This window comes from Coffea arabica, chromosome 3e (genome assembly GCF_036785885.1).
Source record: "Coffea arabica cultivar ET-39 chromosome 3e, Coffea Arabica ET-39 HiFi, whole genome shotgun sequence".
NCBI lineage: Eukaryota > Viridiplantae > Streptophyta > Magnoliopsida > Gentianales > Rubiaceae > Coffea > Coffea arabica.
Window position 1 is genome coordinate 3341076 of NC_092315.1, and position 57788 is coordinate 3398863.

At 35.3% G+C, this 57788-nt stretch overlaps 6 protein-coding genes across 10 annotated transcripts; 2 read left to right on the forward strand and 4 right to left on the reverse strand.

Moving 5' to 3' along the window:
* The first annotated feature begins 9232 nt into the window (after window positions 1-9232).
* Window positions 9233-17003, forward strand: LOC113738272 (DExH-box ATP-dependent RNA helicase DExH16, mitochondrial). 2 transcript variants are annotated; one of them, XM_027265522.2, is made up of 17 exons: window positions 9423-9565; window positions 9997-10152; window positions 10954-11077; window positions 11264-11385; window positions 11475-11665; window positions 12236-12376; window positions 12890-13012; window positions 13528-13605; window positions 14044-14212; window positions 14783-14895; window positions 15010-15090; window positions 15300-15365; window positions 15498-15562; window positions 15817-15862; window positions 15944-16060; window positions 16238-16329; window positions 16408-17003. In XM_027265522.2, exons 2-17 carry the CDS (start codon window positions 10101-10103, stop codon window positions 16520-16522), a joined length of 1695 nt encoding a protein of 564 aa, XP_027121323.1. In that variant the 5' UTR covers window positions 9423-9565; window positions 9997-10100; the 3' UTR covers window positions 16523-17003. The 2 variants fall into 2 exon arrangements, with proteins under 2 accessions (XP_027121322.1, XP_027121323.1); XM_027265521.2 differs by lacking the exon at window positions 9997-10152 and having other exon boundaries at window positions 9233-9565.
* Window positions 17004-17706: 703 nt separating this feature from the next.
* LOC113738271 (uncharacterized) lies at window positions 17707-20373 on the reverse strand. Its single transcript, XM_027265520.2, has 2 exons — window positions 20257-20373; window positions 17707-19835 (listed from the first exon to the last, which is right to left on the reverse strand). The coding sequence occupies exon 2, from the start codon at window positions 19822-19824 to the stop codon at window positions 18100-18102; it is 1725 nt and encodes a 574-aa protein (XP_027121321.1). The 5' UTR covers window positions 19825-19835; window positions 20257-20373; the 3' UTR covers window positions 17707-18099.
* Window positions 20374-21316: 943 nt separating this feature from the next.
* LOC113738274 (homocysteine S-methyltransferase 2) lies at window positions 21317-24181 on the reverse strand. 2 transcript variants are annotated; one of them, XM_027265524.2, is made up of 7 exons: window positions 23878-24181; window positions 23209-23265; window positions 22857-23083; window positions 22595-22724; window positions 22284-22487; window positions 21897-21968; window positions 21317-21583 (listed from the first exon to the last, which is right to left on the reverse strand). In XM_027265524.2, the coding sequence occupies exons 1-7, from the start codon at window positions 24040-24042 to the stop codon at window positions 21416-21418; spliced, it is 1023 nt and encodes a 340-aa protein (XP_027121325.1). In that variant the 5' UTR covers window positions 24043-24181; the 3' UTR covers window positions 21317-21415. The 2 variants fall into 2 exon arrangements, with proteins under 2 accessions (XP_027121325.1, XP_027121326.1); XM_027265525.2 differs by lacking the exon at window positions 23209-23265 and having other exon boundaries at window positions 23878-24175.
* A 2279-nt stretch (window positions 24182-26460) lies between these two features.
* LOC113737917 (serine/threonine-protein kinase 52-like) lies at window positions 26461-29942 on the reverse strand. The gene is made up of 6 exons (XM_027265054.2): window positions 29428-29942; window positions 28690-28811; window positions 28341-28546; window positions 28094-28268; window positions 27159-27293; window positions 26461-26823 (listed from the first exon to the last, which is right to left on the reverse strand). The coding sequence occupies exons 1-6, from the start codon at window positions 29795-29797 to the stop codon at window positions 26617-26619; spliced, it is 1215 nt and encodes a 404-aa protein (XP_027120855.2). The 5' UTR covers window positions 29798-29942; the 3' UTR covers window positions 26461-26616.
* Window positions 29943-33632: 3690 nt separating this feature from the next.
* Window positions 33633-37124, reverse strand: LOC113736848 (protein XRI1). 2 transcript variants are annotated; one of them, XM_027264020.2, is made up of 9 exons: window positions 36817-37124; window positions 35910-35965; window positions 35706-35825; window positions 35269-35408; window positions 35009-35072; window positions 34822-34924; window positions 34679-34719; window positions 34415-34498; window positions 33633-34262 (listed from the first exon to the last, which is right to left on the reverse strand). In XM_027264020.2, exons 1-9 carry the CDS (start codon window positions 36834-36836, stop codon window positions 33988-33990), a joined length of 903 nt encoding a protein of 300 aa, XP_027119821.1. In that variant the 5' UTR covers window positions 36837-37124; the 3' UTR covers window positions 33633-33987. The 2 variants fall into 2 exon arrangements, with proteins under 2 accessions (XP_027119821.1, XP_071940458.1); XM_072084357.1 differs by lacking the exon at window positions 34415-34498 and having other exon boundaries at window positions 33742-34262; window positions 36817-37078.
* Window positions 37125-44100: 6976 nt separating this feature from the next.
* LOC113734161 (protein tesmin/TSO1-like CXC 2) lies at window positions 44101-49999 on the forward strand. 2 transcript variants are annotated; one of them, XM_027260528.2, is made up of 11 exons: window positions 44101-44614; window positions 46297-46457; window positions 46566-46828; window positions 46961-47277; window positions 47698-48182; window positions 48272-48346; window positions 48490-48664; window positions 48758-48853; window positions 48927-48993; window positions 49182-49344; window positions 49428-49999. In XM_027260528.2, the coding sequence occupies exons 1-11, from the start codon at window positions 44558-44560 to the stop codon at window positions 49774-49776; spliced, it is 2208 nt and encodes a 735-aa protein (XP_027116329.2). In that variant the 5' UTR covers window positions 44101-44557; the 3' UTR covers window positions 49777-49999. The 2 variants fall into 2 exon arrangements, with proteins under 2 accessions (XP_027116329.2, XP_027116328.2); XM_027260527.2 differs by having other exon boundaries at window positions 44460-44614; window positions 46566-47277.
* Window positions 50000-57788: the final 7789 nt, after the last annotated feature.

Here is a 57788-nt window from a genome sequence, read left to right on the forward strand (position 1 = left end):
TATTCTGCTTACTCTCATTAGGAATCCTCAGGAAAAATAGAAAACTCACTTAAGAATCCTTAGGAGAAATAGAAAACTCTTACTTTCTATATCATTGCCCTAATGACAGGTTAAACATGCATTAGAAATAGATTTAGATTTAACAACAAAAAAAAAAAAAAACACAATATTCTGCTTACTCTCATTAGGAATCCTCAGGAAAAATAGAAAACTCACTTAAGAATCCTTAGGAGAAATAGAAAACTCTTACTTAGAAAATTTAGAAGAAACTTTATTAGAAAAAATAAATAAAATGAAACGAGATTCATGGGAGGGAGACCATGGTGTGATCCCCCTTCCCAAGGGAATACCTTTAAAAAGATGAGAAGAAATAGAAAGAAATTGGAGAAGAGAAGAGGTAGAGAAAAGACTCGCTCTTTTCAATCACCACAGTATATTGGTCCGTACTTTGTAGATTAAAAAAAAAAGTTACTAAAAATTGAAACTTAAGATAGAGCCAGATATAGTAAAAGGTAATTCGTTCAAAATAGATGATGTAGTTTTTTTTTTTTTTTTTTTGAGTGGGGTGGGGAAATGTTATTGTCAATAATCACTTCCACGTATTTGGAGGGGATAAAGAACACCACTGTGATGTCAAATTTTTAACAATTAGAATGAGTGGACTTCCATTTGATCAAATCAAGGTTATCTAATCAGCATGAAATCAATAATGACTCCATGAAGTGGTTGGTAGTATGCGTTGCTTTTCTGTAGAAACTCTAATACATAAAAACTCTGCTGGATTTCTAATTCTTTGGATGTGTGTCTTTGAATCATATGAGAGATCGAAAGGGCACATTGAATAATGCAAAGAAACCCATAAAGTTAAAAATTGTCAAAAACTAAGAGCAATGGGCCATAATTAGTAAATGAATGTCTGAGGGACCCAAGATGTGACCCTACATAAATTTTGGCAACTTTGATGCCACATTTTGTATGAAATGGAATGGTATCTAAGAGACATCAAATATTATATTCAACGCGACATGATTAAAAGATGATGCTGAAGTGCATATTCTTTTTAGCCTCATTGTAAGGAGGAAAAAGAATCTAAACAAAAGAAGAAAAAGAGAAAAGAATTACAGCGTTTTGGGACATTACTCGGTTGATTGCATCCAACCACGGATGCAAGATGGAAAACTCCATGCTCTAAAAGCAATTTTAATAGCAGCAGGTCCTAAATTGCATTATTGATTTTCAAACCGAAACAGAAGAATAAGAAATTTTTTTCACCGCATTTTCTCTCATAATACATCAACCTTTGGGATAAAATTATTTTTCCGTGGTTAAATTTGAATGAGAATTTCAGTTTACATGATATATTAGACATGGGTGCTAATTATTTATTTTTAAGTGGGACTATCTCCATTTCGCACCTCTAAATTTATATCACCTTTTCACTTTGGACCCTAAACTTCAATTTCGTTGTCAAGTTTATCTCATTTAAATCTAATGAATGAATACGTTAGCAAACTTTACGAGCTAAAGGGCCGTGAAAATTAATGATAATGTACTGTTTTGTTTCTAACTGTGATCCCTTAACTTTTTGGATCACTTTTAGTACATTATCATTAATTTATACGGTATCAATCACTGATATTATTAGCAAAATTAACAAAATAAAAATGATGCAAATTAATGATACTGTATTATTTTGTTTTTGCTATGATACTTTGGAATCTTTTGACTACTTTTGGCACATTATCATTGATCTGTTGAGTTCTTATGCCGTTAATTTTGCTAAAGTTATCATTGACTGACGAGAGAGTTTAGGATGATAAATGTCCAAAATCCCTAAATTAAAATTTAGGGTATAAAGTGGGAAAGTGATACAAGTTTAGGAGTGCAAAGTGGAGTTTTTTTTTGTTAATATCTAGATTTAGTTGACCACAAGTCAAGTGATATTATTTCATTGTCCTGCATTAGTTTCAATTTCTAAGCCTAGACGTGCTTGGCATATTCTTTTGATATTCACATTCCAATAGTAATGCATTCAAACTTAGAATCATTATTGACAAACGGCAATTTCAAATAATCAAGATTGGAATCATGCATGCATACTTAATGCATACCATTTCAGCATCTAGAATTTCAAATGAAAATTATGTTGTTGACCGGAATATGATACTCCTCCCTCTTGCGCATATAAACGTCTCATCTTCTTCAATCTTTGAGCTTAGTGGAAAGATTTATTCACGTGTTGAATTCATTTCCATGAAATTTGAAATGTTCCATGATATCGACTAGCCACCAAAAAAGAAAAAAATTTGTCAAATGCATCCACCATTTCAAGGAGGATTTAACAAATAAAAAGAAAACCGAAAAAGTGGTTTTGGGAATTTTCTTTTCATTGAAGAAATTCCCATACATATACTAGACTTTTTACAAGTGATCATGTTCATTCGCTTAATAAATTAAATGATTTTTCTGTAGTATAAATAAAAAAATCACCATCTTTTAAGTCACTTTTTCCAATTAATTAAGTCGCTATATGTTTATATTACCACAAAAACCGAAAATAAAATTAGTGGATTCTTTGGAATATTTGTGTTTGTTCAAATATGTGGACGTTGGAGTTCAAATTCTAGCAGTATGACCTGAATTTAAAACTGGGCAACAGACATTCAAGATTTTCAGTTTCTGCTCCTTAGAGAAGAGGTTCTTGTAAAGCAAATAAATGTCTTTACCTGGACACCAGGCTACATATCACCCTCTTAAATGATTCCCAGGAGGAAATCAAATTCAAATGAAACGAACCAAAAGGTTCAAAACATTCTCTTTAGTTTGGCCGTGTCGTTTCTTGGTAACAACTAACTAGGCCAAGATCTATAATAAAGTTGACGTTGTCTTAAATTCATAGGACAACTTATGAATACTACTCCCTCCGTCCCACTTTGATAGTTCTGTTTCTTTTTTCGTCTGTCCCAAATTGTAGTCCAGTTTCCAATCGAATAATGTAGTTGTATTTTAATTTTTTTAAAATACCCTTATTCAATGTCAGTTGTTGTTACTATAAACCTACCCCATTTAATGAGAATTAATTCTTTTTTTACCATCAATTCAAGTTCCCATAAAGTTGTACTCTAATTAATTATTAATGTGAGGGTATTTTAGAAAAATAGCTACATAAATTGATTGTTCCAACAAAGTTAACTACTTTTTCTTAAACTGTGTGAAAAAAAAAAATCAGGACTATCAAAGTGGGACGGAGGGAGTACAATTCTTTTCCAATCATTATCAGTTTATGATTATTACTAATTTTGAGGTTTTCTTGCCACAATCTATCTAAAACAGAATTTTCCTACTTGCAACTATAATCCGCTAATACGTAAGAAAGCAAAAAATAAGCAAGTATAATACTCCAGCATGTGATCATTTGTCTAAATAATACTACTTTTAACATTTTTCGAAACCAGTGTCGACCCAAGAAAAAGTGCGACATTTTCCCCTTTCCGACAAAGATAATACAAACAAACGTTGCAATTATCTTAAAGGCACCATAATCGCCTTGCATTTTCCAATGTTACTTTAACAGAATACGATTATACATAGGCAATTATAACTTTTTAACAGAGGATACGTTTATTTACATTATCTAAATTACTTTCCATTCGCCCACAATTTATCTTTGTTCCAAAGATTCACAGCCCTTTTCTTAAATCAAAAGATGTTTAGAAAATTTATCAATTTATTGTCATAAAAATGTTTGTGTTCTGATATCCGGCCATGATTAGTATCTTTCGGTAATTTCCTAATATTATTTGTGATATATGAGTTTCAAGAGACAGACTAGGGTTTCAGACGATGCAACCTTTTTAGTGCATCAAACATTTATTCCATTTTCTTTAACGTCCTAACTAAGAAAAACCAGAATTCCATTTCGCCATCAACTTTGTTGGCAATGTTAATATTTTTTGATGCATTTTTAATTTCCCACATGTATAATTTATCATATCACAATGAATAAAAGGCATATTATCACCAAATCCAGCAGAGGTAAAAACGGATGATGAAGAATATTTTCTTTTGTAGTAAGATAAAGAACGAGTTAAGATAATGTTATTAGGTAATAAAGTGGAGAGATTAGCTCAGCTGTCGCGGAGATAAACAGTTAGCAAATCTCCCGCGCAAGCAATCAGAATGTTCAGTCAAAGAAAAACGTACAACTAAAAAGCAGTAATTAAAGAAGGTCTCCCTAACTCACAACCTCACCTTTTTTTTTTTTTTTTTTTCTGCTCTTGTTTTCTTTTAGTTTCCGAAACTACCCTTTAATGGTGAATGTAAAGACGAAATTACAATTACGAGGTAGTCAAAGTAGGAAAACATTTGATCTTCACTTTAGATTCGCTTGATTGCTTTATTATGATGAATAGTATTTGTTTTTTTTCATGCCTGACGGCCCCATGGAATACTTCATCTTCCTTTTGCTTTTTTATTGTTTTTATCCGTTAAGGGTGGTTGTTGCAGTCCTTTAACTTTTTTATTCATATGTCATTATCTGTAGTATCTTATGGCTGCTGGCTACAATCTTCTTTGCATGAAGAAAATTCTCAGATAAAGCAAAGAATAGGATTATCGATCCATCTCCTCCGACATTAGACAGGAATCTGCATACGCTAGTTGGGCAAGCAAGTAATTATGTAACTGAAAATTGAAGTAGCTTTCATGTTTAATATTGTTGCATCTTGCTTTATCCTATTCCTTCCTGCATGCATAGAGGAGTTATCTATTTTCAAGTAATTTCATCCTAAATTACCTGTGTATTACCAGCCCATGTTAGAATTACTCCATGTCTAGCCCCTATTTTGTCTCAGTATCTCAAGGTTTTTTTTTTTTTTAATAAGAGGATCAATAGTGATTCTCCACTAATCTTGATGATTACTTAAATCCACGACCTCTCGATCATTATCTTAAGACTGACATCTTCTATGTCTGCAATCCCTAATTTTAATATTTTCTTTTAAGCCTTACAGCTACGAGAGAAACAATTTCTTGGTTAATAGTTTTATAAATCACTGGAAGAGTTCATGCAGTTGGAGTACTTACAAAAGATCATCCCAATTTTTAACCAAAAGTTACTAACTAAGGTGATTAAGCAAAGGGCAATTACTTGTTTGTCGTAATTAACTAGATAAACACTAGGAGCATTGAGAGTTATACACTGAAGTAACTAGTCATTTTTCTTGCAATTATGGTTACTTAAAAATGAGGCCTTAATTCACGGGTCAAATGTTGAGGTTCAATTAGTTTTGTTTAGCTTTACATTTTATTCATCATACTGTTTTGTGGGATTTGGTAGCTTTAATGTTTTTCGATTGTAATCCGCTTGTATTGATGTGACCATTTCGTTACTCATAATCTTACTAAGGCCCTGCTTGATAATCCAGTTCAGCACTTAAACTTAATAAAATCAAATTTTAACATATTCAGATTGTTTGATAATAAAAAATTGAACATCTGAATTAATTAAGTGGCACTGAATTTTCTAGACAAAACTTATTTCCAAAATTAAGTGATAAGTTATTCACTTATCATTGAATGTGATAGACACTCAAATGTATTATATTCAATATTTAACAATGTAATAATTTAATAGATTCAAACTTCAAATTTCATATTTCAAACTTCAGTTTTCAGAGTTCAGTTTTATCAAATACACCCTAAAATAAAATGATTTCATCAGGCAAGTTTATTTAAAGAAGTCCATTCTTTCACAAATTTCATTATATTCGTGAGAGTACAGTAAGGAGAACCCTTTTTTTTTTGGCTTACCCGCATAAGACAAAGATGATGAGAGGGGAGTTAGCACAAGACAACGATATCTCCCCCAAACAACCCCTTTTTTTGTTTCATATCGCATCCACTCTCTCAGCATTTATCCAGCTATGTAACTTTATTATGTTCCAACTTTCCATGTTCATCAGTTATTGCACATTGTACGCTGCTTGAGCGTCCGTACGTGTTATTCAGAACTTCTTATCCTATCGGCCCTGTGCATGGCATTCAGTAAAGAATCGGTCCATAACACTTTCAAAAATTTAGCTTCATTTAAGATGGCTTGTCCTTTCAATTATGTGCCTCTTCCAAATTGAATGAATCTGTTTGTCCTTGCAAGGATCTTGACAGTTCTAGACTCCCCCTGTAATAATTAAGATCTGTCTAGGATCTTATGTGAAACCAATGTTTTCTACAGTTTGATAATTGTACTCGTCATTATTTGATTCCATGCAGACTACATGAGAAAGTTAAAAGAGTGTTTTCTTTGTTTGAACGGTCAAAACAGAAGGATAAATTACTGTATGACTAGATGCATGCACGTTTCCACCATTGAAAGTAGGAAGCTATTGCAGCTTCAATTCGCGCTTGTACAACATGTTTTCTAAAATGTTTCTTGATCTTGTGTTCTTGGGCTAATTAACAAAGGTTTTCCATATAGAACCTCAAAAAATCCTGGTAAGAAAAATGTGTAGAAAACAGGGATCTAAGGTATATCTACATACCTTAATTAAATTGTACAGATATTGATGGAAGCTTTAAATGGAGACATAAATGTGACAAGGTGATGTAGGTTCAAAGTAGCAGCGACAGAGCAGGAAACCTTCACCACCCAAACTGGCCTGAGCTAACTTGACCCTTGCCTGTGGATGTTGTATGATATCCGCTCTCCCTAGCTAGCTTTCTCTAAGCACTTGTTGTTAGGCCATATCCATGATCACCTCCCTCCTTGCCTGTCAAAATCAAAAGAGGGGAAGAGGCCTGGGACCTTATATCGCTTGTGCTTTGTGCTTGTGCTGCCTGTTTCAACATCTTTATCTCTATCACTCTCAGTCGTAGGCACTAGGCAGTCGTAGGCTTGCTCTCTACCTATCCAGCTTGGCCTATGCATCCAACTATCCATGCATTTACTCCACATGCACTCTCAGCCGTGCATGATTGGTTACCTGTTGCAACAACCACCCATTATTTCTCCTCAACTTCCTCTTTTTGGTACCTTTATCTGTTTCTTCTTCTACGGTAGTTAAACACAAAAAGAGCTTTAAAACTTTATTGGGTATAGGTCGAAGAATCAAATTTTTTAATTTACATTCTAATATTTAGACTTTTCTGAAAATATTTCGCCATCCATGCGCACTCGTCTAGACTGATAGTGGTTCACTGGATTTCTCTTAACCTCTTTAGGTCCCCCTCCTCCTAATGTAGAGTATAGAATAGGAATAGTTGTAGCCAAATTGTTGATAGCTAAATTCACTCACGTAATTGTTGATCAGTAATTTCCTGAGGATCGGTGGGGCCCGCTCTCCTCGGAGTTGGGGGATTAGTCGGGTGTAGGCCCGGACACCCCCAACTGACCAAAAAAAAAAAAAAATCATTCACGTCCACCAAAATAATCACAGTTGTTAGGCTAGTATGAGTGCATCCTACTAGCCGAAAAGAATTAATATGGTAGTGCATCTTTGCCATGAATCTTGCCAGACAATTCACGGACCATGCAAGTCTTGGGCCCTAAACTATGGAACCTTACTCGTACATTTTCAACGGAGTGATATCATATATATTTATGCTATTTTAAACTGACATATTCTGATGGGATGCTCCATTCTAATTCACTCTATAACAGTTCTTTAGTGAATAAAGAGCAAAATTTACCTCATGAATTTTTACTATTGATTTTTTTTTTTTTAAAAAAGACTCTTGACTGTTAATTGGAACTTCTAAGAAAGAAACTGGTGCCACAAAGAACATTAGAAATCACAAGAAACTGGTCACATATGCATCGAATAATTCATTGGCGGCTTTCCAAAAGGGAATCATCAAGAAGTACGACGGAGCACTGGCCTCTCATCAGTGAACCTTGAGGTCACAAGTTCGAGCCTCCGCTCCGCTGGATTCCTCCGCGCACTTAACGTGTTCGGGCCGGGTTGGGGCGCCGGGCCCGGGCCGCAGGGGATTAGTCGAAACCGTAAGGATTGACCCGGACACCCCTGTGTCGAAAAAAAAAAAAAAAAAAGAAATACGACGGAGCAGATAGTTGCATATGTGTTTGGAAATATTGTTTGAAATAATTATTGTATCATTTTTTTAATACAATATAATATATATATATATATAAGATAAAAAAATGGTTAAAATATATTTAAAAAATAAGTTAAAAAATGTGTTTATCCGAGCGAATTAAAAAAATTTAGCTATCCAAAGTTCCAAACACCCCATCGATTCCTGAGCAGCGTTGAGGTGTGATCGCAATTTTGCTATACTTCACACTTCCTACGGCTTTTTCTCATACGTCGGTCTGGAACACTTTTAAGTCTAGGCCTGTAAAACCAAGTAGGCCGCGGTGTAGCCCAATAATATAACCCAAGAGGGTCCACCTCTTTGAACCAAATCTTGCTGTGAACAACAGTGAGAGTTTTTATTTTATTTTATGATTATTAGAGTTATTATTACTTCTTTTTTTTTCCATTTTTGCAATGTTTTATCACAAATTACAAACACAGAAATATATAATTTGCCATTTCTTATATGCAATACTACACCAGCTCGAAACCAAAATGGAATGGTACGAGTACTGACGGAGATTTGATGACTTTTTATCTTTTTTTTTTTTTTTTTGGGTCTCAACGATAAGATTCCTATAACCTAATCTAACCTAATCTACGGGAAGGGAGAACAGACTCGATATGAGTAGAAACTCTATCAAAGATGGTCAACGAAGACCGTCACATATAGTGACAATTTTTGGTGGGAGGTCAACGAAGGCTGGGTAGTGACCTGATGACTTTTTATCATTCTAAAGAGATTTTTGCTCCTCTCTTTTTCATTTTAGATTATGTGTTTTAATTGTCTACGTTGGACCATTCATTTAACCAAAACATTAGATCTTAGGTCCTTTCCTTTTGTTTTTATATTATTTAAAATCCACCAAGAATTTCTTGTTTTTGTTGTTAATGATGTTTTTGAGCTTATGAGTTCTAATCATGGTTTTTGTTGGACAATTTAATCTTACCATAAATGGATCATATAAAATGGTTAACATTTTGACTTGTAACTTCTATATTGCCCTTGATTTGATGGAGATTTTTGTGGCAACAAAAAAAAAATAATTGTTGTTGTTGCCGTAAAATTATAAAATTAGACAGTACAATATTCAAAGAGTAAGAACTAAGTTCAAAATTGAGAGACAAAATTGACATGCGCACAAAAAGTTGAAGGACTAAACTGGCGATTTCTTCATAGTAATATAATACTCAATCCCCGCCGTCAAGTCACCCTCTGCTCCGTGTCGCACCGCATCTCCGCCGAGAAAGCGGGAGCCACGCCACCACCTTCTGCCACAAGTTAACGGAGAAAATGATTCTCGCACACCACAAGCTCTCCGCTTTCCACTGCATTTTTCAATTATCATCGACTTAAACTATCTTCAAAAGCCAAACTTTCCCCTAAGAGTCATAATCAGACCAAACGATGGCGTCTTTGCTCTTCCGGCGACGACTCCGAGCTTCCATTTCTCCTTCTACCCTGCTACGAGGTACTTTAGTTATCTATTCTGTACTGTTCTCAATTTCAATTTTTGGTTTTTTCCTGTTTTGCTGGTAAGTTTTTTCTTCTTTTTTTTTAAAAAAAAAAAAAAAAAAATTCTTTTGGGCTTATAGCATAGATTAACTGGAAATGATTGACAATTTATTTAAGAAAGAATAACTTTATACAATTTACGTTCGTATAATGATCAGAGAATGAAAGAGAGCTGTTATATTAGTTCTTTTCTTGGGACTGTTTTAGGATCTATTGGTTCATAAATGGCTGATAAAACTCTAGAATTGGATAAAAGTTAAAGCTTTTACATGTTAGTAATACCCATGGTTCTGAAGACTCTAACTTTTTAGCTCATTTTTTCTTGTCTAGTTTTGGTTTTCAATGAATTAGGGAGCAAATGATGTGTTTTGTTTCTTTTCCATTCAGCGATGCACTTGCAAAAATGGCACCATTTTGGGCTATTTTCCTGTCACCTACATTGTACATAAGCAGTGGAAAGCACTTGACCAGTGTCACCGGTAAACACACCAATGAAAGAGAGAAAAAGAGAAGAAGTGAAACTGATTTTGTCACGTAAATGGTGTATGTATATGCACTTAATAGCCCATTTGAGCTTTGTACGTGCGCTTGAATGGCGTAAATGCTAGATAAGTAACATTGTGGTGTTGGTGATGTATTTGTAATGTTATATTGTCTTGAATTCTTTCCAAAGGGTAGAATATGTGGTTTATTACCAAGTTTTGAGCTGAACAAATTTTGGACATGATGAAGCTTGTATACACCTTACAATGATCTAGTATTGGGATACAAAAGAAGTGGTTGAAAGGTTGAAATAGAAGGCAAAAAAATTTGGGAAACTTTGTTATCTCCTTAATCATTCCAGGAGTTGATAGAAGAACGAAAGAATTCATCCTCACTTTTAAGTTTTTAAAATTGCAATAATCTTGATTAACCTTTCACTAACTTGAAATCTGGTATTACTAGGTTATGTAATATAAGCCTGAACTAGCAAGACTTGCTATCTTACTTGACTTACATTTAGCAGGCTTATTCTGCTGGGAATATTTTGGAAAATACTTCAAGCTAAGAGTTGATACCGGCTTGGTTGTTTGTGATTGCATCAATGTTCATATTCTTACAGTAAGGTGATCTTTGGATCGATGCTGTAGCATTTGTACTGTGATTGGGAAGATCATTCAATATTTGCTTCTGAGCATTTTATATTCCTGATACACTTATCGTTAGCAGTCTGGTTTATCTTAGCAGATTATATACCTACCCTGAGATATGAGGAAAAGTTGCATTGAAGTGTCATTGTTAAATTTGATTGTCACGATTCATGATATTCTTTCACCCTCATATATATTTATATTTTCTATTCAGATAAAGTTGAACTCTACGGGCTTCCTTTCAAATCAAACATCGTGGTGTCGTTTGGTATTTGTAATTGCTTTAGGCAGCTCAGTAGTTCTGGTGATGCAAAGAAATTTGACTTCACAGACCTCACGTAAGCATCATTTGCCATGGTGTCACTGCTATGCTGTTTAATTTTATAGCAAACTTTCATTTTTTAGGGACTTTATATGTATTTCTTGAATTGTAATGTACTTTTCCCATATGCTGTTTGAGTTTGCTATTGTCCCCATATTGTTGGGTGCACTTTTTTTACATCATTTCCTCTCTTGAACTTTAGCCGTCCTCATACTTGGTACCCAAATGCTCGAAGGAAAAAGCGGAAGATCTTTTTACATGTTGGTCCAACAAATAGTGGTAAAACACATCAGGCTTTGAAACAATTGGAGACGAGTTCTTCTGGTATTGAAATTCAGCAGTATCTTCATATTTACTGTCTTAAATTAGGAGTTGCCAGCTGAATTAGGAATTTGATGCAAAATATGCTTCAGGTATTTATTGTGGGCCATTGAGACTTTTGGCATGGGAGGTGGCGAAAAGATTGAACAAGGCAAATGTTCCTTGCAATCTGATTACTGGACAAGAAAGGGAGGAGGTAGATGGTGCGAAACATAAAGCTGTTACAGTGGAGATGGCTGATGTTACATACAACTATGATTGTGCTGTTATTGATGAAATTCAGGTCAGCTAACAGCTTGGACTGATATCATTATGGCTAAATTTAGATGGACATTATGATCATTGTGATCATTATGATCAATTTAGATGGACTGATATCATTATGATCATTATGGCTAAACAACACCAAATATTGTTTTTCATTGGAAATTTTACAAGATGGACAACATGGGAAGTTTTTTTTAATTTCTTTGACCTTTTAAACAATGACAAATATTTTGGGACACATATAATTGGTAATCATGAACATCTAACTGACATTACAATGCAGATTTCGATGGCAGGACTCTTTATATCTTTATGCATTTTGAGAAACTCTTTATATGTTTCATTTTGTTATTAGCATCAATCTGAAGAAAAGTATGCTGTAAGAATACTTCATGTTATCGTCTATGTTATCCAAGACAAACATCATGATCATGGTGCCTCCTAAACTCTGACATATATTTTGGTGCAAAACTTTACCCTTTTTTTGGGTATTCAGCTACAAAATTAAGTTTCCCTCTTCTCTTTCTATATTGATATCATAATAGTTGCCAGCTTGTCATTCTCATGAACTCCATCCTTGCTGCAGATGTTAGGGTGCAAGACAAGGGGATTCTCATTTACTCGTGCTTTACTAGGAATTTCTGCAAATGAGCTACACCTTTGTGGAGATCCTGCTGCTGTTCCTTTAATTGAAGAAATACTTAAAGTTACTGATGATGATGTCAAGGTATTACAAGTGCATATCTATTTGATGACTAAGGCATGTCTCTTTCATATGAGTTTGGTATAGCCGCTTGAGGATTGATCTTTTAAATATGAATATCACTTCTTGCTGTTCAAGTAATGTTGATCCCAAAGTTATAAAACAAAGTATATCTGTTTTTCTATATCTTGGAAAATATTATTATGTAATAGGAGAAGTTAGTTTAAAATGGGGTATCGTGTGATTGTGATGGAAAACTATGACATTGAGAATGCAGTACCTTTCCAAGATTGTTGTTATGTATCTTGCAGTCAGGCTCATTTCCTGCATACATAGTTTTTGGCATTTTAAAGATATGTTTGGTTTTTCTCCATGCTGGAATCTGCTTTGTTCAACATTTTGCTTTCTCAATCTCTTAATAGGGATAAGTGCCGTTGAATATATTTTCATCTGATCCATATATTACATGATTTGTCATCTAAATGCCAGTTCCTATACTTTTGCTTAGTTCTTTTCTTTATTTTCTTTCTTCTTTAGGTTCAACACTATGACAGGCTTTCACCTCTCATTCCTCTGAAGGTCCCTCTTGGATCTTTCTCCAATATTCGCACAGGTGACTGCATTGTGACGTTTTCAAGGCAGGAGATATACAGATTAAAGGTTGGTAATAAGTTTTTAACATGCTTTGTGCTAGCCCAAAGATTCCCTTTCAATTCCATAACTATATGCCCACAATATGGGATTTATGAGCTTGATTTGAACAACAATAAAATTTGTGTTTCGTATAACCTATTTTTTAAGCTAGCAGAAAGTTGCTTAAGTGCAATGATCTATGCATGTAATGAGCCTCTTACTGGCTTAGTAGCCTAGTGTATGAGTTTTTAGTAAGTACTAATATTACAAGTTGATTTTGGTGGATGTTTTGTGATACACGAAAAAGGTTTTGTTGCTTGTTTGCATCTTTTTTTTTTTTTTGGTGTGATCTGGCAGGTTTAAATGATGCAATAATCATTTTAGAACCACCTTGGTTTGGCTAGTTGTGGGTATTGTACTTTTGTATAGCCATCTATACCTGTTAAGTTGCATGTGGTGGCAAAACTGTATCATCTTGAATTACATCTTTTGCTTCTGCTTATACTATCTCGATCATACTTTTTCTTCTTCAATGGTAACAGAAACAAATCGAAGCTGGGAAAAAGCATCTTTGTTCTGTAGTTTATGGTTCATTGCCGCCTGAGACTCGAACAAGACAGGTTTAAGTTTCTCTCTTCTGAGTGTCTAACTAGAATAGGATTTCTGATCCTCTTGCTACAAGCCTAACTTGATCACTAGCAATTGCAATTGTTGTCATCTGCACAACTTTATTTATTTCTTTTTCTGTTTAATTATTAGCTGAAAGGGATTTTCTGTCACCTAGTTATTGTCCTATCTGGAGTCCTTTGCAATAGAAATATTTACTTTTTTTTTATTTCTCCTATACTGGACACAATTTACTATACTTCAAAGTTTGAAGTTTATGGTTTATCAAACGAGCATATCAGTGTAACAATCTATGATATGGACTGCAATATTTTATTTGATAGCATCTTTTCTTGCCAAAATCAATATGCTTCTTTAGATGATGATCATTCTTTTTTCTGCTACTAATAAATTAGCAATCAGCTGAGCTAATATATTTATCAGAATTGCAGGCAACCAGGTTCAACGATGCTGAAAGTGACTTTGATGTTCTTGTAGCTAGTGATGCTATTGGGATGGGTCTTAATCTTAACATCTCTAGAATCATATTTTCAAAGTTGGAAAAATTTGATGGTATGGAGACACGGGAACTTACTGTTCCAGAGATCAAACAAATTGCAGGTATGTGACACACACTGCCTGATTTATGTTCTATTTTACCATCAATGTCAATCTTAATATATGCGCAGGATTTTAGTAATAGTTTTAGTCTTGCATCTTTCTGAGGGTGGCGTATTAAAACAAACCGAAATTGGAGGAAGATTGTTCATGTGCTGGTTATTGTTCTTTCTGTTCATGTTTTAATAATCAGCAATAATCATTTGCTTTTGCTTTATGATTAAATGGAGAAATAACCATGCACATTATCACCCCTGTGTGTCTGTCATGTGCAAGTCGTGAGGCTAGGGAAATTTGTACTGTTGCTGTCAAATACTTCAGATATATGGATTCATATTTATCTGCAAGCATGCGTGCATACATTCATACATAGCCAATATCCATAGTGCATGAGTACATAGAGAGAGGGAAAGAGCAGAAGAACGAGAGAGAGAGAGAGCAATAAGAACCTAGAGTTCAGAATTTTTTTGTTGTAACCAGTTGATTGCTTCAACAGTAATAAGATTAGGATAGGTCCATGGGGATAGTTATTGCAACTTGTACTTATCTATTGCTTGTTGCTGTTTCTTGCAGGAAGAGCTGGTAGGTATGGATCCAAATTTCCAGTTGGTGAAGTAACTTGTCTAGATGCAGAAGATCTGCCCCTCCTTCATTCATCCCTAAATTCTCCGTCTCCAATTTTGGAGGTGTTGGAATTTTTCTGAACTATGCATCAGTCTTTGTTTATCTTTGGCTATTGTTAAGCACTCTACATTTAAATATGGTATAGATGACTAAGTTAATTGTGCTTTGTGATCCAGAGAGCAGGATTATTTCCAAGCTTTGACCTTTTGTTGATGTATTCTCGTCTTCATCCTAAGCACAGTCTATACCAGATTTTGGTAGGCACCTCCTCTCTCTCTCTCTCGCTCTCTCTGTCTTATGTAGGTTATGAATGTCTTGAAAAGTTTTTTGCTTGTGAATTATTACTTAAAAAAGTGTACTTTTATCTAAATTGTTGATAGTAATGTAAAAAAAGGTTATTCACTTTAGATGATTGATCACCTTATTTCCTTCTGCCTCATTTTTTTGGTTTTCTCTTTCCTTGCAGGAACATTTTGCAGAGAATGCCAAGTTATCTGCAAACTACTTCATCGCAAATTGTGAAGAAATGTTGGTAAGTAATTTCTCTCTCGTTTTCTTTCTCTTTCCTTTTGTAGTTGTTCAAGGTCCATTTTGACTTTTTTGTTGTGTTTTGGATTGGTTTTCTTCAAACTTTGATTTGCTGAAAATATCTTTCTTGAAACAGAAAGTTGCTGCTGTTATTGATGAGCTACCCCTTGAACTGGATGATAAGTATCTCTTTTGTATGAGGTAATGCCTTTCTTTCCTTAGCCAGAAATTTTATTCCATTTTACTTCTGAAAACTTTTTTAACCTTTTGTTTCTTGTTGCTACTTTTACAGAGTTCCACTCTACTTCTAGTTTGTATACATTTTGCCCAAATTCGAAACTGAAACCTTATCTTGAACAAGCTAGATTTTGATTAAGAAAAGTAAAGTAGTTGCATGTAATTTGGTTTAGTTTCATGAAATCATGCAGTAAAAATAATGAGTTGTGCTTTTGTAGCCCAGTTGACGTGGATGATTACATCTCATCTCAGGGCCTTACACAGGTAACTTTCTTTTTAGTTATTGAATAGCTAAACTTGCTTGTTTTGATGGAAAAACTTATTCAACCCTTTTGTGGTTGACAGTTTGCTCACAATTATTCTCAACATGGCATTGTCCGGCTTAAGGAGATATTTACCCCAGGAACATTGAAGGTGCCAAAAACCCACACTGCTCTTAAGGAGTTGGAATCTATTCACAAGGTTAGGGTGTATGGTTTTCTAAAGTTTGAGAGATAAACATGAACAGATTAAACTTTTAGAGCTGTAGAAGATCCTATAGTGCCTGCAATACCGCACAAAAGTACTCAGCCTCTTTGCCATCATTTCAATGTTGTAGCAACTGCATATGCTAAGTTTAGTTTCCATGGATGTCTGAAGGTTTTAGACCTCTATGTTTGGTTGAGTTTTCGGCTCGAAGATAGCTTCCCAGATCGTGAACTGGCGTCTTCACAGAAGAGCATTTGCAGCTTGTGAGTATTGTTAACTAATTTTGTAGCTACTTGCCTTCCATGTAGTTCATTAGCATATCACTTTTCGCTGCATTTTAGGTTGATCGAGGAATTTTTGGAAAGACTTGGGTGGCAGAAGCCAAAGTCCAGAAAGTTATCTCGATATAGTGCCTTCAATTCTTTATTATCTGCGGAAATGAGACAGCATCTTTGAGTTTCCTTGCCCCTGGAGTTAATGATCCGGCTCAGGCTTTCTTAGAATTCCTGGAAAGGCTGATCTCGGGTCATTAGAATTGACACTTCTCCCTCTCCAGTCTCCTCCCGGCGTGCAATATTCTGTATCTTCATGTTGCTCTTATTCATACTGTTGGTTTTCCGTTTCTAACCTTTTTGACTACATTGGATTGGATTAGAGTTCTACCCGTGGTTCTTCAAAAAGGGCAAAGCGAGGAATTTGGACGCAGTCACAGTTGTATAATAATTAGTTATAATGTGCTGTTAATACTTTTATCCTATTCATTGTACATGTGTATCATCAGTATTCTTGCACGCAAAATAGCTATAGAATAGTTTGGAAAGGTAGTCCTGCAAAAGCATTTGAAGCAAAGTTTGAATGATGTATCACCAACTGCTCGTCAGATGTAACATGGGATCATCCTGGAATATAACTCATTGCAGCCCACGATTCATTGCCATTTTCGTTGTTAAATTGAGTTTTCATTTTCGCCTGCAGCAAACTGTTTGTAAGTGTGACATTTTTAGCCGAAGTTCAGTAGTATTAGAGCCTTTTTGTGTGTCTTTTAAATGACAGAAGTTGACTTCAGCACCAGACTGCATCTTCTGCTCGTCTTTAAAGTCCATTCCCTCCTCTTCTAAAGCACTGAACATTCATGACATCATAGTACTCGTTGCTTTTTCTTGTATTTATTTTGTTTTATTTCGGTTAAAGTAGTTCCCGTAGGATATAAAGCATAGACATTTATCATGCTACTGATATGTAACAGTAACAGATTTATCAGTGCACTCATCTTTGGTTGAAGAATCAAAACAGAATACAGTCCAAAAGATAGGCCTTGTACGGTGTCAAGCTGGGGAAGTTTTTTGTTTCTTGAAAAAACACTTTAATAAGCTAAGAAACAGAGGCCCCTCGCTTCCGTCTTCAACACAGAAGAAGATGCTCACGGTTGAAACTTTTCATCATTTTACTGATTTTACACCTACGATCTCAAGGAAAACATATGTCCACAACAGAGACTTCTGTTCCTTTTGAGCGAAAAACAGACAAGAAGATAGTCATCGCAATTCATTTTCCTTATGGGGTTATTCATAGTGTGAGGTCCCGGCCAGCAAAATGGAGGAGGCTTCCATAAACAATATATTATGTGACAGACAAGAAGATATTCAAGCTATTTCATTCTGACAAATGACATTGCAACATTGCATTTAAATTCTACATAATTAGTAACTACTTTCAGTAGCAGGACATATCAGGTTGCAAAATCGATACTTTTTGGCTCTAAAGTTTTTGCCGATAGAGTTCTCTCGCTTTTCTAATTTTCACAATTGTCTTTTTCAAAGGAAGATGGATCAGAAGCTGAATTCTCCTTGATCTAAAAGAGTTGAGCACGGGAGGAATTACATCACATGTTGGCTTTTCCAGTTCTGATTGGCAATACTTGCTGCTAAGTTTGTAGCTCGTGACACTTTGCATCTCAGGTAAATGAAGAAAAGAAAGACTGCCATTCAGGTTTTTTTTTTTTTTTTTCAAATCACTTACAGATGCCAAAGCATTCATTCCTGAACCTGAATAAAGCTCTTAGAAGAATCAATAGATCCTTGTACTTTAGCCTGTAGCATCAGTTCTTCAATCCTTTCTTTTTCTTTCTCCATACCCTTCTCCTGAAGTCCCTTCACAAGCTTTGTGTACATGGCATCTGTAGGAACAAAACCTCTCTTCACTGATTCCTCAAAAAATGAACAAGCACGATTTAGGTTCCCATGTGCACAGAGCCCACTCACCAGAAGTGTATATGTTCCCAGATCAAAGCTGATATTATTCTTAAACATGTGCCTCAACAGAAAGGAAAGCACCTTCATTCTTCTCAATCTACAGCACATCTTTAACAATGGCGCATAAGTTTGAAGATCAGGCTTGCATTGCCTCTCCTCCATTTGTTTAAGCAGCATTAAGGCATCCAATTCTTCAGAGTGCCGTGCAGAAGCAGCAATCATTGTGTTATATGTCAATGTATCCGGATCAACTCCTTGCTTAGCCATATCCTCAAATAGTTCACGAGCATCCTTCAGTCTCCCGGATTTACTTAAATTTTCAATCAAAGTGCTATAAAATGAACTATCAGGAACACAACCATTCTGCTTCATCATCTCATAAAATTCTAAGGCTCTATTCATTTCCTTTGCCTTCCCAAGTGCAGTCATTATAATGGTGTATGTCACCACAGAAGGCATAAGTCCTAGCTCCTGCATAGCCTTTAACTTACGGTCAACTTTCCGAAAATCTTTATCACGACAATATAATTCAATAAAGCAAGTGTATGTGACCACATCAGGATTAAAACCATGTCTTTTCATCTTGCCCACGGTCTTCCTAGCTTCTTCTAGTTTCCTAGCTCTGCACCAGCCATGGACTAACATGTTAAAAGTAGAAGCATTTGGAGATACAATATCCTTATATTCTAAGATGACTTCTTCAGCATGCTCAACTCCTCGATCCTTAATCAAAGCATCTACCAAAATATTCAATGCATAAATATCCTTGGGCACTCCATATTGGTCCAAATTTCTAAACACATCTATAGCATCAACGAGCCTCCCGGCCTTTGCAAGTCTTCTTATGACTTTACTTATCGTAACCAATGTAATGCAACCTTCCAACTGCCGCATTTCTTCCACCAAATCAAACATGAGATCAAATTTCCTCAATTTCCCCAAATTATCAACCATCAAACTATACAACTCAGGTGACAACTTAAAACCTCCCTGTAATTTGGCCCACCTAAAAAACCCCAAACACGGAATCCAATCAAAACTGAATCTTTCCAAAATTTGCTTAACCAAATCCTCTGTTACATCAACTCTACAACCATTTAATGCTTCTAGAACAGCATCCGGTGATTTAAACTCACTTTTCAGAATCTTACTAATCTTATCAGCTTCACTATCTGACAAATCACCTACTTTGCTTTCAGTATCAACTCCTGGGCGATGAAGCTCGTGACTGTCAATCCAATCTGAGACTGAGGGGAGCACAAATTCCTCATCTTCTACATTATTCACCTCGTTGTTTGAAGATTTAACCCAATGTGGAAGTCCAGGAGACTCAACAGTCACAACAACCGAATCTTCAACTTGAACTGACTCAGCCACAGTGCAAAAGGGATTCCACAAGAAATGATTCCCATCAGATACATATCTAACGTCTGTAGTAAACCTAGAAGAACTTATTCGAGCTCTAAAGTGCCAAAAAGAGTGGAAAAGCCTCAATCTTGATGGCATTTTCCAGTAACCTACAAACAGCCAAACAAAACAATGACCAAGCAATTCAACCAATTCAGCAAAAGGGTACTTCTTTATAGCATCCTGAAGTTTATCTATTGATCATATTATCAGAGAAGAGCAAATGTTCTTCTTACATAATCCGGCAGCAAAAACAAATAGAAATGCGGAAAGGACATAGGTGAAAAACGACTCTATTTTGGGTTCCCTGCCGCCAAAACACCCATATATATCTATGCATACAAACGCTAAAAACTAAAAGGGAATTTAGCAATTCGAGTTGCTTGATGATTATTTATGCGTTTGCATCACATGGGTTTGTACAGAGAGTCAAAAACTGGCCACAGCACATAGCAAAAACAATCTCCATAATGAAATAACAGTAGTGTGAGAATTGAGAAAGAGGTAAAAAGTGAGACAGTGGAGCTTAACCTTGCTTGTAATCACCCCGAAGAAGACAAAAAGAGGCAGGACACCCAAGGCAAAAAAGGAGCAAGGGGAAAACTGAAAATGAACCGATGTGGGTAAAATAAAATACGTTTTGGGGTTTGGCCCTTTGGTCCTCAGTTTTGGCAGGGTTTAGCGTTTACTAGTAATGTTGAAGTGTGAATAATTATTTCTTTTTATTTTTAGTTTATTATTATTATTAATATGTTAATTATCATCAGTATTTTTTTTTTGGTTGTGTGATATTTGATGGAAAACGGTTTAATACTAATGATTATTTCTTGTGACGTTTGATAATAACTAATTCTAATTCCATTACTTGAACAGGAAATAGTCAAATTATACTCTTTTTTTAAAATTGAAAAAATATATAGTAATAAAGTACGTAAGATTTATTTGTTGTTTAATTTCCATGTAACTAATTTGTCAAAAAGCCCTTTTCTGTATCGTACAAAAAATACAGAACATGTTAAGCTAATAAAGTGATGCAATACTACCCAATTAAGACGAGCACCGGTTGAATTAATTGTCTTTGCACTTGCTAGATTCAACCAGCCATCAGAACAGGAGTCGGCGGTAGTCCGGTTAATTAAGTTGGGCCCGAGGCCAGACTTCTATTCTCAGACGTGCTGTTCATGTAAGAATTTACATGAATAATTTTGCACTGAAATTTTAATCATACTTAAGGAAAAGCTTTTATTATTTCAAAACTCATGTATCATACGTCTCCTCACAGGCCAAAAAGTTTGGATCATAAGCGTCCGAACTGCATAATATATCCTTTCCATTCTTTACAATGTAAGTATCGCTATGTATGCAACCATGGAACCAAAACAACAAAAAAAGGTCGCAAGTTCAACTCCTCTGCATGTGACACCTTGAAAAGTTTTGGGCGTAACTCTTAACTTTCGAGTAAGAGATTTGAGCTGATCCTTCACCCTCGAATAAGAATCAAATTCTACGGACGCTCTCCGGACCGAATTCAGATTAGTCTTACTGAAGGTAGGAATACCAGGAGGTCAAAGTAAGAAAAAAAACAACAACCTGAGAGTTAATTAACATTTATTTAGGCGTGAAGCATACACATGGAGATAGGACTAGGCCTTGCCTAGTCTTGCTGGTTATGAAAATAAGACTTGGAATTTCAGGGTGCTACAAAATCTAAGGAGTCTTGTTGGCTAGATAGAGATTTAGAGATTGCTCTGATGGTGTTCGGAGTGGTCCTGCAACAACCTCCGATGAGAGAGGCCCCCGAGTCGTGCCATTTCCCAACGTAGGATACAAAATCTCCATCTGCAACCCCTGTTGTAGGCTACAGGAAGAAGAAACAATGAATTTTAGCTTCCAGTTGCAGCTATAAGATTCAGTAATTTGACAAATTCGGATGTCTCAGAGGTGTTATGAAGAAATTATATGACATACAGTCGAACTATCCCCATAAACTTCACACATTCAGTAACCAGGTTTGATGTGTAGAACAGACACAGATAAAACAATGCCCATGAAACTGAAAAATTGATTTAGAGATATGAAAGCCTGTTGTGCTAATTGCTTGCAGTCACATGACCAAAGTTTCACCTATCGAGAAAACATGAAAGAGCTCTTCTACAGACCAAGCTACTCACCACCCATTCCTTTCTGTCAGGATCATAAGTTTCACCACTGTTCGGATATATCAGGATCGGTTTAGTAGTGACCTGCAGCAATATTAGCAAGTAAAGCAATAAGTTCCCAATACATAAATGGACATCCAAGATTTTTTGATTTCTAATTTATTGATGCAATGGAGATACGATATGTCTAATAATCATGATCCAGAATTGGTTTCTCTAATGAGAATTCTTAGAAACCTGAAAAAAAAGATGTTGTGATTAAAAGACTGCAATTAGAACTAAGACAAGACAACAAAGCTACCTGGATTTCCCAAGAGAATTAAAGCCAATGTTCCTAATTAAATTTTATTATCAAATTCAATTTCATTCATTTCAAATGCATCCTAGAATTGGTTATACCTTCTTGATTGATCGGACAAGTCCATCAATATATCTAGGAGCAGTGCAGTTGATTCCAACAGCAACAACTCGATCACATGAATCAGCAATTGCAGCACAATCTGAAATAGGATCCCCACTAACTACATTGATCCCATCCTTAGAATTGAAAGAAAACCAGGCCGGAATTTTTATGTTCTCTTCCTCGAGAATCTCAGCATAGGCCTATATAAAGAAGCAATCAGACAAAATAGACAGCAAAACATCTAAATTGCTCCAGCAAAAGAAATGTTTGAGGTACACCGAGATAGTCACAACTCAAAAAACAATACCATAGCTTCCAATTTGTTTGGAATTGTCTCAAATGCAATCAGGTCAGCACCAGAGTCAGCAAGAACCTGAACTCTTCTTCTATGGAAATCTTTCAAAGTCTCCAGAGTCACCGCATCCCCATATATGCCACTGCAATGCATGAGAAGGTCACAAGTGTTCAAGAGGAAAAGTTTCTAGCACAAGTTCAAACATTTCAATTCAGTATTTGGGCACTGAAATACGACTCTGCTTCCAATGTAAGAAGAGAATTAAAAGATTCACCTATATTCAGAGCCATCAGCAAGATAAGCTCCATAGCTTCCAACAGAAGCAGCAACAAGGAGTGGACGTTTTAAAGCTTTTGGATCACCAATAACATCCCAAGAACCTTTGCTGGCTCTATCACAATATATATCCCGTGCCTCGCGTGCTATTTCAACACTTTTCCTCAGTAAAGCTTCACCTTCTTCTCTTGATATCCCCTTAGCTACAAATCCCTGAAGAGTAGCCTGTCTCCCAAACAAGACAATTCAAAAGTCCCAAACTTCATGATAACTTCTTTCAATAACAATCAAACGATATCTTTAGGAACGCCCGAAAAAAGGGAAAAATCAAAAAAAGACAGCCATATAACCTGATATGAAGCAGATATTATGATATTAGCACCAGCTTCAAGGTAATCAAGGTGTACCTGTCACGTGAAGCAAACAATAAAGAATAAAACAAGAAAACCTCATGGCCAAGTTGCTGATATTTAATCGCAGTTGAAAGAATATGGCCGAATTCATGCAACTTTTAAGCTGGCTACTTATGGCCATCATTAAAATTAGCAGACTTGGTGAATAGTTTCTTTGTCTCATCACTGGTAGCAATTCAGTTCCGCTCTGTAACTAAGAGCCAGTAGAGTCTTATCTCTTGTAGAAATGATAATTCTTGATAAAACAGAATACGAGTTCCAAGTGCAGAAGCAGCTGGGACCTGTGGACCTACTTTGAATCCTAAACTTGCCAACCTTAACAAATAACAAGGTCAAGCATTAAAGCATCCTAAACGAGTTATCCCACTACGCTCACGACACATATAAATGTGAATATATTGGCAATAGAGTTCAGTGAAAACAAGTTGTTCCTACCAATTCAACCAGAAATCAAATGACCTGTACACTGTAATTGAGTACATTTCACTTCCCATTGATCAATTTTTCTGAAAAGTATTGCCTATTTAACAGAGAAGGGAAAAAAAAAAGCACCCCAAAAACAACACATACACCCACAGGCAGTTAACAGGGAGGCAGAGAGAGTACTCTTCTGATGAGGTGAGGGGAAGTCATGAGACATTTGGCACTCCATAGAGGATCATTGAGGTCAGCACCATGACGTTCAAGTTCTGTAGCAAGACCACCATCTATGACTGCATAACCACCACACTGGCGGAGCAAATCAGTTATTGCTGCTGATGATTCAACCATTCTCCTCTACCCCTATCAAGGATTTAGTCAACTAAATATGGTACTACTGCTATGTAAATTTGGTTTGCTTCCTTTTCTTTTCTGCTCTTCTTGGAATTTCGTCCGAATTTGGAAGTGGTTCAGCAAGCAAAGCTGGCAGAATTTTCAGTGCAACTGATGAATTTTATATAAGCATTAAAGAGAGAGAGAGCAATTGAATGAAACGACATGAGAAGTAGCGTGTCCTGTCTGCTTCACAGCATTCTATTTGCCACATTTGTAGGAACACCAAAACGTGAAGTCACCCGATTGTTCCTATATTAAAATCACAATACTGGATTTTTTTATTTTACATTTTCTGTAGAAGTTAATATTTACTAGATGAGTATTTAACATTTACAGGAGCCTATCGTTGTCAAATAACGAGTATTAAATTTTGACCCAAAAAAAATAAGGAGTATTAAATTTATATCATATGTCATCGTATGGCTTAATTATTCATGTACCCTCATTTCTTGATATTTAAATAAATGAATAGATCTTATATATACTGACAGTATATATATATATATATATATATATATATTGATCTAGTTATAGAAATAGTATATCGTATAGCCTTCTTATTCATTTTCCCACCATTTTTTTGGTGCTTAGATAGATTCGTAATTTGTTGATTACCGTAGTTTAAAGGATATTCCGGTCTTGATGGTTTAAAAAGAAAAAAACATTGGCTAGTGCTATTTCTACACCTAGGTCAATTTTACTCCAAAACCAAAACAGCTGATTTAAAGGGTTATTTTGACAATTATAATTAAAAAAACTAGTGTCATAAAAAATTTGACCGTGAAATTGCAAAAAAAAAAAAAAAAAGCAAAGAAAAAGTTTTCCACAAGAAAACCAACCAATTGGTGGAATTCCAAACAAGCTACTTGGAAGGGGCATTTTCATGATGATTTGACTAAGAGCCCACTTGAGTAGAAAACACCAGTTCGTTTGTTCTTATCTGGGAAAAAATGAAGAAGATAGCCAGCTTCTCATGGCCAAGTTCTTTTGTATTCTCGCCTTCTTTGATTAAATATGTTGGTAAGGATCCTTTGATTAGGATATATATCTAAGAAATATATAAAGTGTGCAAATCAATCAAGAAATCATCGAAAAAAATATGGTGCATAACATTTTATTAATTATCACCCACAAACTCGAATGACAAACTGCCAAAAAATGTCATCAATTCCGGTCTGCCACAAACTGATTATTGAGTGCACAGGTAGGAAAAAACATTCAAGATTAGGATTCATTTGATTGTTACTCTTTTTAATAACTTATCACATCATGTCCGCGTCCGTGTTATGCTGTCTTCTTCGTGCGCAATTATGCACACACACGGCAGCCCCAAAGCCTGCTTGTTACATCTGATCGTTCGTTTTCAAATTTCAATCACAAGAAATCCTTTTTTTTTCTTTTTTTTTTTCGACCGGAAGGTATCCTGACCTGGCCAGAGTCACATGAGCTGACCAGACTACTCCTCCCAAGCTGTGAGAGCCCGCCCCAAGAATCGTAGCACGGCAGCTTCCGAGGGTCGAACCTGAGACCTACTCCTAAAGAAGAGACTACAAAAACCGTCTGAATTACCCAGGGAAGGGGGAATCACAAGAAATCCGTTTGGATTACTATTTTCTGAAATTTTTATCTATAAAAATATGTAGCGCAGTTATTTGATTTATGTAAAGTAAAATGATATTTAAAAAATATATTTACGAAAATATAATTTTTTTTTTTTGAAAAAAAAAATAGCAGTCAAAACTAGGCCGAGAAAGCGATAAGTACGACCAATTAATGATGGTTTGAGTGCAAGACGAAGATGATGAATTGGTTTTTTAATAGTTCAGAGATAGTGGGTTGGACATTATATAATCAACCTTATCTTGATCCATCCAGCAATTATCTGGGAGGAGAATTTTGATTTCTGATTATAAAAACCGTTTAGATTCAAATTCGTTATAGGGGTATTTATTTGTCCTACGATTGCTTGTTTTGTGGCGTCCAAGTTTCTGTCCCAATTTTTATGGCTGGCTGTGCCTCAATTCAAATGAAGGGGGGTGTAAGCATCCGTGGGTCAGAAGAACTTGATTGAAAATGTTAAATTTATAATAGCACAAAAAATTGCAATCTCTAGATATTTGAGAACAGATTATAGTGTACTGAGAACCTGATCGAGAATGCTAAGACCAAATTTTTACTTTTCTTTTCTTTTTGGGTTCTGTTCTCGTTAATTAGCTGCCATTTGTATTACTACTTCAATTCACAAGCATCTTGATTGCCTTTTTTGTTCTCAGTTTGATGAATCCAATCCAGTATGTTACACGTTCGATAATTCCCTAGAATAAGATTCTAAGGTAACAATCAATCTTGCTACGGATCAAATTTACAGTCAAATCACCATCAACTTTTAAGCAGTTTTTCATTTATGAACAACAGAATTGAATTTGAAACACCCAATGGAACCAAAACTTCCCGAGCAGCCCAATTAAAATGGAACCATAAAATTGTCGTCCAATTCTACAGAGACTCCTATGAAAAAAGTGCGAAATTTTATGGTCCCCGAGCTGGAGCAAAGCAGAAACAGCCACCCGCCTGGTCTTCTGGTATCATTCCTCCTCCTCTACTTGTGTCAATAGCTTCTAACATCCTCACCACTTCATCCATGTCAGGTCGTTTTTCCGGATTCGCATCCCAGCATCTTTTCATGATGTTTGCCAGAGAACTCGGACAACATCTTGGGATTTCAGGCCTCAGGTTCTGGATATGCCACAACATAAAGGTACGAGTCACTTTGTGTTGAAGTCAACAAAACATGAAGGAAGAAAACGATTGAGATGAACGCTTAAAGCATTTGTCACCACAGACGCCAAATATTTCATGAATATTCATTCATGTTCAAGCATCAGGTGACATGAAACATACAGTCAAACTCCAATAGATGGCAGATGCTCATTTTCAAAAACTTCCATGTTCAACTGGAAGACTGTACAATGTAGCTAATCGGGATTTCTTTTAGCAGCTCAAGCGACAACAAGGGAAAACAGGCACAACGAGATCATTAATGACACAAGGAAGGTCTCAGTCAAACATACCTGTCTAACAACTGCAGAAGAAACCTCGGCAAAGCTAAGATCAGTATAGGGCAAATCACAGCAATAAATTTCCCACAAGCAAATGCCGAAGCTATAGACATCACATTTTCTGTTATAAGGCTTGCCATCAAGAACCTACACAAAAGCCCATTTTGAAGGAACTGGAAAATAAAGTTGTATAATCCAAATTGGTTTCTAGTTTTATAATTTAAGCATAAAAACAATATTTACATTATCCAGATTACTTGCTCTGTGGTACGGGTGTGTGAGTCTGAGAGGATATGTGTTTGTTGTGAGTGCATGGACATGCAACCATGTGTCTTTGTAAGAAAAAGAGAGAGAGAGTGAGAGAGAGAGATTCAAATAAATCAGCTCCTGCATACATGAAGAATAAAATGCAATGAAATGAATGCAGTAGACAAACTAAGCCTACATCCAACTTCTTTAGCACATTGGACTAACCATTCCATTCAATATTACCAGGGACAAGAGTAGGCTGCACTCCTACCAGCCCATACAAGGTTTTACCGCCACTAAGTAATACCTGCAAGTACTATACATTCTGATGTGCCCTCTGGAGCTCAAAAAGAAACCAACAGGCTCATATTGCTAGTAAGAATACCTTGGTCTGAGCAGAATATCATGGGTGGAGTGGAAGGGGCAAGGTGGGAAAAGGAAAAGAGACAATATCTTGGGCTGGTAAACTAGCTTGTGCTTTCCTTAAACAAGCAAAGTACAGAAGTAAAGAGAGGAAAACGTTATGTAAGCTTGTTCCCAGTAACAAGTGCAGTGGGTTTACTAATGAATAGAGAATGGGGAGCAAAAATGAAAGTGTCTGATGCTTAAATTTGAAGGATTTTGTATCTGTATTTTTAAGATTGTTGCCTTTGATGTTGTTGTTCAAAACAGAACTTCTTAACAGGGAGAACGAGTACCTCTGGGGCCATGTATCCAAGGGTTCCAGTTTCACCAGTCATGTCCTGGGGATTCTGCGCTTCCACACGAGCAACACCAAAATCCGCAATCTTTAATGTTCGATATGTATCAAGAAGCATATTTTCAGCTTTGACATCACGGTGTACAATCTTCTTAGAGTGCAGATAGCTCAATCTGGAAAAGTTGAACAAAGTTAAGTTAGACCTGTCTATAGTTCATTGGCATATCCCTCAAACAGGAACTCACCCTCTAGATAGATCCAATGCAAGTTGAATCACGACTCTAAAGGCAAGTTTCTTTTTCCTATTTTTGAATAAGAAATTCTTTAATGTTCCTCCAGCGAGAAATTCCACCAGAACACAACATGCCCTCGATGGAAGGTTTGTATAACCTTCAGAAGGGTTTTTTGAAGGTATCTTCAAATTGGAAGTCCCCATTGATGCACCAACAAACTGCATATAAGTGAGTATGAACATCAAAATTTGAAGCACAAAATCAACTTGTTTTACTAGATTGGTCAATCACAAATCCTTATTAAAGCTCAGGACGTTGATCTTAAATAACAAAGTATAATATGAAGGAAGCAAGTTTGTACTTTTGTCACATTTGGATGGTCAAGTTTGTGCCAGACAGCAACCTCCTGCCGAAATGATGCCCTCAAAGCAGCAGTTTCAGCGACAGTGGCCATGCCGTCCTCTCCCCAGTCCAATAGCTTGACTATGTAACAAATAATTATAGATTGCTTGATATGAGAAACATGTCCAAGAAATAGAATCATTCTCAACTGGACTCAAATGATACTAGAAGCACCTCTAATTCACAGTATGAGTTCAAAGTCCATGGCAAACAAGATTTAATACTAACTGCAAAGCACAGAATGCAGATTTTTTGCTTTAAATCTTTCCATCCCTATCAGAATTCAGAAAGACCCGATCATCATCAGAAGATGCGACAATTAGTCCAACATTGTCAGAAACCAAACTCAGCACTTCAAATTACCTCACAAATGATAAAATTAAAAAATCTGTCCTCAGAATGTATTAAACCAAAGTTTTCAATGACTTCAGAGAAGTATCAGCAGCAATCAGATGAATAATCATCACATTTCCCAGTGATCAGCATCTAAGACACTCGCGTGCTCAACAAAGAACTTGTCGGGTGTACATTGAAAAGGATCAAATAACAGAACTATAACATACTCCTCACACCCATTAAGAAGAGTCCTAAATGACTCAGAAAAAGAAAAAAAAAACTATAGCTTTATATAATCGACAACGAGACAATTATAAAAATTAAATTATAAACCATAATCATGCATAGAGTAAATGTTTACCTGCAACATCTCGATTATCATAGGTACCACGATAAACGGTCCCATAAGTGCCCTGAGCTACAAGATATCTTATTTCCAGCTTAGATGGATCAATTTCCCATGCCTCTTTAGGCTTTTGATTGTTCTCTACATTTCTTGACCAAACACGGCTCAGATGCTTCTCCAATTGAACATCCAAACTTTTCAGATCAACTTTATCTGCACGAAAGATCATATCTTTGCTACTAATGCTTCCAATCCCGGTGGCTGATATATTTTTCTCACTAACACCTCCTGTTCCCTTCAATTTGGAATCCAAATTTCCATTTTGATTCTCTAAATTCTCAGTTTCTGGGACCTCCACACCACCAGAGCTTGTTTTCAGATCCATTTTTAAAGATCAAAATCAGTAACTCTCAACACCAAATATAATCTAGCCTTGATTGATCACTCAAAAACCACACAACTATCAATGAATTCAACCAACAAAAATAATGAAAGTTGAGATTTTTATGCCAATATTCTAAAAGAATGATAAAAATATATCTAAAATCTTTTCGCCATCATCAATTGAGCCTAAATAAATAGAAGAAACTCAAGAAGAAGAGCAAGATATTGCAGTAAACCAAAAAAAAAAAAGGCAAGCCCTCCTTCAAATTTAGACTACAATTGCCAAAACATTCTTATACCATCAAAAGAACAATTCTTTTTTCAATAAATATAATAATTTCTCCAAAATTGACCTGAAATGTAATACTTTACACAAATTCAACGCTACCTAATAAAAAGAAATTTGACTTTCAGCTATTCAAAACCCTAAGGTTGCCGGCACCATTCATCATTTCTTTTTCATACATGATGACAACAATAAAATACAATTAAATAGAAAAGGTAAACCACCAAAGAAAACGACCCAGTTCACAACTTGCAAAGACAAACGAAAAATGACCCACCAAATACACAAATAAATAAATATTCACATCCAAATTTTAAAAAAGAAAAAAAAAAACCCAAAACAAAATCTTAAACAAGAGAATGTAGACAACCCAGAAACCAAAAAATAAAACCCATCAAGAAAAATCAAATCTTTTCAACAAAAAAGCCCCATCTGCTAGAGAGACACGAAAAACTTGCCCAAGTTCTGATTATTCCTTTGGAAACTAAAAGAAAATTCAGAAATCAGTTTGTATGGCATATATTAAGGGAGATTATGAATCAGTGAATATGTGTGGAGTTGAAGAAAGCAGGGAATAGAGGATTCTACGAGAGAAAGAGAGAGAAGCGCGGGGGCTCCTTTTGAAAAAGGTACTCCGTTCTTTTTCTTTTTTCTTCTTTTTTGGGTTTTAGGTGTTTTCTGTTGGAATGAGAATTTTATTTTTTTTTCTGATGTGTGACCGACGGCTTTCTGAACAGTATGCGAAAAAAAGAGGAAAAGAACAAATGTACTATTCCGTGCATGTCCTTACAACCAATTTACCTGTAACTAGGTACAACTGGATGGACTATTTTGTCCTCGGTTGGTGGGTTGGTCACTTGGCTTCATAGGAAGATGCTGAGGACGGCTCGATCACAATCTTCTTCATTTTTAGTATTATTTTAATGTTGTTCTTGGTTTTTCTTGTTCGATCTGTCCAAGTGGTGATCAACGTAGATGTCAGTTTCAAGCAAAGTTGAACTGAAAAAATGTTTATATGTTAGGGAACAAATGGATAATAGATTTAGTAATAGTCAAAAGTGTTTGCCCCTTCCAAGAAATCCTTCATTGTTTTAATTTTTCAATTTTTTAGGGATAGGTATTTTTTATCCACCCTCGTAAATTTGAAAATCACTTTATCATGCAGTTTTAGTAATCAACATAGCAAATTGGGTTTAGTAATATTTAGTAATTCATAGATCAAACAATTAATGTTAAGTTAAAAACGCCTTGAAAGATGAGTAACTTCTCGTGTTTTTTAATTTTTTTTTTAAATAAGGGATATTTGGATATTTTGTCTTTTAATACTATTCTTGTTAAATCTTCAATCACACGAAAGTGGCGCATTATCCTAATCTTCCATTTTAGAGGCTATATTATTTTCAAATCTAATTGAGAGATTAAAATCAAAGGTGATTAGTTACGTATTTATTGGGCAAGTTATAAATCGTCACTTAGAGAAAAATGCACAAAATATAATAATTTTCTTAGCAAAAAATAGGAAGAACAATTCTATCTTGCGTGTGTATCCATGAAGAACAAATAAGATTTCCAAATAAAGCAAAGAAAATCTTATACTAAAACGTAAACTGTTCCAGAGCACAATTCGAACATATTTTTCAGCATCAAAATACAATTTTCACCTGTTTTGGTAGCAAAAAAGAAACTTCTTTGGTTTGATTGTAATATTTGGTCAGCAAGCACACAGTAATAAGTTGCTTTTTGTCCATTCTCAACACCTCAACTAGAATATGGCTTGGTATTTGGTAATATGCCGAATATAGAATATAGAATTTCATGTGCTAGTTTTGAAACGCAAGTGACACCAACAATAAATTGAGGACCTAATCTGCAAATTCCACGGAAGCCGTTTGAGTTGAGACATGAGATACAACAACATCAACGAGACATGTGGTCACCACCGTATGGAGGGCTAGCAATAGTGGAAAAGGTACCAAATCATGAGATATTCCAGTTGAGACCCCTTTAATCGTGCATCCGAAATATAATTGGATTCTCGTTCTAAGAATCTCCCTAGGATTATTCTCGTGGAGGAACATTGCCTTTTTTCTTCTTTCCCTTTGATGTTTAAAGCAAAAATTGACAGTCCTCCAAAAGTAGTGGGATCAGTTAGAGCTGAAGATAAATGCTCGAACACATTAAACGGTGTAAAAATATATAGCTGAAGATAAAAGGGAGAGAATATATATTCTACATTCTTCATTTTTTGTCAATTAAAGAGTGAAATAAACACATCATAACGTGGAATCATTGGCTTGGATGCTGCTTAGGAACAAAGATTCCGTCAAGAACTAGGAAAAGAAAATGCTTAGGTATATCCAATCTAACGCAACCATCTTCAAATCCAGACGAGTGCACCCGTCTGGTCCGATGGTGGTTTAGCCCCCGTTGACCCCCTCATAGGCCCAGTTGAATCCCTCCTAGAATAGGAGTAGATGTAGAATAGACAAATGCCTAGTTTAAAAAAAAAAATCCAATCTAACGCAAAATCGTTTCTAGGAATAAGAATCACCTCAAATCAAGTATAAAGTATTCCCGTCATATGCATTAATTTAGTGTACACAAGAGTCTCGAAGAAAGTTGGTTGAGTGATTTCTCTATTTTTGGGAAAATTAGTTTTATTTATGCATGTGGCAAGTGTATGAATCACTTCTCACAGCCAATAATGATGCAAAAGAGAGGGAGAATGCTCTTAGATCAAGCTGCATTGAAACCAGCTTGGGTGTAGGTAATGGGTATGAAACTCTTGCACGTATTTTTCATCCATAATTTGTTAAAATATTTTCGGAGGTAGTTCAGTTCCCTCCAACTTCTCAATAGGTTAATTGGATTCATCAAACAAAGGGCAGCTGAACAAGCCAAATTTTGGACAATGTTGTTGATTAAACATGTCTAGCACTCTATCCTATTGCAAGAGATGGACCTGAAGCTACTTTGTGCCGCAGCATTTCGAGAGTACACATAAATACAAGCAAAACCTCCCAAGCATCACATGGGAAATGATGTTGTCTGTCATATTCTTGCTGCGCTATTGACAATTCCATAGTCATCCTCTCAGAAAATTTCAGTAAATATCGATTCATGATTAGTTCATGCAAATCCATTTCAGAAGGGACAAAGTTGCAGGAATGAACGATAAGAGGAAAAACAACTCCTCAGTTTCAAAAGCACGACATCAACCAAGGCAGACAAACAAAAAGTAACTTGGACGCTAGACATTTTGGATACTGCCAAAGAATGAGGAATACTGCATATTTATCAGAATAACTAAGTCACATACATATCCTACATTTTACAAATATATAACTGCTGCAATGGTCACTGGTCCACATTAGTCAAGGCAGATAACTGTACCATGCAAATGAGATCTCAAATGTTATAAAAGTTGCAGAAGTTTATCTCAACTGGCGGCTTAAATGATACTATCAATCTTCAGCCAACTTGTTTCCCTGTCATAAAGGACTCAAAACATGCAAGTTCCTATGGATGATTAACCACGAGCCAGAAAACATTACTTTAATCACAATTATGCAATCAATCACTAAAACATGAGACAGATCTAGAAGATTACCAGATCTAATGCAACAGAAGATACACCGAGAATAAGCTCTGCACATGACTGAGACTAGAAAATATGAATAGAGGTTTCCAATGGAAAAGGAAACCTCTATAATGTCATACTACCAGCATGAACTCCATACTAGATATCTTTATAACGAAAACCGTTTCCCAGCATAAACAATTCTTTCATGAACTCCAAGAAGTTAGCTTGTACAATTTGATAATGTCAGGATAAGACATGAAGATTGCCACAGAGTGATGGAACAAGCACCACAACCACAAAAGCTAAACCAGCTTTAATGTGATTAACCTTTTGTTCTCATAATTGTAATGCTTCCTTTTCCTCCTTCAGTCCTTATCTTAGTTTTCCCAACAACAGGTTTCCCAGAGAAGGCTGATGTGGGATAAGAAACAGAAGGGTCTTCCTGGTTTTGCTTCAGCTTTGATGGTGGATCACGTAACCTTTGGTTTATATCCTTTAGTGTCACATCCCCATGAACGCCACATGGTTTAATAAATGCAAATGGGTAGACGACTGAAGAAGCCAACTTAGGAGGAGGCCGCATATATGATTTTCTACCTGAGTATTAACAAAAAGTTGGATAGATTTAGTTCAACATAAAACAGCAGCATCTCTATATGAAGAATGAATAGCAGGATCAAGGGCTATTGCCACCTCATATGGGATACGCACGAAAACTAGAGACAAGAATCAAGGAAAAAGAGAACAACCTTTGAAAACAACATTTCTACAGGTCCGAACAGGTCGCTCTTGAATAGCATTAGCTTCATATTCAGGTGGTGTGCCACAAAGTTCTACCACAGAATGCTTATTGTTTAAGAAGGGGTCAAAAGAACTAAAACCATAATACAGCATACAAGAATATGCTAGAAAAGATTTGTGAATATGGACGTGAAAAAAATAAAAATAAAAAGAAAAAGAAGAACAAGAAGACAAAACACACAAGGGTATCACCTAAGGACATGTTTATATACCTGCAACATCAATCTGGACATCAGATGCACCAGAAGAATTACTGTTGCCAAGAAGAGAGATTAGTCTAGATACATATTTTCTCATTAAAAGAGGTTTAAAATGCTGGTGCTATTTTAAAAGCTAGAAGTAACAAGTAATATACATATCCTCGGAGCTGAACTGAATTTCAGCATCATTGATGCAATCAGCAAGCCATCCTTCAGATGACTGATCAAGTATGTCATCACCAGATGCAGATGTACCTTCTGAAAAGCACTAAAATCATCTCAGGATAACCTAAATATAATTGATGGTTATCCATCTTAAAAATAAAATGAAATTGCATTAACCTGCAAATCCGGAAACCCACTTTGACATTTCAGATATAGCCTCTTCCACAGAATCCTCTGTCTCCTACACAGGAAACCAAAGCAAATACATTACAACATAAAATGACATATCAACCAGAAACTAAGAACTACCATATTCATGTCAACGGGAATCTTATATTTGTAGATAATGTTTGACACGAACATTATGATCAACAATAGTCACCTAATACAGTGATCTCAATGGATATTGCCCAAGAAACAAACAAGCCAGCACCAACCTTTGATTTTAAATACGTGGATGAAATACCCTCATTGCAGAAGGATGCTACCAGATCTTCAGACTCAAACTGTAGAGTTCGTCGCCTTTTTGCTTGTAGAGAAGCCTCCTTGCACTGATTTAATTCCTTGCTTGAGTTTTCTGCAATTCAGCCTCCAAACTTAGATACAATATGTGCTGCATTGTGCTCAAAACCAACACTGCAATTGGTGTCTGTGAGACGATGTGCAGAATCATTTTTTAAGTGAAAGGAATTACATTGACAGTATTACTTTCTTGTAGGGAATTTGATCTCAGACTCTCAAATAGAGCCATCCATGTGAAATTAAAGTGCACTTACAAATTAACTGAACACTACATTTTCTTCAACAGATAGTTCTGCCCTGAGGAAATGCAATTAAAAAAAAGAGTAGAAACCAGCAGAGAAAGTCATCTTACCATCGACATTAACATGGTAAGCTAAATCTCCACATGCTTTAATTGGAGTAGTTTCATCATTAAAAATATACGGAAAATGTTCATTTTGGCCATCTCCACTCAACAGGCAATTTGATATATCTGCTCAAACAACCAAAATATTAGAAGACAATGCTTCTTTCAGGTATCACATGAACCAAAAACATAAAAACAAGCATGACTTACCAAGGTCAGCGTTATCTTCAAGACAATACTCATCACATCGCCAATCCCACATGTATCTATCAAAACAAACAGGATAGGATTGTTACTAAGTACTAACACACTAAAACTACAGACTAGCAACAGAACAAAAGTCAAGCGAAACTTAGAGCTCAAATTAAAAAATCAACAGAACATGAGGTTGTACACTATTGCCAGAATCCATTTGTGATTACACAAGGGGGAAAAAAGATCCGAAGAATCCACTTAAGCTACTGTAATATGGAACATGACGACATATTATGCACAATTTCTCCAGTATAGGTGCTGTTACTTCAGATCCACATTATAAATGAGTACCATGAACAACAAAATGGGTCCCTCAAAAGCAGTGGATCTACTTAGAACAAGGTAAACGACAAATAATCCAACCAATTCCAAAATCAATAGAAATGAAAACAATCACAATGACATGCACTTCAGCAATGAATCAAAGTAGAGTAGCACTTTTCCAGTCAAAACGTAGGATTAACAAAACTCTTTCTCTGTAAGTCTTGATAACTTACAAAACCCACAAAAGAAAATCAAAAATAAATTTCATAAAAGCAATAAGAGCCCAGGAAACATTAGCCACAACCCACCCTCTTCCCTTCCTACAATCAAACCATCAAAAACTAAGCAAGAACAAAAGGAAGCCACTAAAGATTGACCAAAAGTAAGCAAAACCCATCTCACATTTCCATCACTTCCACAATAAAACCCAAAGAAGCCATTACAAAGTCATCACTGTCCCACAAAATTTTATGATTCTTTGGAAGGACTGACCAAGGGAAAAAAAAAAAAAAAGCAAAAAATCAGTGAAACTAAAATGAGTCCACTAATCAAGATTGGATGATAAGAGCAAAAAAGTGAAACTTATTACAGAACTCACTCATCATTGTTGTAGTTCATTTGGGCTATCTTTTTGCTGTTGGTTTGCCTCAGAAATCAAGCCTGATACATCCACTGCTACCTCTTATGGGCAAAGCATTAAAACTAGCCGTTTTAATTAGATCGATGTTTCCGCATTCTACACACAACTCAAGAACGAACACTGAAAAGTATTAATGGTACAAAAGGAGTTTAAAAAATGAAAAGCTCAAAAGATGGTGAATAAATAAACCCTAAAAACAGAAATAATAGTAATGGTGATTGGTGACTTGAGAGTGGGGAGTGGCAGGTTTTTTGAGTTGGTTACTTAAATATTAGTGGTTGCGGTCGTGGGTCGGGTTATATACCCGCTCAATCCGATTTTGACGTTAATCCCGGCGAGTGGGCTTTCCTCTTATTGACTAGGCTTTTTTTTAAAATAAAAAAAAAATCTCTAGCTGGTTATTTGTAATTAAGTCCTCAAAATACGTGTATATGCTAATGAGAAATTCAACTTTTATCAATTTTTCTTACGACAAGAAGATATATTATTGTATTGCAGTCACTAAGCGCCTGGAGACCAAAGAGTTTGGTCCCTCGTGGGCAAACATCGATTCTTATCGTTGAGGGTCAGATGACCAAAATTTGTAAATTAAGGGACTATAATGACATAGATTAGAGTTTCAAGTGGGAATATTTAAAAAATTCAATGTATAAAGCTTAGTGGATATATTATTGATTTATTAATTTGGAGGGCCAGATTAACAAAAGTTTAGAGATTCAATCCATACATAGAATTATTTTGGACTTTTTAATTTGAATTAACCCCTTTTTGTTTACTATATGTATGGGACTTTTCAAGCTATAGTGTTGAAATTGTTTGATATCAAAATGGTAAATAAAATACACCGTATGGGAGTTTATTGCCACAATAATCTTCTTCTTAAAAAAATATTTCTAAACTAATGCAGATTCAAATTAATTTCCTCTTATCTTCTTTCTTTTCTTTCCTTTTTTTTTTTTTTTTGAGAGGTACAGTCCCTATTAAAATGTTAATAATTCCTATTAGGAGCTTAGTTGCTAATTCACATTAGATGAATCCACAATTATTGTAGTTGGTTCAAATTTTACTACTTGTCTACAATCTCCAAAGTGAATAAAAGTTCTTCTTTATTTATTATTGATTGTCTACTTCAAGGAAATTCTTAATATATTTGGAAATTTCTTAAATGGTCATAATAACTAAAAATTTTCTTTCCATTTGTATGATGAAATGCCATATAGAAAACTGAAAATCTTTGCAGATCTATTGTATTAATTCATGATTTTTCACTCTTCAAACGCACGATAATAACTCTTCCGAATGTCAATTATTAACTAACCTCGGTGTTAAATCTAGTGCTAATTATGACTTGCTTAGATTATCTGCAATTGGTTCCAAAGTGCAAGAAAATTTTTTTATTATTTCACTTTTCCTTTAAAATGGAACTTTTATAGTTCACATCAAATTATGATCATTATTTTGAAATACTTACTAATTAATGTGTCATACTATCTGAATTTTTCCAAACTTCTTGAAATGTATAAAGTCAATAGTTCATCATTTATATATGTTATTGCATATACAAACAAATAAAGAAATCAAAAGATGAGATATATGTGTAATATGAGTTTGCTATTTTATGCCATAAAAGTACACAATAGTAGACATGATGTTATTGTTTTCGTGAAAGGATAATTTCTTTTTTTGCAAAATTATTGCAATTCAAGGGATAATTGATCATTTTAAAGCATTAATTAATATAGATTTGTTTTCCTTTCTTAGTTTGCCTATAGAGCACCAAATATATAAAAAAAAAACCATATAATATAAAAAAGAACATAATTACAATTGATTCTTTTATTTTGATGGGAGCCTGCATGGCAATAAGTGGATTAACAAGAGAATAAATTTTGAAGGAGTATTACTTTGAAATTATGTTCTAAGAAGTAGATTACTTCAACCAAAAACTCCAAGTTTCTGTACTTTATGTGCCATAAAAATATGCATATCAACTCGAATTTGTATCATCTTTGGTCTAGCAAACACTTTAACTTTCTTTATAACCATCGATGGTTTTCCAATCATTGTATTGATATATGATTGCTATTTTATGCATCTCCTGAAAAATTTTATGCCATCCATCGAAAATGCAAGTCAACATCTACGCTTACAGCAGATATGTAAGACCATTTTGTCCATGTTTTGTGATCAACTGCGTTGACAATTTCATATGCCAAAGATCAAACCACCAAATTAAAGCAGTACCTCACATTGGCATGGCAGGACCGCAGGAACCAATATCTATAATCGCATGTCTACGATAATCTCAACCTGTTCTCCAGTTTGATAAGCAGTTTTGCTCAAGTTCCATTTCCTTTGTCGATTACAGGTTCCTCAGCAGAATGATGATCCAAACTTGAAATGCAGCCATCCTTTAAAATGTGCAAGGATTTTATTCCAGCCGTTACTTATCCACTCCTTAATTCATCATAACAACGTTTTACGTTAAAACACAGTTTTGATTTTGAAAATCCACTGCAGTCTGCCATTGATCAAATGAGAGCACCGTATTGTCTCCATTTATTGAATCCAATTCAATTAAAATTGGTCGCAAGCGGCATGGTGTTAGTAAACAATACTGTACCAAGCATGCAATGTTGGACAATAAGTGTGTGCACATCGATGAATATGCACATGAAAGTTACAGATCATCAATTTTTATGTATGAAATTAATGAGAACGAACAAAGTAAAAGCTTGCCTAACTTATCAAATTTGGGGTATATGATATAAATACTACTAACTGATTAGGTTGTAAAATAGTTGTTCAACCATTTAGGTTTATGGGACCATCTATCTAGTGGATCCTGAAAATTGATCAACTTTCACCAACTACACAAACCTTTTGGGGGGCCATTGTCACTGAATTCACCGTGTAGTACGGATGACATGTTATTTTCTTGCATCTGAGAGCCAAAGTGAGCTTTACTGAAAGAAAAAGCATAACCCAAAAGCATATGGATGAAGAAATTTAAATGGAATACGATGCTACAAGATTAACTATTGGAAAATGCTTTGGCATCTAATTAAGCTTGATTGAGAAAAAATACTATTGTCACTACTTATGATGGTCCATTTTTTAATATATATAAAAAGCAAATTTCATTAACGAATTATTGGAAATCGTCCAATACAATTTGATCAGATCAAACCTACGTATTATGTTTATAGAACAAGTTTTTTGATGCTGCAATTGATGATTACCCTAACAAACTGTTAGAGCACTTGTCAAATGATCGACTAATCTAACCTGAGTCAACAACATTCCAAAGTATTTACGCTTGGTTCGTTGGCTCAACTCAAATCTTGCAGCGGAATGTAAAATAAAACCAAATACTAGAGTTGAAAGTCCACGAATCCTACTTGCCAAATGTAACAGTTGGGGTGACAGACAAAATTAGGCGATGACACTAAGTCCTCGATCTGCAGTATTTCAGTTGAAACAAAGTGGCGCTAAAGCCAATGAATGTAAACAAAGTCAGACAAAACCCTCTTTTTCCTTTGCTTCGCCAAAGAGCAAGAATATACAATACCATCAACCATGTCTGGGCATACATGCTTTGGAGTGAACATTAGACTAGATTTAACAATGACCAAACCCCATATTGTCTACTAGTAATTAAATTTTTAACTTGTACTTGACTTATTCTCTTGTCCTTGGCAAGTTGTGATCGCATCAATCTATATTAAAGTTCGTGATCCCGGCCAAAACTTGTAGCTGATGCACCTAGTCAACTACAAGCCTTAATTTAATATTCCCATAAGAGGTAGAATCTGAGCTCTAACCTGAAAAGTCTTCAAGAGTGAAGACAATTGATCAATACTTAATGAGGATTTTATCATAAAATTACTTACATGTTTATCATCTAACTTTCAAGAACAGTAGTAATCTTTTTCATTTCAACTTTGGGTCAGTATAGTCAGTACTTCTACCGCTGAAGGCTGATCAAAGAGTTTTCTGATGATCAGACCAGGTGTCACGTGCCAGAGACAACGCATGGCCTTGACACTATGATGATAAACACTAGTTGGTTGGTGCTCTGCTCTTTTGCATGGTAAGCACTTGTTCCAGAGAATGTGGGAGGTTGAGAAAGTACGAATGTTATAGTACTACTAGTTTTATGGTAAAAGTCTGAAACTTGCTTGGCTTTTGGAGCTTTCAGTAGTGTTGGAAATGGAGGTATCACGTGACAGAACAGAAGGACTTTATACAAAGAGGGCCACCTTGTTATAAAAGGGAAAGGAACCACCAACCAATATGTCAAGATTTAATTTGACAAAGTGAAAAGCTAAAGATAAAAATCATAGATCGCCTGATTGCTATAGATTTCCCATGTTTCTTGAAATATTCTTGTTTGTTTCTGATTAACATACTCCCAAGTTGATGAGCTGATGATGATAAAAGTGAAAAAGTAAAAAATATGTTATACAATTGGACGGTAAAAGAAATTTATTAATTTACATAAGCTTGTCCCTTTTTTTTTTTTTTTCTTTTTAATGAAAGGAGAGCTTGTTGAAATACTCTACCATGTGCATGTGTAAAAAGATCCCTTCACACTCTTAGACTTGAATTTTTTTTTTTTTTTGGGTATAATTCTCTACCTTCTCAGGTCAACGTAAGACTACAGTGAAAAAAAATACCTGACTAATGGATAAGAGGTAGATGTGAAAATAATTCTCTAATAATATGTTTAGCGTCCAGTGTGAAATTCCAGTGGACCACCTTTAGATTGGATCTAAATGTTGGATGGAAGACGCAGGAAAAATGCCAAATTATATTCAATTCTTGAGGTTTGTCTTCTGTGTAGAAAACATGCAGAAGAAACCAGAACCCCAGAAGACTAGAAGAAACACAGGACATGTGCTGATGAACTCGGTCCTGTTAGCTACACAAGGACAAATATATGTTTAAAGAAAATAACTCCATTGTTTCGAATTCTTTTGACCCCCAAAAAAGGAAAAAAAAAAAAAAAAAAAAGAGAACAAGATCAATTTTAAGGTGAACAGAACTTCATATTTGAAATTCAACAATTTTTTTCAAATACAATACTAAAGTAATACACAAATAAAAATAATTCAAAAAACATCTCATTCATACAATATATCAAAGATTTCAAAAAATATTTATAATAAAAATTTTTCATATATACTGCTACAGTAAAATTTTTTAAAAACACTCAAAAAACAGCTTGTCCAAATGGAGCATTGTTTTCAAACTAGAAATGCAAGAAGAAGAGTATTTTCAGTTATATACATACTCTTCTTCTCCTTTGGCAAAGTTCATGAAAAAAAATAGGCTAATATTTGATTTTTCCCCCTCTGATAATAAATGTAAGGTGAAAACTCAACCCGATATTCTAAGGTGGGATGGGACTGAGAATTTTAAGGTCCAATGACGTGTACTCCAAAATTCAATCTAGTGAGTGCCCTCGGAGCAATAGTAGTAGTAGTAGTATATATAATCATATATTTAATGTCGGAAATGGGAAACCCCTATTAGCTGGCGGGGTTGGGACCATGGCATGTTACGGAGCGTCGAGGCGACCGGCGACCCGCTGTTTGAAATCGGCAGCGCGCCAAAACAAATTGGGCTTTGGGGTTGGATCGATATATACATGTATTAATAACGGTGGGTGTCGTGTTCACTACTCCGTCACAATTGATATTTAATGCAATTCACGAGTCACGAATTTTCCCAATAATAGGGGAAATTTAAGGTTATATCACTGTCCGGCCCGAGAAATTAAAAACTCTTGTGGAACTATCTAAGAAATAAATGAATAGTAGAAGATTCTTCAAAATGTATAAAAAAAGGGCATAATTCAGATAATAAATAGTAGAAAAATGTACTGTAATAATTTAATATACATGAGGTAAAATGGTGATCAAAAGATGTATTGGTAAAAAAAATTTTAGCGAAAGTTTAATCCAAAGATATTTATCCTTGAAGATATTATTTTTTTATTTCACTTAAATAGAGAGCTCGAAGGGATTGACTGCTAATAACATTTTTTCACAAGTAAATGAGTCCTTCGTTAGGTCTCATGAAAATGGAAAAAGGGTCCATTATGTTGACCAAAACTAAGATTGAAGATGGCGTGAGAAAATACATGAACGATAAGAGTTTAGTCTTTTTCTTTTTGTTGTTCCTCATTTCGTTTGACAAATAAAGAAAATTAGATATATTTAAATTAAACTCTATTGTTTTTAGCAAATTGTTGAACACGGGACAATTAATAAGTTGTTTACATGGAATCTCTAAGTTGTTTCTAACTATTTCATTAAATTTTTTATGTGTAATTAACTTACTTTAAATACGAAAAAGATAAAAAAAAAAGTTGCTAAATATAATTTCTAAAAAGTAGCTATCAATGAAATAAGAAGAAAATTTATTTCTACAAATTGCTCGTCCCTTCTTTTTTTTTTTTAATTGGAGTTAAAAATCCCTCTTTTAAAATCCCAATAACCTATACAGTTTATTAATCATGTGAGCTTACAATTAACTTTTGTAAGAGGTGTATTGGTATGCCAAATGAAAAGGTCATTACTGAGGCATGGTATTTTTATGGAAAGTAAAAAATATCCTCCAACATTTTAATAGTGATTTAAGGGATAGCTATGTAGCTTATTTAAGATGGATATTAGAAAAGGTCAAATATCAAGTGAAAAAACAAAGGATGAGTGTTATGATGTTTATTTACAAATTTCTTTTATGAAATAACAATGCACATTTTTTTTTTAGTTTAAAAACATATAATAGTTTGAATGAGTTGTCAAATAATTGGGCTTAAAGGTCTTATGTTCAAATTCCTTTTCGTACTATACTTATTTTTTATTCAATCCAAAATACCACAAGGTATTTATACCCATTAACTCTAGTCTCTAGCATTGGAAATCAATGAGAATTACAATTGAAAATCATTGACCTACTTAATACCAATTATGTAGGGGGTCAACCGTAACTGAAATTTAAAACCAAATCAGTTTTGCACAAATCCATGGATTTCCAATAACTTCTTTGGACAAAGTCAATAATAAAAAAAATATCCCAACTGGAATAATAAACAACCTTAAAAAACATGAAAAAGAAAAAGGACGAAGATGGAAATCCAATATTTCCAAGGGACAAACCTGGTCCAAATACTTCCAGAGGTTACACATTAATTCATTTTTACCGGATCCTCTCAATTCAATTCAATTCAATACTAGTTTACGTTACTTTTGAAATGCCCTTTTTTCCCTCTTTTTATCTCTCTGGTGGCGTCGCCTCTGCATTATTACACTGTGTGACTGTGTGTAGTGTGAGTTGGGTGGGTAGGGTCGGTCTCTTTTATCAGCAAGCACGAGAAAATCAATAGTCTAGTAAACAGGGGAGATGGGTTAGAGGGGAGAGGGCCCCTTCCCGCTTCTTCTTAAAATTCGTCTCTTTCTTCACTCCAAGAGGGAAACTGTGTGTTTTCCAGCGTGTGTTTGTGTGTGAGTTTTACTTGAGAGCGACTAATTGCAGTAAGATGTCCATACATATCTGATAGAAGCTGCAGACAATAGATTAGATTTAAGATAATTTGTATATAAAGAGTGACAGAAGGAAAGGCAAAATTGGGGAAGAAGGAGAGAGGAAGGAAATAGAAGAAGTGGGGAAAAAAAAAGAAGTTGTAGTGATGGATACTCCAGAGAGGAGCAAGAATCAGATCAATACACCAATTTCTAAATTTGAGGTTTGATTTTTGAGTTCAATTAACTTTAAATTTGCATTTTGTCAGTTTTTTATGCCCCGGGGGGGGGGGGGGGTTTGGTGATCATGCAAAGAAAATAAAGCTGTATTTTTTTGGTTTTAAGATGTGGATTTTGCAAAGGGGGGCTGGATTTGTGGTATATGGGGTTTAGCAGTGTTTTTGAGATGAGTATTTGGCTCAATTCATGAATTATTGTCTTTTTGGGAGTGGTAAGTCAGTAATGCTTGGGCTTTGTTATGGGAGATTCGATTTTCAGGTTTTTTTAAGTGAAAAATGTTTTGGGGAAATGGGGAGCAGAATTGTTTTTGCGAAATGGGTTTTTGCTAAATTGGTAAACTTTTGTCTTTTTTTTTGGCGATAATAATTTGGTTATGATTGGCATTTGAGGTCAGGGATTTGGTCATTGATCTGTGATTTCTAAGGGAAAAAGTTTTTTGGATAATGGTTTTGGGCTGCTTTGATGTATGAATTAGAGCTTATTGGTCTTTTTGTTAGTTGACCTCATGCTCTGTTAATTTATTTTAATGCATTATCTTGTTTTTTTCAGCTTCTGAACTGGTGAGAAATGGGTTTTGACAGGTTTGATATGTTAGTGTTGTTTGTTTCAGATTATGCTTCACTTAAGGTGGAATTTGTTCAATTTGATTGAAGATGCTGTTGTTTGCCCCTATTCTGATTTCCTTCAGTTCTTAGTGTGCGATTTTCTAGTGTTTCTCAACTATTTTACTTGATCTTCGTCCTTAAGTCTTTTGGCTTCTGGGTTTTGGTAATTAGTCTTTTTTTTTTCCTTCTGGAATTAGCTGACTGTGATTTTGTTAGTAAATTGGAGTTGTGTGTCATTGCTTTAATGCTCGTTAGTGGTAGTTCGCCTCGTGCCTACGGTTCTTGTTACTTGGTTATTCTATATCATTTGTATATGGAATTTTTAGTTTGCTGTGTCATATTTTTGGTATCTAACCTTTAAGTAGTCTCGGTAGTCTTAAGTTACATGCGGAAACGGTATGTAATTTGTTGATTTTGTCACCTGGAAGGTTTTGAAAATCTGGTTTTCATGTTTCTCTGCAATATGCTGTCTAACATCTTGGTCATTTATCTGCAATTTTGTCATGCTTCTCAGAAATTGATTGTTAGTTCATTTGGGGAAACAAGTAATCTGAGTTTGTTTTGGATACTTTCAACGCTAGGGTTTATAAAAGTGCTACTATCTTGTACAAGTTGTCTGCAGTGTGCTTCTAGGTGTTGCGAATCAGCTTTTAGTCTTTCTAGCTAGAAGATTTTTATTCTTTAGGTGAATGGGCAGAAATGGTGACTGCAATGCTGATACTATATATTTTTTATTCTAGTGGATTAACTGGATTTTCTACATGTCAAAGTGTTACTGATACAGTACTTTCATGGGTATTGATTTTGAGCTTAGAATCATCCGCGGCCAGTTGTACGAATTTAAGGCTTCTTATTAATCATGCAAAATCCCTCCATATTTGTTTCTCATTTTCCCTGCATCTTCCCTTGCTGAAAATAATATGTTTTTGTCATGCTGATGGCATCATTAGCGTACTTTGTACTTCATTGTTTCAAGTTTTTACCATGAACACGTGATGTCTCCAGTGCTTTCTTTTTCTTCTCTTCCATCTGAGAGTTTTTCTGTTTCATCCATCGTGCAGGAGTCCCCAGTCTTTAGCTTTTTGAACAATCTTTCTCCTATCCAGCCGGTTAAGTCTGTTCACATTACCCAAACTCTAAATGCACTCAGTTTTGCATCCCTTCCATCTGTTTTCACGTCACCCCATGCCAGTTCCCTTAAGGAGTCCAGATTCCTTAGAAGGTAAGAGATTAATCTTTCTTGATCAGTTTCTGCAGTTTCACTTTTTTCCACAATTTATAGTATGGCAAGCCTCCTTGCCCATTGATCTATATTTATTTTTGCTTTCAGGCATCAACTTGTAGACCCATCAAGACCTGAGTTTTCTTCTGACAGTCAGAAGAAAATTGATGGGAATGGAGGGATTGTAAAATATGCCCATAACTCCTCTGAGCAGCAGGAAAATTTTGATCCGGGGAATTCTCTTGGAGAGACATCTATAGAGCCATCTTATGATTGCTCACAGCTGGCAGTTGAATTTGTGCGATCTTTAAATTATGATTGCAAGAGTCCCATCTCCAGCCCAAAGGCTAGTTGCGCTGCTAGCAATAAAGGTCTGTCTGAATTTGATGCCAATGCTGGACCATTAGTTCCATTTTCTCTAGTAGTGTCTGAAAAAGGTTTATTTACAAATGAATCCAGTATTGAGGGATTAGGCCAAACTAATCAAAGTAGAGATGGTGCAGGTTGCGATTGGGAGAGTCTAATTTCTGATGCTGCTGATCTGCTAAATTTTGATACACCAAAGGACGTTGACAGTTTTAATGAATCCCCGCGATCTACAACTGCCTTCTATACCAACAACACAAATAATATTCAGAATATGCAAACATTTGGTTGTATTGAACACCAAGGCGAGGGAATTGACAACGAAAACCCTTCAACTCAACCAGGAGAAGGAAGTTGTGTGATGGAATTTGCTGAGCCTGAAGAAGTTATTACCAGTTCTTCTTTGAACAGCGAGTGCATGGAAGGGAGCCTCAGTCAGAAAATGGATGCTGAGGTCAGCAATGCATCCCCGTACTTGCTGCTAAGATGCACTTCACTTTAAATGTTTGCTTTTCAAGAAATGTGTCTGCATGTAAAAATGGTTTGGATACATCTTAGCACACAATATCACCTATGGATCCTTTTAGATTGATTGATTTAAGTAGATTAAGTAGAGTTTGTGATGATACTGTCCTGAGCCAAAAGAAATGGATTGGAAACTTCCATCAAGTTGCAGTTGTGTTTTGTGGAAACTTGAGATGAGATCCAATTGAGTTTGAGCAGATTTATTTTGCTTTGAGCTATAACGTATTCTTTACTAAGCACTCACTGCCAGGGATGGCTATGTTAACTTTAAAGTGCCAATTTTCTAATTTTTGGAGCAATTATGTTTTACTTTTTCTTTTCTCAATTTGTTTCTTTTCTTCTCTTGTAGCCTGTTTCAAATTTGTACCGTGGAATGAGAAGACGTTGCCTTGTTTTTGAGATGGCGGGTGCTCGCAGAAAGCACCTGGAGGAGAACTCAAGTTCTGTTTCTTCCATTTTACTTCAATCTGATGGAAACACACCCTCCGCAGATAAGCAATTGGTTCCTTTCAAGTCTGGAAATGATTCATCCAGGTGCATTTTACCTGGAATTGGCTTGCATTTAAATGCTCTTGCAACCACTCCCAAGGAATTCAAGGTTGTGAAGCAGGACGCCTCAGTTGCTGGCAGACTGGTTATTGCACCTAGTTCAACTGCTAATTTCCAGCCCATAATGGCTGGTCAAGAATCATTTAATGAATCTTTGGCATTGACGTCTACGGAGACAGACATGGATCCTATTGAAAATGCAGCTCCACTTACGGAAGATGCTAACCAGCTTTCTGCCCTAATAGCAAATGAAGAGTTCAATCAGATTAGTCCAAAGAAGAAGAGGTATGCTAATTTCAGTTTACAGCACTAATCATCATATTGAAGTTTCTTTTTCTGCTATAGTCCTGTCTGACCCGTTTCCTAATTCTCAGGCGTAGATTGGAAGTTTCTGGAGAACCTGAGGGCTGTAAGCGATGTAATTGTAAGAAATCTAAATGCTTGAAACTGTAAGTAAATCCTTTGTGCTCAGCAAGTTCGTTTCTTTTGATTGTCATCACCAATGTGCTTTAATTAATTCCTGTTGGCTAATGTCTGGAATTTTAGGTTTTCTCCTGTTTTTTGCGTTCTTAAAAATTCCTTCTGCATGCAGTTATTGTGAATGTTTTGCTGCTGGTGTCTACTGTGTGGAGCCGTGTTCCTGTCAGGAATGTTTCAATAAGCCTATTCATGAGGATACTGTGCTTGCAACTCGCAAGCAGATTGAGTCCAGAAACCCCCTTGCTTTTGCCCCCAAAGTCATTAGGAGCTCCGATTCTTTGACTGAGGTGAGGTTGGGATGGGCAGTTGAATCTGGACTTATCATTTTCCCTTTTTGGCGTGATTGAGAGTAAGTAATATGTGAAAATTTTTTACTGTAGGATGACTCCAGTAAGACTCCTGCCTCAGCTCGACATAAGAGAGGGTGTAACTGCAAGAAATCTGGTTGCCTCAAAAAATACTGTGAATGCTATCAGGTCTTTTCCCCACCTTTCTGTCTTCCTCCTATTTTTCCTTGCTTCTGATAAAAATCTGGTTGTTTCTTTGAAGGGTGGTGTTGGATGCTCTATTAATTGTAGATGTGAAGGGTGTAAGAATGCATTTGGTAGAAAGGATGGTGAGTTTGGCTTAAGCTTCTGAATATATTTCAATTCTGTTCCATCTAAGCCAGCCCCCTAATCCTCTTTGTGAACAAGGAAGAGATAATGCAGGACTGGCTTATCCAATCCCTTTGTCTGATCTAGTTACTCCATGTGTATATTGCAATGAGTATTCTGTTTGAAGTTTTATACTCTCCTGCTTCAGGCTCTATATACATAGGCACAGAAGCTGAATTAGAAGAAGATGAAACAGATGCGCTGGAGAAGACTGTAAAGGACAGGAAGCCACATAAAACTGCAATCCAGGTAGATGTAGAGCAGCAGAACCCTGAATCTGCTCCACCTGCAACACCTTTACGGTTTGGAAGGTACAACAAACACATCCTGTATTTTGATTGGAAGCTCTAGCAATCATCAGTATTATTAATAATTGTTCAACTCTGTTGCTTAGACCATCTGTCCAGCTTCCTTTTTCCTCAAAGAAAAAGCCACCGCGATCTTCATTGCCTTCTATTGGCTCCTCATCGGGTTTATATCCTATCCAAGGGCTAGCAAAGCCAAACCTTTTACATCCTCAGCCGAAGTTTGATAAGCACTTCCAAACGGTTCAGGAAGACGAACTGCCAGAGATTCTTCAAGGCAATGGATCTCCCATTGGTGGCATCAAGTTGGCTTCTCCTAATAGTAAGAGAGTTTCTCCACCTCATTGTGACTTTGAGATGTCTCCAGGTCGCAGAAGCAGCAGGAAGTTGATTTTGCAGTCTATTCCTGCATTTCCTTCACTCACTCCTAAGCATTGAGATATCATTCTGTTGGGTGAATAAAGGAAACTCTTAAATAGTTATTGTAGCTTTTAGTCATGATATTCAGTTATGTTGCACTCTGAGCTTGCCCCCTTTGTCCCTGTAAAATATCTGTCTTGTTTCAATCACAACTATGTACCGTATAGTGTTTATCATCCTTTGTAGAGAGACTTTCAATCCGTGATTATGATATATAAGCTTTAGAAAGTATTGATACAAAGCTGATGGCTAATAAGTAGGAAGGTGGAAGCTGATGGTAAGTTTGCTTGTCTAGATTCCGATGCGCCTTGCTGCATTTTCTCAGTGTGACTCGTAAGAAAAGATGACCAAGGCAAAAAATTGAAAAAGAACGCCACTCTTTTGGTCTCGCTAGCAAGTAGTTATAGGGTTATATTTATTTGTTTAAAAAGGAACAATTCATGATAGTTGGGACTATCTATTTCAGAATTTGGGCTTCTGCGTGTAAAAAAAAACATGTTTAAAAAGCAGCATCTTAGGAAAAATTCTATGGTCTTTATACTGAACCAGTTGCTTAATGTGTATCCTTAATTTTTTGAAAAGTGCTACAATTTAAGAAGGGTGGATTCCTCCGTATGCGTAATCCTAATTTATATATGCACATTCTTAAAATCACAAAAAAGAAAAGAAGAAGGTATTATGAAAAAATCAATGTTTTTGTGTTTTTGTGTTTTTGTGTGTGTGTGTATATGTGTTAATTATTTTAATTGTCCATATTCTCTCTTATGTGACAAGCTTAATTGAAGAGAATTAACTAGTTATTTGGACACTTGGGTTTTACCATATTTGTATCCAACACTTTTATAATTAGTTTTTCTTATAGTATCTTTCTCTTCTAACAACATTATCTTTTTAAATAATTAGGCCTTGTTTGGATTGCATTTTTTTGGATTTTTTGTAAAAAAATTACTATAGTGATTTGATATATGTGAGGTAAAAAAGTGATTGGAAAATGTGTTCACGGACAACGTAACAATTTTTCTTTGGGAAATGGCAATCGAAACACATCCTTAGCATCCATAATATTTGTATCCAACTATTTTATAATTAGTTTTTCTTATAGTATCTTTCTCTTCTAACAACTTTATCTTTTTAAATAAATTTTGAATTATTTGTTCTTATGGTTCCCCTCTCTTGTAATAATGTAATCTTTTTTGATAAATTTGTATAATTTTTTTATCCATATAGATTAACACGGTGTAAGAAAAATTAACTATTACACCAATAGATTTATTAATGTTGTCAAAAACCAAACATTTGTTGATGAAGAAAATAAATTGCTAGATCTTTTGTACTTTATTAACTACGAACACGTCATTCTAGGTTTTTTATGGTCATTATAAAAATTTTAATTATCTAAAAAAAATATTTATCGATTGTTTGACATTCATGATAATATTTGATGAATATTATTATATTATAACAAAACTATACAAAGAAGTTTTAAAAATACTATAATAGTTAAACATTTAAAATACATCAATTTTCTAAAATTAATAAGAATTAACATGTAGGATCATTGTTAAATGTTTTATTTAAACTATTCATGCTTGCACAAATTCACAATAAATAACTAAAATCATGCTAAGTCACAGGCAAAATACCAGTTCATCTCTAAACAGCTTCAAAATGGTGCCTCTTTTGGGTGCTTGTGTCCTGCTCTTTTATGGTACGTTGGACACCAAAATGGGGATAACAAGCCCTGTTGCATCCCCGGAGAAGAAGGTATTGGTTGCTCAAGGATGCCACGTTACTTCAATGCCTAACCAGTGCCACAGAAACTTTTGATTACTAACCAGAAAATTCTGTCAGTTAAGAATGCTGCAATGGACTTCCTTAGCTAAAAGTGCTTAAAAACTCCGTGGTTTGCATTGGTTCAAGCAGTGGATGGTGGATCAAGGGGCCATGCACAATCTCAATCACCATTTGTTGCTTGTGTACCTGGACAATCTTCAACAGATAACTTTCTTCTTTCCTTGTATTGATTGTTCTTTCTTGGATCAATGCCCTGACAATTAGTTCATCTGTTTTAGTGGCATCAAGTCTGCAAGTCCAAACAGTTAAAAGAGTTTCTCTTCCTCGTCGCGACTATTCGGATGTCTCTGGCCTGATCGAAGAAACAGCAGAAGTTGATTCTGCATCCTGGCAGGGGCATTCTTCAGTATTTCTTGGCTCATTTGACTCCGAGCTTGCCCCTTTTGTTGCTGTAAAATGGTCTGGTTGTTGTAATAGTTATCAACTTTTAATCAAGAAAGGATGGTTTCTTTTCCCCTTTCTACAAGGATTAATCCTGTGATTGATGTTCTGATAAACTTACCTTGGCTTACAAGGAAGTAACACTGATCTTGTTTGACAAATTCTATTGTCCTGGAGCTACAAAATTTTCTGCTTGAAAAGAGGAAATGAAGAAAAGAACTGATATCAGAAGACAGAAAAATAAAAAGATTGGATTATGCCCAGAAGCCAAAGGAAAGATGTATTAACAGCTCGGCTTTTAGTCCCTCGAACATGGAGAACCATCCTTAATAATACATTGTCTAGTTTACATCTTTAACAACAAATTCACAAATTTTCTAAAACAAGATTTTGCCATAAAGTAACTGAATCATTGATGACCATCATATATATATATGACCCAGACCCAAAAAAAAAAAAAAAAAGACAAAAAATTAAGGCGTTGTAGAGTAAAAGGTCATAATTGGATTATTCTTGGGTCTGTAGAATCACCAAACTTGGAGGCGTTAGTTTAGTTTTGCCCATCAAACTATGGGGCTAGAGTCCTGGCCCATTAATGTATGGCCCCAGTACGTGTTACTCCAACGCATTCTGAATTTCCCAAGTCCTAATTTCAGAGTAAGGGCAGCTTGAATTAGTGAAGCCTAGCCCATTAAGATTCCAACCCAATTCAGGCTATATATATATACAATCTTATATTTCCCCTCATTTTTGTGTGCGAGTTTGGTACGCTAAACTTCTTCAAATGGATCATAAATTATGGGACTGCATCTACCCGCAACAAATAAAAAATGTAGTCATGCAAACATAGAGAATTGGCGAGAACGGACCGCATCCTCGTAAAAAGGTATGATTTCGAAAGTATATTCTGACTTTTAACGGTGATTAAAGTCGAATTCAATCAAAATTTTCTTTCTACCAAAAGGAAAAAAGGGGGAGAATTGAATGATTTCACCGTGGTTTATTAGAAGGAATTGAACTTCTGATCTTTTTGAGCACATCATTTCACGATCCTAATAAAAAGAATGATTGTGTTAAGTGTTCCGCCCTAGGATAATCAACTATTTCAACCAAAAGAGAATCATTATTTGCTTTTTGGGCAATCAAGAACTAGGACTAAGCTAGAAGACCATGACCTTTAAACTATTTCAGCCAAACTCCACCTTCTGTAGTGATGGATGGAACTCAAAATCATAGTAGTGTTCTTGTCCATATTTCCTAGTTGTACCATTTGACCATTGAGCTACATGCAGGGAACATGGAAATGGACTTGGGGACCCTGAATTTTCAACTTACACGGAAGAGCAAAGCTGTGGGCTAGGGGGTGATCATTCTTTTTTCCTTTGATAGCCGAAAAGACAGCTAAATTATCATACCAGTTTACAGTTTTACACCTTTCATCAGAATCTTTAGTGGGGGAACATGGGCGCAATTGCTGTCCATTGCACAAGAAAACAAAAACAACATTTGGATTCTTTCTTTTTCGTGAGACCCCATCACCTAACTTTTTTTTGCCTCTAATATGCTTTTCAGGTTTCGTGGACAAGCTGTTCATATTAGTTGGTAGCAGGAATGGAGGATGCTTGATGAGTATGCCTTCGTGGATGATAGAAAGGGTATGGATTCCAAAGGCTATTTAGACTTTTGAACTGCCCCTCATCTACTTTTTTCCATAGCCCTAATAATATCGGAGAGAGAAAGAGAAAGAGAAAAGAGAAGAGACCAGAGCAAGTTTGTCGGTGAAGGCCAGCAAGCAAGCAAGCAAGCAAGAGTTAATTCAAAGCATGGTACAAATTGGTGGCAAGTAACATCAACATGTTTCTTTGGAGGGATGAAGAACAATATGGAAATTTAGCTGAACCAAATTGTCTTTATCCATTGTGGATTGATGTAACATGATAAAAACACACGTATTATCCTAATATCGTTCATTCATAAGTCCAATCATTTGTGGCCTGATTTAGGTTGGATGTGCTACTTACATTGTACTACATTCGGATTAGCTTATGAACCAAACAAAATATAATGGAGCCACCCCTCATGGTGTGTCTAGATTATAGAACTTTTAGTTGGAAAATAAATGTAGCAAGAGATTTAGGCACTTGCTGAAACACAAAGTCTAGTGGGGGTAAAAAAAAGAATAAAAATCAATCCATAGCATCTCTCTTGGTATTATTGATACTGTCATGGCCCTTTATTGATTTTTTTTTTTTTTAAAAAAGATACTCTTAGGAGAAGGATTAAATTTTAAAAAATGAAGAAAGTAGGTGATATGATTAAATTCTACGTTGTTGTCTATAATAAGTTGCTATGCCTCTTTTGTAATTCTGCAGAGCAGCTTGAATTTATGGTTTGCGGTCCATGAATTCCTAAAACCATGTGACTATTAAGTCCCCCTCTTCAATCTAATGGTCCCATAATTACCAAATAGTTGGCTGGAAATTATCTGGCACATGAATGCAGGCTCAAAAAAATGTGTAATAATCTCAAACTTTTGTTTCTTCACATATTGTCCCAAGTGATGGGATGGCTAGCCCTCTAATCTCTGCTGAAATGGAAGACATTAGATCGATCTTGAAGGACATAAGCCTACCTAACCATTTTGATTGATTAGATAGCTCCCTCAATTAGCATTAGTTAAAAAACATGGTTAGTGTAACAGAAAGGAAAATAACTCTCAAACAATATAATATGTTTCTTAATCGCCTAGGATACTGACATAATCCTTCTTTTGCTGGTCAAGCTTCATTTTACGATTTGTCACTTGCTCCACTTTTGCAATCTAATTTGGAAAACAAATAACTGTCTTTCACTTTTGCTCATGCCTTATCTCACAGAGTATTAGTTAGGCTAAAAACGATTTTTATCCTACTTGAGCAGAATATCGAATTTCATAATTATTTGGATTGCATTTTTCTAGATTTTTTGTTGAAAAATTACTGTAGCGATTTGATATATATAAGGTAAAAAGGTGATTGACAAAGAAAAATTGCTGTCCAAACAAGGTAAATTTTTAGGCTCTTAAGCCCATTATGAATTTATACTATATTCTAGCCAGGAAAAGAAATAAAGTTTAGCAAAGAAACTAATGGTTTGTGCTACTCAAGAAGTACACAAGAAACACACAATCGAAAAAAATACTTTGATTAATAGATTTCCTTGCACCTTCTTCTAACCTTTTCAATAATTTTTTTACTAAATTCTGGTTCCAGACTGAGCTGGAAATAAAAAAGAAACATTATTATGCAACTGAATTTAGATGGTATGCATCCTATCTATAAGAACGTTCATGAGTGGATGAAAATTTTCTTGGTCTTACTTAAGTCTCACTCATGAGTCGTACTCTCAGCAGATGGATCTCCTTTGAAGATGATGATGATATTTTTCTCTCAATATTGATTTCAATAGAATAATACTCGTATTTAAAAGTGGTCCAATAATAAATATTTCAATACTTTTCTTTGTTAGGTTTGGCTCTTCAGATCATCAAAAGAAAATTATTTGTTTTAAACTTAAATTCCTTAATTGTTCTCCGAATTGTTTAAGACTGAAGTCAGTTTGGAGAAAGTCCAATTTCTATACCCCCACCGCCCTTCCACCGATTGATTAGTCATTTCAAAATTCCTTTTGGCATATCAAAATTCACTTGTGTGATTTATGTCCAACTTTGGTTTTGGTTAGACTTAGAGAGACAACATCAAGAATCCGGTGCTAATATAGTAATATGTATGTGTTTACAATAATCTATATGTCTTAAGATATAAACTAGATCCAAATTTAAGGTTAGGAAAAAACCATTTAACAAGAAGAAGAGTTAGGAAAAAAAAAGAAGAAAACTTCATCATATGATGATGACAATTTTTTTTTTCATTTCAAGCTCGTAAATATGAATGTATATACATGGTTATGAGTTGCAGTCATTAAATCTTTTACATCACAGAGATGCTTGCTTGCTTGCTAGAGACAAATCTGAAGTTCAACTACTTTTAATAAACAGCAATTGCAAGAGCTTCAAATTACAATCAACCTCCACCATATAACTCAATAATTGCTGACAACTGTGATCTTGCGTAGGGGCAAGAAGTCAATGACCATTTACTAAATCCTACTACTGGTGCCATTACTTCTTCTTCATGCATAGTTAAAAGAAAAAAAGAGGTTCAAGATTTTCAAGGGCTGATGACGTTAAGATCAAGAAAATTTTTCGGGATGGATCAGTTGCACATTTTCTAACCCCCTGTAAACTTCATCAGCTGAATTTTGTTGACTACTTTAAAGATGAATGATAGGTCTCCAAAAGCCAAATCCTTTTTTGTCCTTAAATCTTTCTTAGAGCAAATAAAAAGCCCCATCCTTGGTAATCCAAGTCTCGGCGCTAATTATTGCAAGATAAACAAGACTTTAGCAACCAAAATCCCTTTAATTTCTATACGTAAGAAGCTGCCAATATATTGTGTAGCCATAGTTGTTTTAGAGAGTTAATGCAACATAAAAGCTCTTTAATTGTGGCATTAGAGAGCCCCACCAAGACATATAAGTCTTGGCCTCCTGCCTTATCACTTAATTGTGACTTTTTCCAATAAAAAAATTTCGTCAACTCCTTCTTCCTGTCGACTAGGTTAGAATAGGTTATACAAATATTATCGTTACGATAAACAAAAACATAAAAGCTCTTTAATACGATACTATTAAAGCAAATTAATTCTATGGGAAATCCGTAAACATTTCTTTGCTTACTGGTCTTGATGTAGAGGAAATTTCAGTAGATGCTGAGGAGATGATGCCGATAGTCACGCACGCTTCTTGAAATTGAAGGGTTTCACAAGGCAGCAATCTTTTCAAACGTTTTACTAAAGAAATGATGAAAAGTTTCTTTTCAACCATACAAAATACTACTACTACTAGATACATGATACACCTCCTTAATGCCAAAGAGTAGTGTATATATATATATGTATTCTACTAGTAGACAGGATAGAGATAGATTTGTCAGTCATACAAATATAAAGAACTATACAACCCATGTGCTATTCTTCATCTACTTTATTTCGTGAAAGTTCAATAATTTTTTTCTCATGGTAAATAAAGGATATAAAGCATGACCCCTTTCTCCCACTTAGCAGTGCGCCGAGAGGTCTTTGCCTTTCTGGCATCATTACGCTGTTGATTTTTTCTAATGGTGAATCATAGTACAACACATGTACCGTAAAAAATAATAATAATAATAATAAAGTAGCAGACGAAGGCAAAACCAAGAAAGTTACCTGTATGTTTTTTCTTTAGATTAATTTTTTTTACACTGATGATGTATACAAGGGTCAGCGTTAGATGAATTACAATTATGTAAAATTTAACTTTGAAATTCAACTTTTACACATATGTTATAAATCAAATGGTAATAGTGTATACACTGTCAGTCTATATAAGATTTACTCTTTTTTTTTTCCATCTAACTATTAACCTGTGCGCTGTGCCATAACTTCATGTATGTTCCGTTACACATGCTTAAATGTTACTACATTTCATAACTTAGAGAGGCTCCTTTTAAACTAGGAAAAGAATTCCACAATAAGAAACTGTCCCTTTTCCCCCTCTAAGCAGCACGGCATTAAAACCAAGATTTTCAGGAAGTAAGTAAAAGGGTAGCTGGTTTCCATATTCCGCTACAATTTGCAAAATGGACCAGATAATATGAGCTCCTACCCACCATCAAATTTAAATTTTGGGAATGTAGACTAGTTATTAAGTCAAATAGA

Excerpts from the sequence above, each read along its gene's own strand:
- LOC113738272 (XM_027265521.2), top strand. The coding sequence starts at position 9,502 with ATGGCGTCTTTGCTCTTCCGGCGACGACTCCGAGCTTCCATTTCTCCT. Across the intron at positions 11,666-12,235 it reads CTGTTATTGATGAAATTCAG|ATGTTAGGGTGCAAGACAAG; the intron begins GTCAGCTAACAG and ends TCCTTGCTGCAG. Across the intron at positions 15,863-15,943 it reads CATCTCAGGGCCTTACACAG|TTTGCTCACAATTATTCTCA; the intron begins GTAACTTTCTTT and ends TGTGGTTGACAG.
- LOC113738271 (XM_027265520.2), bottom strand. The coding sequence starts at position 19,824 with ATGCCATCAAGATTGAGGCTTTTCCACTCTTTTTGGCACTTTAGAGCT.
- LOC113738274 (XM_027265524.2), bottom strand. The coding sequence starts at position 24,042 with ATGGTTGAATCATCAGCAGCAATAACTGATTTGCTCCGCCAGTGTGGT. Across the intron at positions 22,725-22,856 it reads GCTGATGGCTCTGAATATAG|TGGCATATATGGGGATGCGG; the intron begins GTGAATCTTTTA and ends CATGCATTGCAG. Across the intron at positions 21,969-22,283 it reads TTGTCCGATCAATCAAGAAG|GTCACTACTAAACCGATCCT; the intron begins GTATAACCAATT and ends ATATTGCTGCAG.
- LOC113737917 (XM_027265054.2), bottom strand. The coding sequence starts at position 29,797 with ATGGATCTGAAAACAAGCTCTGGTGGTGTGGAGGTCCCAGAAACTGAG. Across the intron at positions 28,812-29,427 it reads TGATAATCGAGATGTTGCAG|TCAAGCTATTGGACTGGGGA; the intron begins GTAAACATTTAC and ends TTTGTTACATAG. Across the intron at positions 26,824-27,158 it reads CTTCTGCAGTTGTTAGACAG|AACCTGAGGCCTGAAATCCC; the intron begins GTATGTTTGACT and ends TGGCATATCCAG.
- LOC113736848 (XM_027264020.2), bottom strand. The coding sequence starts at position 36,836 with ATGAACTACAACAATGATGA. Across the intron at positions 35,826-35,909 it reads TGAAGATAACGCTGACCTTG|ATATATCAAATTGCCTGTTG; the intron begins GTAAGTCATGCT and ends TTGTTTGAGCAG. Across the intron at positions 35,409-35,705 it reads TTACCATGTTAATGTCGATG|AAAACTCAAGCAAGGAATTA; the intron begins GTAAGATGACTT and ends GCTGAATTGCAG.
- LOC113734161 (XM_027260527.2), top strand. The coding sequence starts at position 44,558 with ATGGATACTCCAGAGAGGAGCAAGAATCAGATCAATACACCAATTTCT. Across the intron at positions 48,665-48,757 it reads GCTCCGATTCTTTGACTGAG|GATGACTCCAGTAAGACTCC; the intron begins GTGAGGTTGGGA and ends TTTTTACTGTAG. Across the intron at positions 48,854-48,926 it reads AATACTGTGAATGCTATCAG|GGTGGTGTTGGATGCTCTAT; the intron begins GTCTTTTCCCCA and ends GTTTCTTTGAAG.